The sequence below is a fragment of the Pseudonaja textilis genome, chromosome 1 (assembly GCF_049901715.1).
Source record: "Pseudonaja textilis isolate UNSWEBS1 chromosome 1, rPseTex1.2, whole genome shotgun sequence".
In the NCBI taxonomy this organism is placed as follows: domain Eukaryota; kingdom Metazoa; phylum Chordata; class Lepidosauria; order Squamata; family Elapidae; genus Pseudonaja; species Pseudonaja textilis.
In genome coordinates, this window is record NC_141990.1 from 179666461 (window position 1) to 179738549 (window position 72089).

Here is a 72089-nt window from a genome sequence, read left to right on the forward strand (position 1 = left end):
TTATGAAGACTTTTTTTAAAGGAGCAATATTAAGATGTCCAATTATATTAATATTCCCTTTGCAAACAAGTATGCTATGATATGTTGTGGTACTTAAAAAACAAACATAAGCTTAAATCCATAAGTCTCTACAGAGTTGGGAAGTTAAAGCAAAAAAACAACAAACAAACAAACAAGAGAAACAATCTAAAAAAAGGGCTAGAAAAAGATTGACAAAGAAACTGGATTTTCATTTATGTATAATTTATACATGAAGTATAAAAATAATGGCAATCTTGAAGAGCCACTTCACTATACATTATATTAGCTTTGTTTCCTTCCTTAATCCAGTTGGAAGCCAGTAGAATTCCAGGAAGATTTCATTTACTAGTCTACAACCTTCTATTTTACATTCAAATATCAACTTACAATAAAAAAGATAGTACACACTTCTCTAGATATGGGGCAAGGAGTTGCCTTTTACCAGCTAGTGAAGCAGTGAAATTACTTTTAATTCCCAATGTTCATAATCCTCTTTCCAAATAATAAGTTTTTGGATTTGTACACAGGCTGTTGATTTCAAGCTAGACACAAGAGACACTTTTGAAATGAATACAAAAGCCCGATTTCTAAGACACACCAAAGTTCACATCAGACAGCCCTTCTAACATCATTGCTTTGCAATAAAATGTTAGGATAGCTTCTGAATGTGATAAAAAATGCAAAGCAAATATTTAATGTTAATCCACCTGGCTCATACATTTTATCTAAAATGCCACTGTAATACAGAAACTCATTTTTCAATTATATGCAACTTGTTTTTACTTTTAGATAAGAATGCTAGAATCCCCCACTAAGACAAGTGACTCAAAGCAGAAATCTAAACTATCACAAAATTTACAGTAGCTATCAATGCAAGAATGCGGAAATCACCGCTCATTCTGGATTTTTGGTTTGGTTAATCAACAAAAGGAAAGGATATGCATATGCATTCAGAATCACTACCTCAAGATTATAGCATAAATTGCATCCATCTGCAAAACTGCTTTTGTTCAAGTCTACCGTTGCCTGCAAAACATGCATGTATACTGGGATCGATATTTTCAATCATATAGCCTTTATTTTACAATTTTATCAGTCAGTTATGTTTAATATGGAAAACAGAGCCCCATACTAGAGTGTCACTTTGAGTCTCCATCATGAGCATGTTTGCTTTAAAATTTCTGATCAATTTCAGCACAGAGAACAGCTACTTCAATCTGTTATCATTATACAATATATATATATCTTAAACTTAAATCGTTCAAGCACACTTAACTTAGATGCAATTGTGCTTTGATCTCCTCAAGGACCTGACAGCAACATTCAACTTTATATTCTGTGGAAAATTAGCTAGTCTTCTCCTTTTGAGATTTCATTTCAATATCCCTGTATATTAAAAGAATCTTTTCGGTGTATTACATGAATAGTTTATTATGAAACTGGTTAAGACTGAATCAGAAAAAATGCTGAAATATTTCTGTTTAATGTTCTTTCCAGAATCACATGAGGAACCAAGAACACTCCGTTTAAGAATTTTAGATAAACCAGATGGAGACAATGTTGGATTTGTTCATTCTTCTAAATCAAGTGTGTTTAGTTCTTCTTCTAGTTCTTCCAAATCCTCGCCAGTAAACAGATTTTCATCAACAGGTACAGCATCAATTACACCATTTTCTGGGTTGTCTTCCATGTCACTGTCAGGATCTAAATCACTTTGCTCTCCATTTTCAAGTCCACCCCCTGAAGCTTCACTTAACTTGTTGTCTGAAAAATAAAACAATTCTTATTATCATTTGTGTATGTGTGTGTCTTTCAGTCCCTGTAAACCTCTGGCCACTGCCCAAAATAGTCCCTGCAATTTCCTTGGCTAGATTTTGGCAATGGTTTCCCCTTGTTTGCTTCCTAGGCTGAGAGATTGCGACTGTCCCAATGTCCCCAAACTGGCTGTGTAAGACAGGATTCAAATTCAAGGTCTCAAAATTTCTAGGTCACTTCCTTGATCTCACTACACAACTTGTCTCTATTTACGCATCATATTTAATATTATTAATCAAGACTGATGTACCTGAAAAATGTATCAAAGCTAAGGAACTACAAGTAAAACTATCAAAACATTATACTTAAAAATAAACTTTTCAGAAATCAGGAGTTCACTATTTCACCTTCTAGACAATTGTATATATTTCAAATGATGCAAAACGTTCCTTCTGTGCAGGCAGATTTAGAACTTTAGCTTTATTTTCAAGAAGGTTTTGACTCTTCCACTTGGAAACAATGTTATCATGTTTTTGCACCCATTTTTATGTTGTTCAGGATAACTTAAGAAACATTATGCATTTTTTGAAAAAAAAAAATCTTGTATTTATATTTTCCCGTGTATATGTTCTTTAAATAGGATTGCATATTTCAATTTGTTATTTTAAAATAATGCCATTTAATTGGTGTCTAAGATTGGAATCTAGGGAGACCGAGCCATCTCCAGCTTCTTTTATTCTGCAAGTATTTTTAATTATTTAAAAAATATAAATATAAAATATAAAAATATAAAAAATTATTATTGAATGCACTACTTTTTTTTTTTCAAATGAACTGCAGATAGCTGTTTATTATAATTTTGTCAGTTAACTCATATTTTATTTTCTGCCATTTCAAACACTATTTTTTATTTTTAGTGGAAAACAGTTGGGAGATTACAGATGTAATTTAAATAAAGAATACTTTATAAGATTATTAGGATTTACAAAGTATTCTGTCTGAAGAACTCGATTATCAAAACAAATCACACATGCAATAGGAGTCATATTTTGGGATTCACTATTAAATATAGGATAATATTCAGAATCTAAAAATTACCAAAATCTTCCCGATTAGCATAAAACAGGTTCTTAAATGTCTTACCATCTTTCTCAGTGGAAGCATATGTGCTAAATCGTTCCAGACTAGCTACAGTAATTCCAGTCTCATCCACATCTTTTGGAACATAAAGATTCAAGTCGATATCATTTACACGGACAAGTTCATCAACCTGAAGTGGAAGAAACATAGTTTCCCATAATTAGGCTTTCTAATTATTATTTCTTATAACAAAAAAATTATTTCAAAGTTAATCATCCCCATATTTAATAATGTTTATGTTCAATTGCTTGTGCACTGGACTTCAACCTTAAAACAAGTACTGATGGAGAAATTTAGTATATGCATTTAACTACAGGATTCTTGAATTGTGGAGAGCTTTTTTTCTCAAATACTCATTGCTCTTGCAGCTGCTTTACCTCATCTTCTCCTGTCCCTTGAATATAATGGGTGTCATCTGCTTCTTCATCATCTGCATCAACTAGTTCTGGACGGAACTCAAACACTTCACGCCCGCTGATCTAGCCATGGAGAAAAGGACCAACATTAAGCAGAAATGTAACAATTACAGATGAATCTCAAAACAACGTGCATTAATACTACTATGGCTTAATTTTGCCATATAAAAAAGCTGAACGTACCACCAATGCTTTACCAGCTTTAAAGTCCGCTTTCCTTCTTTCCATATCTTGCTCAGCCTTATCAATTTTTTCTTGTCTTTTTCTTTTCTTCCATGCAAGAAAAGACTCTAAAGTAATTTTAGTAACATTTGGTCCTAAGGCAGAACGCTGCAAAATAAAAAGTAATCACTTAGCGGGATCTTAAAAGACTTCTTTCCCCTTCTCCTTTCTCTCTCCCTAGTACATTAAAATCTATCATAAATCTTTTCAGCAAGATGGTCTGTGAGTATATATGGCTTAGATCCTTCGAATTCCTAGCTTATTTGGAACCAAAGACAGGATTTTATGTTTTTAAATTGTGGGTTCCAGAATCTACAAGGAGTTGGAAATATAAAATATAAATTAAAATTAAGGTTAAAAAAACCTCCATCTATATTAATTTCATATTATTTATTACTATCCAATGACACATACAAGACAAATTCATTATCATAAAGATATTCAGTTAAGATAAATAGGTGCCCCCTGGAGGCAAATACTAGTATTTATTTTCATAATGTCTAATGTAGAAATTAAAAAGCTTAATTTTTAAAGTAAGCTAATAGAATACTGTAGCTCTATAAATCTTTCCCAATAATTAAAAAGTTATCATTTCAATTTGATAATATCTTTAAATTTAACATTCTTAGCTATATTCAATTAATGGGATACTCTCATTGTCCAAATAACTGCATTCATCCCCCACTCTATTTTAGGGTAAGTGGCTACATTACCTCTTTTTCTATTAGATCTTCTAAAGAAATTTCTTCTTCTTTTTCTTCTTTCTTTTTGTCCTTTTTGAGCACAAAACCAGGAGGAAGTGCATGGCGGTACATACAATTGTCACCTCCACCGGGACAGACCCAAAACCAGCCGTATTTATTGTTTTCAATAGCATCGAGGAAATACTTGCACACCTGCATTAAACATTTAGTATCAAACTCTGTTTTCTATTTTATACCCACCACAGAATGCTTCTTATTCCTGGGGACAAAATGCAAACATATGAATTCACCTGGAACAATATCAAAACAGCTTGAGAAGGTAATATGGCAATGTTTGCTTTATTTGCACAGAATAATGTGTCCACATTCATTCTCTCCCCCATGTAATTGTTTTAGTTAAAATGCTCTTAGTTATTTTTCTATTTGACACGAATCCCTGCAGATGATATTACATTTGTTATCTCATTCTCTATTCATATTAACTATATAATCCTGAATATATCTGAAGTAGCTCTTTATGACTGGGAAAAGGTAGTTTATACAGTACCTATATTTCCAAAATTATTCCTTTATACTGACACATTCCTTGAAATAGGATTTGTTTTCTCTATATAAATCTCAAGCCCACCTTCATGCCTTTCATGTCTAAAATAAAATAGAAGTAGTAAAAACAAAGTTGGAATTACATCCAGAAAACATTAAATAATCTATGGCAAAATAATTATATGCCTGAAATAGTTCTTATTCTATGGATTCCATGTTTCCCTGCAATGTATTATGTTCATATGCTATTACTAAAGTTAATTTGTCCAGATGAAAACAAACTATACTTTTGAATTGTGGAAGTTTTGAAAAGCTTCAGCTATTATTACACTAGCCTTCCATATCATACAGTGAGTATTTCAGTTCATTTTATCAGCAGCTTTCTCTCCTAGATGGAGAGAATACACAATGAAATCATATATAAAATCTACATAAATAAACTAGTACAAGTTCTTTAACTAAGAAACAAAAATACATACGATTTGTGTTTTAGGTTTTTTCTTTTCAGCCTCCCCATGCTTCTTGTTCACTACCTCTTCCAGCTTTTTTTCATCCCAGTTATCCATTGTGTCTAGACAGAACAGCAAAATGTTTCATGAAAAGAAATGTTTTAAGAAAGTGCCTTTAATCATCATTAACAACCTCTCCACTACACACCAGGACAAAGAGAAATATTTCGTCTGTATGTTTATGAATATTTAGGATGTAAGGAGTAATATAAACAAAAGGAAATATCAAACTCTAACCTACCTTTTTCAAGCTCCTCATCTCGTGCATCAATGTAGACACTTCTCTTTTCACACTTCCTTTCTAAAGACAAGTCATGAGAGAATTTGCACTTGTCTCCTTTTGTGCACTGCCCTTGCTTGAAGAAGGCACAGACTACTGATTTTGGATCTGCTCCTGTAAATTTTGCACACGGTTTAGTAATTTTTTCACATTAAACAAACAAACCTGAAATGCAACATTAAAAAATGTAGATCTATTAAGAAAATTACCTTTACTTATTTTTTGGGCTGCAACTACAGGTTTGAAAAGTTCATTCAGTTCTTGCAATTCTTTCTTCTTATCATCTTTCTTTAATTTTTTGTCAGCATCTACTTGAGCAGCCTAGTAAAGCATTTCATCATTAATATATATAAGCTATGTTTTAGTTTTTAATTTAGTGTATAATTATACTATCCATAGCCATATGGCTATACCCATAGATATAATAAAAAAGCAATCAAATCACGATATGTGCAAAGGGAAAAGAGGAAAACCTAGAAAATATTTACTTACCTGCCGTGGGTTTTGTTGACCAAATTTAACTTGGTGGGTCACTGCCTTGATAAACTTTTGTTGTTTTGCTCCTTTCTTGTTCTTTAAGCCAAATGTTTTATCCTAAATTTGAAATATTTGCATGAGTGTTAGCATTATATTATACAAAATTTATATAAAGCAAACCAGTTTTTGAAATTTATCCTTAGTAAGAATTAAAAGAACTAATTAAAAACATTTTTGCTTTATTAGAATACAATTAACATTCAAGCGTATGTCCTCTTGAATAATAAAACATCATTTTTATGAGAAATGCCAATCAAAAGGAAATATGCAAACTTATTTCTTCCTTATCCATCAGTCCAATTTCTTGCAATATATATTAAGTTTCTTCCCAGACACAATGTCTGGTGGTTGTATCCATATACAGTTGTTATTGTACTTGGTCTTGGATTATAAATAAAATTTGGAGATTTTAAACTGATTATTTAACTGAAAGATTTTAATTTCACAAAGCCTGCGGACTCATGATTATGATAAACATGCTTAGGTGACAGTAGAACTGAAGTAAAATATTCTGCATATAAAGGAAGCTAAAAAGTAAATATATGAAATAGAACTATGTGCATATATTCTAAAATTCTATCAACAACAATATCAGGCTATTAAAGTAGATGGACCATTATACAATTATTTATTTGAACATAATTAGGGTGGAAGCTTTTAAGCATTTTTATTTTCCCCTCATAATATACAAACAGCCTTAAATATAGCTCTGAATACCTCTAACCTGAATACCTCTAATCTGAATACCTCTAACCTGTTAAATCCCACAATGTATTTTTCACTCCAAATGCTTCAACAAATCTTGAAATTGTCTGTTACCTTTCTTTGACAACAACAAAGTTATCCAATTTCTATTTTTAGCAAGTTATTCAAACTTTTCAGAGCCTGTTAGAAGATACTAAGATAAAATCTCTCACTCTTTTTTAAAAATGAGTTCAATTAAATCTTTGTTTTTTAAAAATGAGCTAATTGATATTATATTGATAGCACTGTGTAGTCTAATTACCTTATCTTTGCCTTATTCTGAGGTTTATGAATTTTGCAAATATTTTGTATAATATCTTATAAAGAACTTAACAGGAGAGACAAAAGCAAAAATGATGCCTTAGATTTCACTGGAGACTAATTAAAATTTGAGTAAGAGGAACACTTTCTCCCTAGCAAATTAATTTGAAATTGTACATCAGTTTTAACAAATTAGCAGCATGACCATTTGTCTTTCATGTCCAGCACTACCATCTTCAAAGTAGGAAATTATTTTATCAGATATAGAGTGATTCAAGAGTGTTTTTATAATATCTAAAGAACTACAGCAATGTGTAAATTATTCCCACAAAGCCCAATTATGATTTTAAATATTACAGAATCAAACCAAACTTTCTTCCTATGTTTCATTTCTTTTCACAGTATTACCCTTGCTCTACTACTCTCTCTTAGAGATAATAGTCACAGCTAACCTTTTCTTTCTTGAGTCCTGTAAAACTAGTCTCTTTCAAACCTTACTTAAACTAAAACAAAGGATACATAATTTAAATAATCCTATATACTTCTCATGCCTCCACTTCTTGTCCTCAGTAGTTTCACTGTATCCATTTTAGATTTTAAATTATTTGAAAAATGGACCTGAGATATTTTTATTAGTTAAGTATCATATTAATTTAATATATCCATGTCCATCGGTTGTTTTAATAGCCCATATTAATAACCCCAAGTCTAAAAATATTTATTACTGTATTCATTTTGGTAGGCTATAATAGAATATTGGTCTTGTGGATGAACAGTGATATCCTTGATTACTATTCCAGCAAACATTAATAGAATTTGTTTTTGCACAAAATCCAGTCCTATCAGTTTTATCCCAAGATTCAAGATGATCTGAGCTGTTGTAGAGGCCCGATACATTATTCCCTCTCATAACATCATAAATTAGCGGTGTAACTCATAAAATAGTTCAAAATAAATTTAGCTTCATGCAATTGTTATATAAAGACTGCCCAAAGCTTTAAAAAGATGTCTTGTTTCAAAGACTTAGGCAAAGCTTCTCTAGAAGCTGCTCTGCAGCCCCTTCAAAGCAAACTTCTCCAGCACAAGTTCTACAGGAGAAGACTGTAGACCTTCACCATTCACCGAAGTATTTCTGGATTGAGGTGGTCGGAGTGGAACTCTGTGCACTGAGCAATAGAGCCATAAGGCCTGGAGCCCCTTAGGCACCTGCCAAAAATCTTCCAGGGAAAGTTGCTTCAGTGCATATCCTGCAGCACTGGTCCCAACTATTTATAAATCCAATGCAAATTACTTCACAGAAATAAATTGCATTAACTCTGAGAAAGAATCCCGTGAACCCCCATAGTACAAATCTATTCATGGAAGGAAAACTGTTACTCTACATAGGCTTAATTAATATACTTTTATAGCCAACTCCAATGTACATTCTGTTGTATATTGATACAAAACAGAACTTTAAGCCTGTTACTTTAATTGATTGTGTTAATTCCTTGAAATTACATCCATGTGTTTGTAGCAGCACTTCAGCTGTGCTCAATAATTCTTCCTATTAACAGTTGAAATTTTTAGCCTCTGCATGTAAAAAAATCTTTTTTTTTAATTATTATTTTTTGGTTTGTAACTTCAATGAAATGTTTCACTGGGGCTTGTAAACCACAGTTTTTCACAAATCGCTGTAATTTCAGCCAGCCAATATGGAGAACCAGAGATGCCTTGGCTCAAATATTCACTCACAAAGTTCACTGGGCAACTTTGCACCATTTCTTCTCTCTCTCAGCCACATTGACCACACAGGAATGTCATTATAAGAATTAAATTAGGAGAGATTGTCATATATGTCATCCTTTTTAGTACTTAAAACAAAATATGAGATATATGGGTAATAAATCCATAATAATAGCCGGATATAGAATGATTCTGAGAAAGCTACCTACTATTAGGAACATTTTCATACAGTCAAAAATTAATTCCAGCATCAGTTACAAATGTCAACAGATGTCTTGGCTTCTTTACATATCTTTTCCCCCCCCATCATCATCATACCAGCTTCAAACTAAGACTGAGATAAGAAAACAAGGCCTCTAAAAGTTTATTTAATGAGTAATATAAAGTCTGTTGCATTTCTCTAAATATACTGTTAAAGTTACCTACATACACTTTCTTGATCTTAATAGAACCCACAAAAGTCTTGACACCTCACTAGCTAATGGCATGACAATCAAGATGTTAGACTCTAATTTCAGTTTCAACATATACAGGTAGTCCTTAACTCAGAATTCATTTAGTGACCAAAGTTACAACAGCACTGAAAAAAGTGACTTATGACCATTTTTCACACTTACGACATGATCCCCATGGTCATGTGAACAAAACTCAGATGCTGGACAACTGACTCATATTTATGATGGTTGCAGTGTCCCAGAGTCACGTGATCCCCTTATGTGGCCTTCTGACAAGCAAATTCAATGGGGAAGCCAGATTCACTTTAACAACCGTGTTAGTAACTTAACAACTGCAGTGACTCGTTTAACAACTGTGGCAAGAAAAGCCATAAAATGGGGCAAAACTCACTTAACTAATTTCTCTGTTAGCAATATACATTCTGGGCTCAATTGTGGTCCTAAGTCGAGGTACAGTTCATCTGCTGCAGTGACCAAGAATAGCATGCATTAAGGTTGCTGCCACAGCAGTTTGCTCAGAGTGGTTGAAATGTTACTTAAAATGAGAGAGTCCAACATATCTAAAATAAAAGTGCTTTGAAGATGGAGATTTGCATGCAAAACGTTTCTATTTGTCTTTTACCAATGTTAAATTCTAATCTGCTGTGATTCACTTAACAACTGTAGTAAGAAAAGCCGTAAAATGGGACACAATTCACCTAACAAATGTATCACTTAGCAACATACATCCTGGGGTCAATTGTGGCCGTAAGTCGAGGCTACTTGTACACTGCCAGCTTTCTAAAACTGCCTCCTCTCAAGGGTTGTCTAAGCAAGGCCAAACGCGCACAAAAAAGGGGGCAACTTCCTCTATACCTTCCCCCCCCCTACTAAAAGTGATATAAAAATCCAAGGAGGCGGCAAGGCCCTTTGGGTCCCAATCGCCCTCCATTTATACTCCTCCAGGCGGAAAATTGGCATGTCAGGGAGAAGAGAAGCCCCGTTTCCCTTTTCCCCGCCAGTGCTCCTTTGCCACAGGCAGGGAGGGAGGGAGAAACCACCGGGAGCAACGCTGAAGAGGACTCACCTCAATTATCTTCTCCTTCTTCTTCTGATCCGCTTTTTTATTCCCCGCCGCCGCTGCCGGGGGCTGTTTCTTCGGGGGCATTTCGGGGCGGAGGGGAGGGGGAAAGAGAGGGGGGACAAAAGGGCCCTGAGGGAAAAGCAGCCGCTCGCTTTGGCTTAACGGCAAGTGAAAAGCGGAGGGGCGACCGACGAGCGAGTGACGAAATGACCGGGAGGGAGGGAGCACGGCCGGAAGAAATGCCCCAGTTTTGCGACAGGCCGTCAGTGAAGAAAGCGGCGAAAACGCAAGACGGAAGTGCGGCTGCGCAGAAGTGGAATGAATTCCTTGTATAACGCCCACAATGCATTTCGCGAGGGTAGCTCTTCGTGTATTACGTCACGGAATTCTTATGATTGCGAAATCGGGCGAGGGGAGGGAATAGAAGGAGGTGCGATTAGGGCTAGATCGAACGGCAGACGTGTGCCGAATCCACGTTTTCCGCTCAAGTCGGTCTCTATACCTACGACGTTCGTAGCTGGGTCCTCGGAAAGGGATTTGCTATTGCCTTCTGCATTGAATGGTCCTCTAACTCAATCTCCTCTCTGAGCTTGCTTGGGTTTTGGGGTTTTTTTTTTTGCAGGCATTTCATTACGCAAACCAGGTAACATCATCAGCGCCGATGATGTTACCTGGTTTGGGTAATGAAACGTCTGCAAGAAAACAAGCAAGCTCAGAGAGCACCAAAGACCCCTATGTCAACCCTGAGCTACAAATACTCTCCTTTATTAGTGTTTTCTGCATTGTTTTTTTTTAAAACTTCTGACTCTAACCCAGGAAACACATCTCTGGTGACTTTCTGTCCAAATCCTAGTTAGGTTCAAATTTGCCTAGCATTTCAAAATTGGCAAATCATCAATTAAACCTTATTTACGTGTCTACCGTATGTCCTTCCATCCATATGTCGTGTATATGGGAGGCAGCAATCAGATATGTGCCTATATTACCCCAGAGGCTTCATGAACTTTCCTTCGTAAAGGAAAGACACAATTATAAGAATGTTGGCCAGGGGTTTGGTGGTTTTGAAAGATAAACTCAAAAGCTGGATTGAGCTGTAAAAGGTTTGAGTTCTTATCCCATTTGTATTTTAGATACTTCTGCTTTTGGAATTCAGACAAGATACTTATGCCAGTGGGAGGATATTTTGGCTCTACAAATTTTGAACTCTGCTCCTGACTCATTATTTGTTTCCCATTTTTGCTTAGTAAAACTGATGTAGGAACATGTTTGGCTTTCTTACAAAAACTTACTGTAGCAACAAAGACTGTTAGTGTTACAACAACCCAAATCCTGTGGGCTTTAGTAAATATAATGTGTATTAGGGCTTGGCTAATACTTGCCTGCCTTCTGTCGTTTCTGTTCATGCTAAACAGGCTCTGGGATAAGGATCCATTAAGCAATGCCAGCCTGATGGAACTGAGAAAATGGATTTTTCTGGTGTTTGTCCACTGGAATGAGATTCCTCCAGAGACTTACATGCTCCAACTTGACTTTATTTAGCCAAGTCCTTAAGACCTGGCTCTTCTCAGGCTTTAGGCTAGAATGGGAGACAGACCCCATCTTATAGCTTATCTGAACTGTAAAGTATTGATGGGGTTTTTTTGTACTTCATGTAAATTGTTTTATTTTAATTGTTTTGTATGCTAATCAGAACTGTAATGGTGTTGAAATGTTGGCTTATACATTTAAATACTTTTCTTTGAAGTAGCACTGTGTGATTTCTTGTCTCTCCCCCCCTCCCAAGCTCTGTATTTGATTGATCTCTTTTTTTAGGGAAAAGATGAGAGATTACTGATGTTGACACAGCTGTTCTTCCTTATTCAAAAATGTTATGAAGATTCTGGATTCAGTAAGATGCAAACCACAAGACTCATTATCGGATCAATTTTTTTTGTATGGGAATCAGAGTTGCACATCAGTTTCTTCCCTCCTCAACCTGTAAAAGAACTTGATTGTAAAGATAGACATATTCAAGCTTCCACCTACTTAAATTAGCAGCTACGAATATCCTCCCATTGCTATGTTTATTTATTTAAAACATTTATATAGCTTCTCATCTTACAAAGAACTCTGGGTAGGCTCCCCATTAAACATTAAAGTACCGGTAACATAAAAACTTATTAAAACTATTTAAATTTAACACAGTAAAAGGGCTACAGGAAGAGCTATGCGTCAAGCCTAAATCTTTTTGCAAGTAGTCTCTAATCTGGGTCATTTTGTCTCTGACTGTAATGGATTTTACTGATAGATTTGTTTTATTGATTTATTTTATTTATATGCTACCCAATTCACTCTGCAAAGTGACACTGGGTGGTTTGCAATTAAAATCATAAGTACAGAAAATATTTAAAACATAAAATACAAAGACAAGAGGAATGAAAGATCAGATCAGTACTGGAGCAGCCTCTTCCCAGTTAATCCACCATTACCTCCAACGAATGCCCCTGTCAAGACCCCAGACTAACTGGCAGAGACAGGTTTTAATAACCTTCCAGAAGGCCAACAGACTTCACCTCAGGTAGGGAGAAATTCTAAAGAGCAGGAGCCATGGAAGAAGTGGCTCTTTCTATAAGGGTCTAAGTTAGGATGGAGTGTATTTGCTTATTAAACCTATTTTGTTGCAACCAAAATTATTACTTAAAAAGTTCAAGTTAAAACATCCATGATTTTTTTAAAAAAGACAATACAAAATATTTTTAAAAATACAATATAGTGGTACATTGGTACTTATCATGAATTGTTTCCTGGAGGCATGATGAGTACCAAAAATAATGAGTACCAAACAAATTTTACCCATAAAGAATAACGTAGCGAGTCACATGGCAGCTACCAGCGACAAGTTCTAGTTTGTGTATTGAGTATGAAACAACAATGAATACTAGACAATTTTGTGTCTGTAAAAAAGCATTGCGTACCAAATTTGATGAGTTTCAAAGCAGTTGAGTTCCAAGGTACCACTGTATAACTAAAAGTAGATATGAGAACATTCACATCAGGGGAAAGCCCGCTGATACAGGACTCCGATTTTCTAATTATTCTAATGTTAGTGCATTTATATGAGATTCTGCATGCCTTTAGACTGTCCTGCTTTTCTCATAAAACTTGCTTAGCATCATTTCTTCAATTATGTCACATTCTAAACATAACTGTGAATCCCTGAATGATAATTCATGTAGTTTCTGCTTGATAGCCAACTAAACTTATGGAAGTGGGTTACACAACTTTCCTGATTTAAATGATAGATAATTTGAATAGTAATTCCCAGGCTGAGAATGGATTTTTTGAGATAGAATCCATTCTATGTTCAGACATACATACATTAATTTTGAAGAAAAGAAGAATAAGAAACAAATACGCATAGGAGAAAGACTCAGGAAACAGTTATATCCATGAAGTTATCAGAAATTGAGCTTGACTTGTGACAGACTTTACTTTTTGTATGAAATGAATGATTATGTACACATAAGAACTAAATATTTCTTTTAGATGTCCTAATTTACATGATGGCAGTGGAAATGATAGAACATTCAGCCTATCTTCCACCTGAAATCTGACATCATATGATATTCCTGCATTGATTGATATTCCATCCTGCATTTTATTAGGCTGAAAAAACTTTATTGGAGTTGGCTGGACATGTAGAGGTTTTCAAGGTTAACAGCAGATGGCAGTCAACATCTGCTCCAAGTAGCAACACAATGTTTCAGAATTTAATTTTAATTCTTTTTATTTCAAAAACCAAAGAATACATTAATACTGAAATATTTTAACTGAAGCTTGTATGTTGAATGGAAAAATATATTTCATTTATTGAGAAATATTAGAGTCCTTGGAGAATTGATAAAACCTAGTGATATATACAAATGGGACAATGCCTGCTTTCACTATTATTATTCATCCTAGCTCTTGAAATTTTGAATAGGATGAGAGAATTGCTGGGGTGAAGATTTTTAAAAAGTATATAACCAAAGGACATTTGCAGATGATTTGGCTTTAATTCTGAAAAGCCTTATTTAAAAAATATAGACGGACAATGGACAAGAGCAAAAAATTTGCAGATATAAAAGAATATGGAAGACCAAAAGGAAGTAATTGTTCAAAATTGTTTTCAGATTTAGAAAATTAAAAAAAAATCTTTTGGGCTTTTTGCTCACTTGTCTTTGATTCTCAGATACTTCTTGGACAAATTTCTGCAATTATCTTTTCAAGATTTCTCAGCAATGGTTTGCCATTGCCTCCTTCCTAGGGCTGAGAGTGAATGACTGGCCCAAGACCACCCACTGGCTTTGTGCTTAAGATGGGACTAGATCTGGTTTCTAGTCTGATGCCTCAACCACTACACCAAATTGCTCTCAAAATATCTGCGTATTAAAATGCAATTTTACATAGCTTAAATATAATAAGAATTGTATGTAACTTAAAAGTAAATATTTAAAGGTTTAGAATTAAATTAAGAAGTATGCACTAAGAGGGGAAAAGATAAAATGATCATTGTTGGGCAGATTTTCTGAGGTATAGTGATTGTACTATCTAGAATGATTCTTTGTTTTAAACAATGCCTATTTTACAAATGAGGCACCTTTTAAACAATGGCAAAAGATGTATCTAGATTTATATGGCAAAGAAAAAAATAAGGATTAAATATAAAATTCTCCAGGATACAAACAAAAGAGGATTAAAATTACCTGATTTTAAATTGTACTTTGAAACCTGCTTTTGATTTGAATGAAAGAATGGGTGATGTTGACAAATAAAAGAAAACTAGAAGGGAATGACCTGAGATTTGAATGGCATGGTTTTTATGATACGATAAAATTAATGTAAAGATAAAGATTTCCCTTGTCCAGCTCTAGGGGGCAGAGCTCATCTCCATTTCTTAGTCAAGGGAGCCAGCATTGCCCAATAACACTTCCATGATCATAGGGCCAGCATGGCTATATGCCAAGTGCACAGAACGCTGTTACCTTCCCACCGAAGTGGTACCTATTTATCTTGTTGGATTTGCATGCTTTTGAACTTCCAGGTGGGTGGGAGCTGGGGCAAGTAACAGGAGCTCACCTCATCATGCTGTGCCAGGGTTTCGAACCCAGGTTGAAGATTTTAAAAATCACTATGCTAGAAGTGCCATATTAAGAATATGAAATAGATATAAACCCAGGCTGCACCAGGAAATGCTGTTATTTATTTCAGCACAAGAAGCATTTTATAAAAAATAACAGGGAAAGAAAATAGTTAATATATCAACATTTGTTAGAACAGGAACAAATGCAGAACTTAAGTTAAAGTCAAGAGATCAATTGACTGCAGAGGGATTTAGTTTCTAATAATTTTACTAGGCACGATTAAAAGAAAAAATGTAACTGAAATTGATGATAACTGAAATTGAACAACATAAAATGAAATTTGAATGAAATTATATACAGATCATGAACATGTAATTGCTAAAATGTATAAACTTTTGCTGAGTCTTGAAATGGAAGAACATGTTAAGAATTCAGGATAAAATGGGCTAAGAATTTTAGTTACAATGTACATCAATGGGAAAGAATATGGTTAAAAGAATTAAAATTCATATTATGTTATAATTTAAGAAATAAATTTTATAAAATGATGTATCATTGGTATATGACAGGGGTCCCCAGTTTACCGGTTTACGAACTTGCACTGGTCCGTGGGATGCCAGAAACTGGGCCTTGCAAACAAGTGAAACTCCATCCATGGGATGTAGGCAGCCTTGTCTGTTTCCACTTTTTCTTTTTTAATCCTTGGTCTCTTACGATATTGTTAAGACATCTTTAATGGAGCATATTGGTCAGGAACACAGGATTATCATATTGGATAATGTATGACCATTGGAACCAAAGAAAAAAAATGCTAGGGCAAGAGTGTATATTTCTAAGATCACTACAATATTTCAAAAATAAATTATTTTCAAATCTTCTTGGAATAGGTAGATGATAGGTAGGTAGGTAGATGATAGATGATAGACAGATGACAGCTAGCTAGCTAGACAGACAGACAGAGACAGACAGACAGACAGGCAGGCAGGCAGCATATATACCTGCAGGCCCTGGAATTCCTTTTTTAACCTTGAATTTGGGGCTGTGATTTATTAGTTCATAGATAGGTTCTTGAATTATATTAGGATTTTATATGAATCAGCACAGTGTGTGGCATTTGATTAACTATGTAACAAATGTTTAGGAAGATGATGAAGAATGACAGTTACCCATTTGGGTTATTGCTCAAACTAATTGAAGTTGGTCATGGGCCAATCTTTAAGCTCACTTTAGTACATTTAAAGCATATGCTGCTCCCTTCTTCCCAATATCTAGATGGGGACTCTGCAGATAATAGATGGTTCCATATTAGAATCATTTACCACTGCTGAGCCATTTATTTTTCCCCAGTGATCTCAAAGCAGAAATGAATGGACATTTTTTGCTATAAATATTAAATATTATCCAGCCTTCTCCTTTTTTACAGTCAAGATTCTCCTATAATCTTTGCAATATGCAAATCTCACTTAGCAAGTAGCATTCCCCTTGTAGATTTCATCTGTATCATTACCAAAAAAATTGGTTTGAGTTCAATGATGGACTGTCTTAATTGCTTTCCGGGCAACCTTTTTTAATTGTCACAATGTCACTTCCTGTTTTGCAGGTGGGGGCAAGAGACTTAATTATCATTCATTTTTTTCTTATTTTTTAAAGTATTAAAGTTGGGAAGACGGCCTAATTATTCTTAAAATTGCTATCCAGGGATAAAAGAATAGTTTCTCCATATTTATCACTTATAAGCTATAAGAAACAGAAAGCAAACTTAGAAAAATTTTGTTTGATGGCAGAGATAACTTATAGAATGTATTTGATTGTGGAGGAGTTTATTGAAGCACTCTAGGATCTGACTTGGTCAACATAGCAGGCCAGAGGTTCTCCATATGAATTATGGCAATTATAACACTTGAAATAGGATGGCAGATCCAAAAGTGACCTATACATGCTAATTCCAGAAGCCAAAGATTTGTCAGGTAATCATATTCAGGGAAGTGTCAATTAAGGCATGGTATCCAAATTGGGGGAGGAGGGAGAAGGTAGAGTCAACAAACAATGAAGTTAGTGTCATGATGCAACTCTATCCCTTTCTGTATAAGTCTATATACTGAAGGAATGAAGCTCACTTCACACTGCTTGTTTTGTTGTTCTTGGATGTCTTGGAACTGAGATGTATGGACAATGGATATAAACCCATTCTGACTATGTTGCTCCAGCATGGATATGTAAAGGTTCTATAGGTAGAATTGCCAAAGGGGAGAGGAACATCTTGATGTAATTCCAGCCAATAAGTAACAGCAACACAGGTGCATCGACATCATCAAAGTCACAGCCAATTTTCTCATTTTTTTCTCTCTCCATTCATACCTACTAATGCAAAATATGCAGAGACTCCTCCATTTTTTGTCATAATGACTAATAAAATAAGTAATGTCAGAAAAAAATATATAATCTGTGTTAGTCACTGGGACTAGAGTTTTAGTCTTCCGAGCTTTTGGACTCACAGTGGAGCCCATCCTCTGGGAACTTCTCTCTCTAAATTCTAGTAAAGACAAGTTCCCTGAGATTGGGCTCCAGCTTAAGTCGGTCCCAGTGACTGACCCAGATTGGATCCTGCAACGTTATCTTGGGACACATACATTTGCCTTCATTTGTGTTTAAGTTATCTCACGCTACATATTGTACAGTATGTTACTAGGTGGTATATGGAAAGAGGGAGACAAGATCTTGAACATTTAATTCAGTTGTAGCCATATTCTACAATCCTGTCTAAACTCATGGGGTTTCTAGAGAAAGCAAAGTCGAAAAGTACAGTCCTCCAGAGAAACTTCCCTTTAGGCTATTTACACTTGCCTAGCTGATAATCGTAAGATTTATAAGGAAATAATTTTATTTCTAAATTAAGCAGCAGGCATACTGTGCAATGTAATTTAAGATTGATTTCATTTCTCAGTCTAACTGAAAAGTATTAAGGGTGTCAGATTGATGCATGGCATCTAATCAAAGGGAGAGTATCCTAGTGCAGTTTTGTATCATTAACATTTGAATGTTTTCACATGATAATAAATCCTTGCTGCTTGCAAAGTCCTTTGATATTCCAATGCTAACAATATTACTCCAGCAGCTTCATTGTGATGGTTTTAATGTGTTTTCCTTCTTGGAGCTTGTTTGAAAAGCAAATGACTGCCATTATGAATCCTGCCAGGACAAAAGAAGAAGTTTTGAAGGTGTTATAGTAGCTGGATATTTATGCATTGCTCAGTGTATGGGAAAATAGTCTAAGAGCTGGAAAAAAAATAATGAAATACGTTTAAGTCACTTGCATAATCCAATATTTTGGCATGAATTAACTGTTTTGTGACAAGAAATATTTTCTTGGAGGATCCTTAGAAATAATTAGGGTTTTGCATCATGTTCAACTAAATTCTCATTAAAGATTTTAAGCAGGCTGATTTAGACTAAATACATGACGCAGAATCTCTATGAAGCACCAAAATCAAGCTTTGAAAGTTTTGGAAATGATTTGGTGATTCAGACTGTTTCAGGCTGATTGAATCACATACTTGATCTTTAAAAGAAGCTACACAGATTGAGAAGTGGAATCAAGTGATTCTCAAGTTCTAATCACAGAAGAAAGGTTAACGGTGTTTTTTGGTAAAGCAGAGATAAGGGATGGCTTTTAAAGTGGTATTATTAACCCTTTGCCAATTTTTCATGCTAATGAGACACTTGGATGTTCGGAATTGTACCAGCACAACCTCAATTATTTTCCTCTCTCATGGGTGGGATGTAGGCTGATTTCAGGGATATGAATGTACCAAAAAGAACATCAGATGTCCATTTGCAATGCATTCTATCATTCTGAATAGCCAGAGAAAATCATTGGAAGATGAAATTTTAGATGTGTATCAGATCGTGCTTCCAAATCATTTGTTTTCTGGCACAGGAACACATTTTTGGCGTGCCTTTCGGATGAAGGTGGATAGCTCAAAATACTCTTCCTAGTAACCTATTAATAGCATCCAATGGGACAGGATTATTGAATTTAGTTTTGCTAATCTGGTTCTCTCATATGACAACTAGAAAAAAAACAGTGGGTAGCTTGGTGGGAAAGAATCAGAGAGGGAGAGGATGAGAATGAAATGCCCATATATACCCTCAATTCCCAAAGTAACTTCCCATATAGCTGTCATGGATAAAAAGGTTACCCATCTATGATCTAGTGGAAAATATTCTGCCGTTATGGAATACTTTTGTTCGGACTGACGTGCAGCATCTTATAAACTTACAGTGTATTTACCATCTGTCTGAATACCTGGGTGACTAAAATAGCATTGCTCATGCAAAGAAGGGAGGAACGTGTATTGTCAGGAGAATCTACTCAATGGAAGAAACAGAAATGGAAAAATAAAGAACAAAGCAGAGAAAAAGAAAGGGACAAAATCCTTCCTATAGTTGAGGAGTGAACATGCTCAATGACCATTCAATACAGACCAAGACTGCGCACTGGAAAAGATGGTTGCCATTTATTAGACTTACGTACCATATTTTTTCCAGAAGCTTTCAGGACCCATAAGTAAAATATTTTCCTCCATTCCTCTTCTCCACCAATCTTATAGGGCAAGTTGGTTGAGAATTCCAGTCATTTTGTGAACTTCCATGACTGAAGATGGGCTTGAACATGGATCCTATTGTCTTATCCAACATGTTCCCTGCTCTATCATACTAGTTGTCAAAGAAGATGGGATTTTTACTGGCACTTGAATCAAAATTCCCTACACTGTAATGTTATGTTACTGAATCTGATTTTTGTATACAAAAAGAAAAAAAAGAAAAGAAAAAGGAATTATAGCATTTTACTGTGGACTTTTTTCTATATGTACAGCATGTGATATGACTCCCCCCTTTTCTCTCTTTCTTTTTATAACGTTTTAAAAATTAAGTTTCAGTATAAGATAAAAATACAGAAAAGACAAGTTAGTAAACTAAAAGAAAGAAGTGCAGAGAGAAAAAAGTGGAGACTCCTGACTTTTTTCAGTGCAGTAAAAAAAAAAAAATCCCAAGCCGCTTCATAACACTTCAAGCCATTTGTATAATAACAAAATCATTCTAATCATCAAAATTTAAAATCAACATTTCATATTTTTTAATTTTAAACAAAATGTCCAGAAGAAGTTCCCAAGTAGAAACAAAACTAAACAAAATTTTCTCTTTAATTAAAACAGTCTCACCATAAGGCCATCACCTTTACCATCTACTCTTTCATTATGGGAATTAACGTGTCTTTCCATCTTTGTGCATATACGATTCTGGCTGCTGTCAACATATATAATAATAAAGCCCCAAATTTTCTTTCAACTACTTTGTCCATCAAACCTAAAAGAGAAAATTTCTGATTTTAATTTTATATTTATTTCAAGAGTCTTCTGAATTGGAATAGAAATCTGGTCCCAGTATTTCTTTGTTTCTTTCTTTACAAATGAATTTGTGGCAGAAGGTTGTACCTATCTCCTAAATAAAAATTTAGAAGACCACTGGGAAACATAGAAAGGCTTTTGGGGCCCATATATATTGCTCTACTCTTGTTGGTAATATAAGCATTATCAGATACCAGGACAGGAATGCTATAATTAAACATTTGTAGGTATAAAGTAACATGGAATTAGTTCTATCTGAAGAGTCCAATTGGCCATTTTCTCTTGCTTCAGTACTGGTGGCAGAACAGTATTTATTATCATAGTCCACAGAGGCAAAATATATTAATTCCTTGACCAGATGAACCATGCCTCTAATCTGGTCAATGGGTCAAATGTAATAAGCTCTTCCCCATTTATTTTTTCAACCATTGTGCATTGGATAGGTTAATAGACAGAATATACCAAGCCTACAAGTCTCATAGTCATACACCATCTCCAGCACATCATCATTTCATGCTCAGTTCATCCTGGTTTGGGAGGTTTGTGCAGTCCAAAATCTTTACAGATAAAGAGCATATCTAGCTCTGGCTTTTAAAGCAGATATGAAATAATATATAATTTTTTGAGTTAAACTTGGATTGCTTACATCATGATAAATAATGAACTAATGAAAATGTTAATAATTATCCCTCTAAGACATTCCTCTCTGTCTCTTAATTAAGATTTTAAATTTTTGAAATTGTGGATTACTTTTCAAAGTACCATGTTGTGAAATATGTCCAAAGAATATACACACCTTATTGATCATTAAATGAATACACAAGTGAAACTCAAAAAATTAGAATATCGTGCAAAAGTTCATTTATTTCAGTAATGCAACTTAAAAGATGAAACTAAGATATGAGATAGACTCATTACATGCAAAGCAAGATAGTTCAAGCCATGATGTGTCAAAATTGAGATGATTATGGCTTACTGCTCATGAAAACCCCAAATTCACAATCTCAGACAATTAGAATATTGTGAAAAGGTTCAATATTCTAGACTCAGAGTGTCCCACTCTAATCAGCTAATTAAGCCATAACACCTGCAAAGGGTTCCTGAGCCTTTAAATAGTCTCTCAGTCTGGTTCAGTAGGAATCACAATCATGGGAAAGACTGCTGACCTGACAGTTGTGCAGAAAGCCATCATTGACACACTCCATAAGGAGGGAAAGCCTCAAAAGGTAATTGCAAAAAAAGTTGGATGTTTGCAAAGTGCTGTATCAAAGCACATTAATAAAAAGTTATGTGGAAAGGAAAAGTGTGGAAGAAAAAAGTGCACAAGTAGCAGGGATGGCCGCAGCCTGGAGAGGTTTGTCAGGAAAAGGCCATTCAAAAGTGTTGGGGACTTTCACAAGGAGTGGACTGAGGCTGCAGTCAGTGCATCAATAGCCACCACACACAGACAGATCCTGGACATGGGCTTAAATGTCGTATTCCTCTTGTCAAGCCGCTCCTGAACAACAAACAACGTCAGAAGTGTCTTAACTGTGCTAAAGAAAAACAGACCTGGTCTGTTGCTCAGTGGTCCAAAGTCCTCTTTTCTGATGAGCACAATTTTTGCATCTCATTTGGAAACCAAGGACCCAGAGTCTGGAGGAAGAATGGAGAGGCACACAGTGCAAGATGCTTGAAGTCCACTGTGAAGTTTCCATAGTCTGTGTTGATTTGGGGAGCCATGTCATCTGCTGGTGTTGGTCCACTGTGCTTCATTAAGTCCAGGGTCAACGCAGCTGTCTACCAGGAGATTTTGGAGCACTTCATGCTTCCTTCCGCAGACAAGCTTTATGGGGATGCTGACTTCATTTTCCAGCAGGACTTGGCACCTGCCCACACTGCCAAAAGCACCAAAACCTGGTTCAATGACCGTTGGATTACTGTGCTTGATTGGCCAGCAAACTTGCCTGACCTGAACCCCATAGAGAATCTATGGGGCATGGCCATGAGAAAGATGAGAGACATGAGACTGAACAATGCAGAAGAGCTGAAGGCCGCTATTGAAGCATCCTGGTCTTCCATAACACCTCAACAGTGCCACAGACTGACAGCTTCCATGCCACGCCGCATTGAGGCAGTCATTGCTGCAAAAGGGGCCCAAACGAAGTACTGAGTACATACGCATGCTTATACTTTTCAGAGGTCCGATATTGTTCTAGGTACAATCCTTGTTTCATTGATTGCATGTAACATTCTAGTCTGAGATTGTGGATTTGGGGTTTTCATGAGCTGTAAGCCATAATTATCACAATTATGACAAATCATGGCTTGAACTACCTTGCTTTGCATGTAATGAGTCTATCTCATATATTAGATTCACCGTTTAAGTTGCATTACTGAAATAAATGAACTTTTGCATGATATTCTAATTTTTTGAGTTTCATCTGTATAGCATTTTTATGAAGTCGAAATGAAATTTAAACCAAAAGGATGTTCTCCTTTTTTTTAAAAAAAATATCTCTTTATAGATAATACCTTAACTTTGCATCTTAAATATTAAAGGGAAAATCACAACTCGTATCTGAGCTTTTCCCCCCTGTTCAAATCCAAGTCTTTATTATTCAGATGGGTGAGAGTAATCACCAGCTGTGTGTTCTGCTTTAAAAGAATTTATTTAGTTACAGTTAATGTGTCTTATTTTAAAAACACCAGTTGTAACTTTCATAGCAGTCTTTTCTTTTTGTTCATTTTTAGTCAGTTAACATTACTATGCCTGGGCAGTTTTCCATCTCTATCTCAAGTGTACCATCACTATGATTTAGAATATACATTTTATTTTTAATTTCCTGGATTATTATGGTTCTATTTACACTTTGACCTTTAGAATACTACCTTCTTAAACATTCCTTATATGTTTTTCTGTCATTGTTCCCAGTCGGTTTGGCAGAGGAAAAATTGCTTCTCTTTCTTTCATGTCTAAAAGAGAATATGTTTGTTGGATTCTTACACATCAAATGTAGAACTTCCCTTTTGGTGATACAGCAGATGATGAGAAAATCTTCTTTTTTCAGTGTGTAACCACCATCCAGTAATCTACAACAGCCTTCAAAGCCTTCTATGAAAACCTAAGAGAGTACATATATAACAGTAAAACATAACAAAACCTCAAGCCTCCCTCTCCACCATTTTATAACATGAAAATGAATGCAGAAAAAAAGCCGTAAAATTCCCAAAGCTATGTGAGAACAAAGTACAAATATGAAACCTATGTTGCAGAAAAAAAGAAACCAGAGTCAGATTTTAGCGCAACGTTACTTTAGAGGGGCAAAGGGCTTGCTTTCCTGAAATTGATTGAACATGGAATGAACACTTTCCATTCTACATGAAACATGATGTCAGTGTTCCTGTTAGCATTGTAGTAGTGCTTACCAAGAGCCTACATCTGTTTTTTCCCAAATAACTTCCACTTTATTCTAGAAAGCCTCAGTCCTTAGTTTATGAAGGTTCTGCAGGCTGTTTAGAGTTTAAAGCAGCTCTTTTCTTTATGAGCTATTGACATCCCTGTGTGTGGCCCTTTCATTAATCATTTCTTGAACTCTTTTCCTTCCAGCCACCAGCATTAATGAAATCAGACCTTTAATTGAACAATTCCTCAGGGCGGCCATAACTATCCACCTTCCCAATTTGCTTGTTATTTGTTTAATTCCCATACCTGAACCAGAGCAAAAACCATGCTTCTTTTTCTTTTTTTGTTTTGAAATCACATTTGTGCAAAGGTAAAATGAGAATTTAAAATAAATGAAAAGAAACAAACAAAATGCCATTTATGGAGGCGATGCATGATAGTAGCTCTGCAGCAGGGAAATAAATGGCAAGTGACAGAGCAAGACAAAGCTGTAGAGATCACACCACCTCCTTCTTGCACTACCTATTACAAAAATACTGTGGTCAGCCAACATGGGTAGGTTAGCATTTCAAGTGGCTGCCTGTTGTCAAAGAAGAAAAGGCAGTCTTAAAAATAAAGTTGGGAAATACAGAATTAAAATGGCTCGGCTGTAATATCGTCTGGATTTCTTTCTCTTTTTTTTTTTGTAGTAACTGTGAATGAATAATAAAATAACTCCCTTTGGAACAATACAAAGAAAGACAATATGAAAATCTATAACTCATTAAAACAAGACAGTCTAAAGAAAAAACAAGTAAGAACTGAGACACTGTTGGAAGAATTATCCTTCTGGGTTCAGTTCCAAGTGGGGAAAAAGACACTGGAAACATGGAGGCTTTTTGGACGGTTTAATGGTGGACAGGACCACATGGCCTGGAGCTCCAGAGTGAAAAGGAAGGATGATCGCATACTTCAAGGTGAAGGAAAAGATCAAGAAGGACTGATATGCTGAGAGTGTCTGGGTTTTATAACCTTTGTTGAGATTTGAATTGAAGCTTGTTTCTAATTGGTTGTCAGACTCTCATAGGGTCATGCAGGGGCAACTCTGTAGGCTGTCCTGAGTTCCAGGCTTGGTTGAGCCTTGCTGGATGATGATGCACTGAAAAGGGCTTTTGGCAATTGCTGGCCTTAGTGCTTGGGGTAAGATCCATGTTTTAACAACCATCTTCTTGGCCAAAAGGTCAAGTCTTACTAGAATTGAGATTGACTCCTGTGATTTCATGAAAACATGTTATAATGTGCAAGCCGCTGTTTTTCTGGAACATTTTCCCCTAATCTACCAATATAGCCTGCAGCACAAGAATTTTTTGGTCGTCTCCCTTGCAAATAATAACCAGGGATAATTAGGCTTAGCTTCTGGGAATTTCCCAAGGTCAAAAGGTGCAAGCCCATAACTGGGCAAGTAAGTGATAAACAAATTGGAAATATGGAAGCAGATTTGTATGTAATGGAACAGAAAATAAGCATCTAAAACAGGAATCGTTTTGGGATTGATCTCCCCATGAAGTGATTGATAAAATCTGAGATGAATTGTGAACTTTTAAGGTAATTGGCACAGAAATGGAAAAGCTCATTACTATAATTGCTTTTTCTGTGCTACAGCTCAGTTCTCATTTAAGCAAGCAAATAAATAGAACAAGTACCTTGTTGATTCTTGTTGGCTGCCTATAGCATGTCCCCCAAATCTGCATTTCGGGTATTACTTATGTCTAATTATTTACAATTGAAAACCTAACCTAAGTTATCATTTTAAAAATCTATTTTGCATTGTGGCCATATTCTACTTGGAACTAGTTGGCCTATTGATTTTGTTTAAAAAATATCTAGAAGCTTCATTGCATAGAAATAATACAGGTAGTCCTTGACTGACATCAGTTTGCATGGTGACCGTTCAAAGTTACATCACTGAAAAAAGTGACTTAAGACCATTTTTCACACTTACGACCATTGCAACATCCCCATGGTCACATGATCAAAATTCAGATGCTCGGCAATTGATTCATATTTATGATGGTGCCAGTGTCCTGGGGTCATATGATCCCTTTTTGCAACCTTCTGGTAAGCAAAGTCAATGGGGAAACTTCATTCACTTAACAACCTTGTTACTAACTTAACAACTGCAATGATTCACTTAACAACTGTGGCAAGAAAAGTCATAAAACCAGGCAAAACTCACTTAACAAGTATTCTCTGAACAAGATGGAAAATATGTCAGAGGGTCAACTGTACAAGACAGATCTCATTGGAGGAGCCAGACAAAGAGTGTTTCCACCATAAACAATATAGTGAGTTGTAATTTACAGAAGCCTATAACTGATCAGTCGGCACCTGAGTCAACAACAACCCCATTAGATGTTTGGAGTTCCTGAACATCTGGTGAAAAATGGGCATCCCTCTAGCTGACAACAACAACCAGACAGAAGTCAAGAAGAAAAATTAGAAGTGAATAAGGACAGTGAAGAAGATCTTAAAATCCAAACTGAGTGGGGGAAATACCATAGGCCTATGATGGCGATATGGCACGCATGCCACAGGTGGCACGCAGAGCCATTTGTGTGGGCATGTGAGCCCCAGCCAAACTTACCTAAACTGCGCATGTGTGTGCCTCCCAGCTGATTTTCGGCCCATTTGAGACTGATTTTGCCCTCCTGGAGGCTCAAGGGAAGCCTCTGCAGCCTTGGGAGGCTAAAGAATGGGTCTTCCTGAAATACTGGAAGTGCCTGTTTTCAGCCTCCAGAGGGCCTCTGGAGCTCAGGGAAGGCTGTTTCCCACTCCTAGAGGCTCGAGATAAGCCTCTGCAGCCTTGGGAGGGCGAAAAACAGGCCTTCTGGAAATACCAGAAGTGTTGAAATGGGCCTGTTTTCAGACTCCTGAGGCTCCAGAGGCTTTCCTTGAGCCTCTGGTTGGGCAAAAACAGCCTCCCCCAGGCTTCAAAGGCTCGCCAGAGGCTGAAAATGGGCACTTCTGTTATTTCCAGAAGGCCCATTTTTCAGTGTCCTGAGGCTGCAGATGTTTCGCTCGAACCTCTGGGAGGGGGAAAATGGCCTCAAACGGGCTGAAAATCAGCTGGGAGGCACGCACATGCACAGTGCAGGTAAGAGGGCAGGGCAGGGGTATTGCACACACATGCACAGGGGGTCAGGGTGCATTTCATTGTGGGTGCCGGCATGTGCGCGCTTTTGGCACATCACAACAAAAAGGTTCGCCATCACTGATTTAGGCAATCAATACTTAGGCAATTTCAATTATCAGATACAGAGCTGGAATAGTGGATTGGACTCAAGCAGCACTAAAGACCCTGGATAGGGAGACCAAAAAAATAATGGCAATTAATCCTGCCCTTCATCCTTGCAGTGATGTTGATGGACTCTACTTTCCAAAGAAAATACGTGGGCGTGGAATGTTGCAAGTATATCAGACAGTTGAAGAAGAAAAAAGGACATTGGAAGAATTCTGAAGGATACTGAACAAGAGGCACTGAAGCTAATAAATTATGAAGTTTACTGAGTACTGGAGAGACCAAATTGGCTTACAAGATAGATCAGATAAAGAGTAGGGTGGGGGAGATATGGCAGGGCAAAGTATTACATGGCCAGAACATTAAAATAATAACAGGCAAAGTAGATGGCAGTGGACCACCTAGTTAGCTGTTACAAGAAGATGACACAGACTGATTACAAACAATGGCATAACAAAGTAGCAACAATAGTGCATTGGAATATCTGCAAGATATACTATTTTCCTGCTTTGCAAGAACTGGTGATACCTCAAAATAGACAGAATAATATTAAATACAGAAGCTAAAGTTCTCTGGGACTTTAAGACTCAAACAAACAAGTCCCTGTCACATTACACCCCAGACTTAACAATTATCAATAAGATTTTTTTAAAAAAAAGTCAGGATAGTGGATGTGGCAGTACCTGGACACAGCAGAACAGAAGAGAAAGAATTCAAGAAAGTAACAAAATATAAAAATCTGCAAATAGAAGTAGAATGACTGTGGCAAAAGGAAGCAAAAATAGTACCAATAGTAGTAGTAGGTACCTTGAGGGCAATCCAAAAACATCTGGAGCAATCACTTGAACACCATGAGCATTGACAAAATCATCATCAGTCAACTGCAAAAGGCAGCTTTTAACAGATTACATTCTACCACAATTCATTTAACGCTGTCAAACAACATCTAACAGGTGCTTGGGAAGGACTTGATTAATGGACAAAAATGCCAAATCCAGTTTAAACATCTTTCTGTGTGACTGACCATAATAAGTTTATATTAATCAGTTAGTCTGTGTGCACAACTAAAGTAGGTAATGTTTATATATCAGAACACTGAGTAGCTGATCTCAGTTCTGGACCCTAGAATGCTTTTACATTATGTATTATTAGATTTCGTATACTGGGGTGACAATTGAAGTCTAGTGGCAATTTCATGGTCCTTGTCAGCCATGCATTAGAGGTCTCACTTGGATTCCTGCAAGAAGCCACCCCGAAGCTTCCCATGCATCTACTCTTGAAAGCTGTTTGGCCATTACAACTATGGAAAGTGACTATTGAGTCTTGTGAGCCCTGGTGCCATGAGCCTTGCATAAGTATTTTTTTTTTAGTCCAGTTCGAATTGCTGTTTTCAGGCCCATCCCCACTTTGTGCTTCAGAGGGGTGCAACAGCTACCCACTCTCAAGATTATAAGATCACACTCCACAAATAATTTCTGATATGTGAATGTCACCAAGTGAAAACCTAAAGGATGTGTGTTCGATCTATTGGCAAATATTTCTCTTTGGCTTCGTTTTTTTGACAGGCAGATGTGTAGTTGGAAATGTCCATGGTGAACTCAAATATAGGTAGCCCTTGAGTTACAACCACAACTGAGCCCAACGTTTCTGTTTTTAAGTGAGACATTTGTTAAGTGAATGCTGCCCCATTTCATATTCTTTCTTGCCACAGTTGTTAAGTGAATTACTGCAGTTGATAAATTAGTAACCCAGTTGTTAAGTGAATCTGGCTTCCCCATTGACTTTGCTTGTCAAAAGGTCACAAAAGGTGATCCCTTGACCTTGAGAAACAGAAACCATCCTAAATATGAACCAAGTGCCAAGCATCTGAATTTTGATCATGTGACCATGGGGATGCTGCAAAGGTTGTAACTGTGAAAAATGGTCATGTCACTTTTTTCAGCTCTGTTGTAACTTTGAACAGTCACTAAATGAACTGTTCATTTGTAAGGCAAGAACTATTTGTATATTTATGGGATAAGATTCCTGAAAGGATTTGAGATGGAAGGGGGAATTGTTCAATTGACAAGAAACATTGTTAATAGCACCAGGGAAGGAATGCATTTACTATAAATAGGTTGCACGTTACATGTGACTATTAGTTAGTCTAAAACTGCCACTGAGATGTAATAATTTTCATAAGCTCTATACGATTGATCTGCACAGCACAGGAGGTTTGCATATTATGCTGTTTTCTATATTAATCACAGGCTTCTCTTTTTCTCTGGGAATTAAATATAAGCCAATTAGAACTGCTCTTTTTAGGGCATAAGATTTTAACACAGTTTTTTTTTAAAACAGTCTTTCTTTTTATTCATAGGAAGAAATATTTTTTTCATAATGATAAAACTATGATATTTATGCAGACTACAAGTATGTATGGATGCATTTGGTCTGAACAAAAAAATCTTTAAGCATAATGCACATTACTCTTATAACAAAAAAGTATGATTAAATAAACCATATAAACATTACGAAAAGAATGATAGTCTAAGGGATCTCAAATACTGAGAGTATTTGCACCAAGACAAATTCCTTGTGTGTCCAATCACACTTGGCCAATAAAGAACTCGATCTTTCCATTATCCTATCCACTTAGAAAGGTGTGTATGTCTCCTTCTTTAGTTTGCCTTCTTGAAAACTGCCCCACTTACCAGTAGATGGCAGTCCTGACCCATATTATGTTAAGCATGAAAAAAAATCAGTAACAAATAGTAAATCAAAGAAGTTAGAAGCTGAGATGACAAAAGGAAACACAGCTAAAAATAGTTTGCACAACATCCTTCATTATGCTTCCCTATACATTTTTAATCTTACAAATCATTCTTGCTATAACCAAGTCTACACACCACTTCATACATTGTTTTTTGTTCCTTAAAATTATCTCATAAATTTCATGTAGGCGTAGTGGGAAGCCCCCCCACCCAGAAGAATGAAATATTTTGAGGAATATTAAAAAGGCAGAATATTGTATTTCCCCAAATGGAGAAACATGATCTTAAGGGAGACAGGAATCAGCCCCAGTCTCCCTGCCCCAAGCAGAAACTGAGGAGGCCAGCTTTTAGAAATGCAGATTTGATAATCTATTCAAGACAGGATATTTCAAAACTCCTTGGCAGAATGATAGGATTAGAATAAGCAGCCCCTCACCTAGGATCCAACACAGGACAAAAGCCATTAGCCACAATAGGAATTGCCCAATACCCTTTCAGAACACAAGCACCTTCATCGCACAACCCCCAGAACAGTCCAAATTACAAAATCACAGAAACCTATAAAGATCCATCCACTCATTCAACCATTTTGTCAGCTGCCCAGAATCACATATGGTTCTGCTTCAACAATAAACCTTTCTTTCCAATCAGCCTCCATGTTTCCAGTGTCTTTCTCCCAGCTTGGAACTGATGGATTTTCCTTCCAGATGGATTTTCCTTCCAATAGTATGACTGTCCCTCCTCTTCCACTCAACCCCAGGTATGCGCTCTTTATTGGCATATTGATTTTGCAACTGATCCATTCTCATCAAAAGACCAGAAGAGCTCAACAGATTTCATTTTATCTTCTTTCAACAAACATGCATTCCTCACAAGCTATATACTGTTCTTTATTTTTCTACCTGTAATTGCACATCTTAAATTTTATTTCCATCTATTTCCCCATTTTTGGAACACCTGTTCCTCTAGGTTTTTTATTGTTTAGCTGTAACTTGAAATCATTCACTCAGTTTTGCCTTTCAAATACAACCAGTTTGGTCTTTGATACAGCTAGAGGTTTGTCATTTTATCATTCAAATTATCTAACAGTTGCTGGAAATCATTTCAGGTTCTTAGCCAAACAAGATTTATTTGTTTGTTTGTTTCTTTAAAATTTATTGGCCACTGAATTTCAGTGCTGTCTGAGCAACATTAAAAAAATTAATAAATGTAAATAAATAAAGTATTTATTAATAAATTAATACATATATTGACTCGGGGCAACATATTAAAAACATAAAAATATCAAATAAATAACCTAGACTAAAATGCTCTAATAAACAACAAAATCAATAAAACAAAACAGGGGACCATTGAACTAATAATAATAAGTTTCAACCCAAGGCCTGGGACCATAGACAGTTTTTCAGAGATTTCCAAAAACCCAGGAGAAGGGGCAACATCCTTATCTCTTGGGGGAGGGGAAAGCTGTTTCATAGCATGGGAGCTATAACAAGGCATCATGTACATATCAAATACACATACATTTATGGCTTCAACCAAAATCATTCACAAATACATTTAACAACTAAGCAGATGCCACATATCCTTATCTTAATTCTTGTTCACTGGTGAACCGTCTAGTAAGCATTCATTTATTTCCATTTATTTTTTACTTCCATTATACAGAATATATTCAGATTGGGCAATCAACTTCCAATGCCAAATCATGTAAAACACTCCAAAATTAAAGCCCATTTTTCATCATAAACTTTCGCTAAATCAAAAAGCCCATGGAAAATATTTATTCTTAAATTCATGCATTTCTTAGTAATCTCCTGAAGAGCAAAAATCTGTTTTGCATACCCCACTGCCTGACATAAAACTATTTCACCTCTCACATTTTTTTTCACTGTCACTTTCCAATTAGAACTCTGTCAAGCACTATTGTTCAGTCATAATGAACACATGCAGCCTTCACATACATTAAACAAATCATTGACACTCTCCATAAGCAAACTGAGTCTATATTTTACCATTTCTTCAGTTACACTATCTTTTGCATGCTTACCATTTTCAACATTCTCATAATGTTTATAACTTCTTTTTCATTACTTTTATTTTTAACCTATTTGGACAATATTTATTCCAGTGCCAATATTAAGTATGTCAGTATCTTTCCCTAACAAATCTGTAAAAATTTTCCCTCCATCTTTGCTTATTTCAGTTGCATTCCATATACTTCTGAGATAAGAATGAAGTTAGAAATATTCATCAGCCCCATTTTATATTCTTTCTTGCCGCAGTTGTTAAGTGAATCACTGTAGATGTTAAATTAGTAATATGGTTGTTAAATGAATCTGGCTTCCCCATTGACTTTGCTTCTCAGAAGGTCGCAAAAGGTGAACACATCACCTTGAGATACAACAAGGATCATAAATATGAACCAATTGCCAAGCAAGGTACTGCAACCATCATAAATATGATCAGTTGCCAAGCATCTGCATTTTAATTATGTGACCATGGGGATGCTGTTATGGTCATAAGTTTGAAAAATGGTCATAACTAACTGTTTTCAGTGTGTTGTAACTTTGAACAGTCACTAAATGAACTGCTGTAAGGCCAGGATGACTTGTAATATTTTTTAAAAATTGAGTAAATGTATTGTAAATATTAATTTATAATTTTTTACCTTCTAAAAGTGAGAAAAGGGAACAATATGTTTCTGTATGATATAATTAAAATACTAAATTTAAAATCAAATTATACTTACACTGATATATGAATTCTATTTTTTCTCTTTTCCTAGTTTCTTCCTCCAGTTATATTCACTGAAAAGTATATACTTTTTTGTACAATGACTGATGCATATTTTATATTTCACAAACAAATTTTTAACAGTGTAATTTTATCCCAAATCATCATTTTTAATTTTATCCATCCTCATTTAGTCATCTTCATCCTCTTCAGAAACAATTTTTAAAATTTTCATTAAAATTGTTCTCATCATCTTAGCTTCTTTTAATTATTAATTAATGATTAAATTTAATTATTTAATTAATCTTTTAATTATTTGTTGTTCTCTTTGATGACATTTTCAGCAACCATCTTTTTTTTGCATGCATTAGAAAGTATACTATATATCTCACATCTGCATTTTTTTAGCGGAACAATCTTCTTATTCTTATTCATTTTCTTCAAACTTTGCCATAGGCTGTCATGCATAATCATATTGGCAAAATAGTTAAAATGTGTGTTGTGATGTCATTATACAAGCCTCATTCATTTGTCTTGATAGCATGGCACTGCATGCAATTATGTAAGATGCAGAGTTTATGTAAGGGGCATTATGGTGGCACAGTGGTTAGTGTGCAGTACTTTAGGCTACTTCTGCTGCCTGCCGGCTGCCTGCAATTTGTCAGATCGAATCTCACCAGGCTCAAAGTTGACTCAGACTTCCATCCTTCCAAGATTGGTAAAATGAGGACACAGATTGTTGGGGGTAATATGCTGACTCTGTAAACTGCTTACAGAAGGCTGTAAAAACACTATGACTGTTATGGCAAGCCTATGGCACATGTGCCACAGGTGGCACACAGAGCCATTTGTGCAGACACACAAGCCCCAGCCAAACTTACCTGCACTGCGCATGCACGTGCCTCCCAGCTGATTTTCGGCCCGTTTGAGGCCTTTTTCAGCCTCCAAACGCTGTAGAGACTTCCCTTGAGCCTCTGAGAGGCCGAAAAAGGCCTCAAACAGACTGAAAATCAGCTGGGAGGCACGTGCATGCTCAGTGCAGGTAAGTTTGGCTGGGGCTCTGCATGCCACCTGTGGCATGCGTGCCATAGGTTCGCCATCATGGCCTTAGACATTGGAACACTGCCATCATATCAACCTTAGTCCTTTTCGTTAAACTAGGCATTCCCAATTCCAGCTCTAAATTAATTATTTCCAGTTTCTTCCAACTAATATGCATATCATATTTCTTGTGTTCAGTGAATGGGTGATAATCTGTCTCTTTTTGTACAATGAGATGTCAGCCTGCTGGTACCTGATGGTCTCTGTGCATTAAAAAAAATTAGCAAATATTGTCAGCTACCAAAAAGCCCCAATATCTTCAACAATTCTGCTGGAGTTAAGTTACTCCAATGGAGTTACCATTTTTTAAGCTGAAGAATATGTTTAATCTATATATATAAAAGCAAAATACCACTCACGCATCGTCACAAAATCTCTAGAACCGTAAAGCCTACAAACTTGAAATTTGGCACTTATGTTCCTCTTGGCTTGTAGGTGCTCACTAAGAAAGGATTTTTCGAAATGACCATCAGAGCATTAGTATTTCCGATATTATTATTAACATGCTCTGATGCTCAGGAGTTCTACTCCCCCACCCCACCTGAAAAGAAACCTATTCCAAATGCAAAACACAAGCAGAGGAGAGGACTTTCAGTTTCTCTTTTAGTTTCACAGCATCAAGCAGCTTTAGTACAGAACAGTTGCGCTAAGCCACGCCCAAGCTCCTTGCTGTCTCCTTCTTGCTCAAACAGCAAATACTGTTTTAGTTTCCAAACAGCCCTCAACTCTCTCACACACTGACAGGACGCTAGCCAGATGAATACTGATGGATGCTGGTAGGCAGAGGCACATTGTTTCCACCATTTTCCTCCCCCAAAGCTAAGTCTGACCACATAGTTTTGTAGCGAAGCATGGGTATAGAGTTAGTGATCTCATAAGATCCTAGCTAGCAATATAGGTCTGCTGAGTCGCAAAAACAAGCTTTGTACCAGGCATTTCTACTGGATATTAGTGAAGTAGGTGTATGAGGATAAATTTTGGTGGAAGAATAAGATGGCTTAAGGGAAGGCAGGTCAACTTTGTATTTCTACCTAGTCCTTAAGCATAAAGCTGAACAGGCCTCAAGCCACTTGCTCTTTATTGTTGAAATAATGGTTCAGCAGTTATGATAAAACCAAATATTTTTCTAAAATTAGTGCCTGGAAGCCACCTCTCTAATAGGAGCAGACTTTCAGCACTGATAGAAACTCAAATTAGGTTATCTATGATGTTTCTATCAGTCTTCTAGGTTTGATTAGCCCAGGGAAGGCAGCATATGAATCCCAGGTATTGCTGAAGTCAACTTCCAAATCTAGGAAGCATGGGCAAGATTAAAAAATATTAAGGATGATCCTCTAGGCATATCAAGAATGCCATAGATGAGCCATTCCTTCCATAGCTATATCAAGTCAGTACCTATCTGTCTTTGGCCTTTAGTTAACCCACACAATAAGATATATAAAATACACGTTCCTCAAGCAAATGCATGAATACAATTAGAAATACCTATAAGCCAAACATAACTTGATACTCTATTTCAATCTTCTGTCCATTTTGGATGTTTCCAAATTTCTGTGTCAAAGAGCATGCTGGTGCTTCTGGAAATGTGATTTGGTATATATGTAGATATTTTTAGAAACTGCCTCTTTTACTTTCCTTCCTTCCTCCCTCTTTCTTTCTTTCTTTCTTTCTTTCTTTCTTTCTTTCTTTCTTTCTTTCTTTCTTTCTTTCTTTCTTTCTTTCTTTCTTTTCCATCCTGGCTTCCTTTCTGGCTTCCTTCCTTCCTTCTTTCCTTCCTTTCTGCCTTCCTTCCTTCCTTCCTTCCTTCCTTCCTTCCTTCTTAGCACAACATATGAGAAATGCACTCATGAGAGAAAAATTTCTGAAAAGTTGTAGCTGAAAACTCTTATCACAGAATGTTTATTTCTTGGCAAACACTGTCATATGATTTAATTTTGTTGCAGTGCATCAAAAATGATCTCAAGCTTCCTGCAAACTTCTCTGCCTAAATCCTTTATAAGGAATAATTTTTGTCATCATTAAAGTTTGCCAAATATTTCAAGGCTAGTTTGCTATAACAGATAACCCTTTCTTCAAATATTTTGCACTAAAATGCAAGTTGTAATTAACAAGTTCACCAGTTTATATTGGCTGGTATCTTTCCTAGTGTTTTTCCACACAGCCATAAGAACAACATTTCAGGCCAGCATATAATTTCATCTAAACTTTTTAAGAATAATATTTTTTAAGAATAAATGTCTGGAAAATTGTTACATAGATAATCCCCAACCTACGACCATTTATTTAGAGACTGTTCAAAGTTACAGTGGCACTGAAAAAAAGTGACTTAGAACTGGTTCTCACACTTACAATTGGTGCACCATCCTCATGGTCACAGGATCAAAACTTGGGTGCTTGGCAACCACCATGGATTTAAGGTGGTTGCCGCACCACAGGGTCATATGTTCACCAATTGCAACCTTCCCAGCAGACTTCTGACAAGCGAAGTCAATGGTGGAAGCCAGATCTACTTAATGACTATGTGATTCACTTCAAAACTACAGTGGTTTGCTTAACAACCATGGCAGAAAAGCTTGTAAAATTAGGCATGACCCATACAACAACCATCTTGCTTAGCAACATAAATTCTGGTCCAAGTTGTGATTATAAATTGAGGACTACCTGTATATTATTTTTATAATGCATAATGTTTCTAACGCTTTTTTCCCCTTTTTATTGTCAACATTCTTAATTAAGTATCATCCTCTTTCTACCCTTTCTCTTCTATGCAGTCTTGAAAGTCTATCAAAGGCAGATTCTTAAAAACAGAAGTATTAACATTTTATGACTATGCAATTTAATAGAAGTGTGATCTGTTTCTTTATGAGCTGTGGTGGCACAGTGGTTAGAGTGCAATACTGCAGGCTACTTCTGCTGACTGCCAGCTGCCTGCAATTTGGCAATTCAAATCTCACTAGGCTCAAGGTTGATTCAGCCTTTCATCCTTCTGAGGTCAATAAAATGAGGATCCAGATGTTGGGGGCAATATGCTGACTCTGTAAAACGCTTAGAGAGGGCTGTAAAGCACTGTGAAGCGGTATATAAGTGCTATTGCTATTATCTTGGATGATTTTCTGCCATGGCCTTATGTGTTTACTGATATGGTGGCAAGGATAAAGGCAGTGAATTGGTTTATGAAAACCTTTCAGATATTTGGACAAAGACACGGGTAGAAGTTATCTCTGAACAATATCTACTCATTGAAAGAGTTTAGACAAATCAATAGAGAAAATGTCTATTTTTCTTGGTCTTTGAGTGACCTCTTTAAATATTGTAGTTTTCAGATCCATTATTGACAATGTGAACCTCACCATCTCTATATCTTTCATCAAACTGCTTGTCTGATATTTTTATCTGATTGTTGCATTGTCCATTCATTAAATAGCACAATATTCTGCTACTACTTTTTGACGTTAATTAAATTTGCACAGGAATAACTTCCCTTCTTAACTTTATCATACATAGAGGTGTACAGATCACAGGAACCCCACTTACTTCTTTGTGTTCCGTCAGCTAGGCTGCTTTTTCAACACAGAAAAGAAAGAAAATGAAGACTCTGAGCCAAGGTTTTCTGAGTAATGTCAAGCAAACAAAAATACCACGGTGCATGGGGTTTTTTTTTTTTTTTGAAAGCCTCTACTAAGTCTGAGCTTCTCTAACAAATGGTACCAAATGATCAGATTAATGAGAAATTTAGACAGAGACGATGGTTCTGTACTGGAAGAACAAAGAACAAGTGAAAGAGATTCAAGCGGAGAGTGTTGGCGCACAAGGGAAGATTTTGCTGAAGGACCAGACAGAAAGGAGCATTGTTGTTATTTAAAGGGAGAAATGGCATGATTTGTGTGGGCAATGGGGAACAAATGAAAGAGAGGCATCAGTGATGAAACCAGGATTTTGTGTCTGCTGAATAGGTTTGATGAAGGCATTGTCAATGAATGTGGGGAATATATGAGAAGAGGAGAACTTGGGAGAAAAGATAAATTGTCTTGGACACAGAGGACTTGAGAGGACAATACAGCAGTCAAATACAAATATCACACAAGCAGTTTGACGATAAAGAAGCAGAGGTGGGGATGATCATGTTGTCACTAATGGATTTGAAAACTGCAGTATTTGAAGAGGTCATTCAAAGACAAAGAAAAATAGACACTTTCTCTACTAATTTGTGTAAACCCATTAAATGAATAGCTATCACTGGAACATTTTGTTCAGATGTAACTTCTACTCATGTCTTTGCCCAATTTCCTGAAAAAAAATTCAGAAGCCAATGCACTGGCACCCCTTCATCCTTGCCTCTACACCAGGGGTCGCCAATCTTTTGGACCTTAGGGACCACCAAACTCATACTTTTAAATCCTGGGGACCATTAATATGAATTTTGACTGACGGTGGCTTGTTGATGTTGGTGGGGGGAGAGAGAGAGAGAGAGAGATCTGACCTAATCTCTCTCTCTCTCTCTCTCTCTACACACACACACACACACACACACACACAGAACACACAAAGAGGCAGGGGTGGGATTCAAATTTCTTAACAACCTGTTCCGTGGGCATGGCCTAATTTGTGGGTGTGGCTTGGTGGTCATGTGACTGGCTGGGCATGGCTTGTATGTAAATATTATAAATATTCATGTAAATATTGAATTTTTTATTAAAAAAGAGCAACTTTTACCCAAAATCAGGCAAAGCAGGCAGGCAGATTGAGTTGCTCACAGAATTAATCAGAGATCTATCTATCTGCCATCGGTTACCTCAGTCTTTCACATAAAATTTGCTTGCAGTGAGTCTGCACTGAATAATAGAAGCTTCAGACCTAAGGAAGATTCGGCTCTGCTTAAAAGCAGATCTAAAGATCTAAAGACTAGCTAAACAGCAAGCGATGCAATGATTTCCTGCTTTCTAGCTAATCTAAATCTCCCAGCATAGCAGAACAGCTGATGGTGGGGGGATGGTCGGGGGTGGGGGGAAAAGGAAAGATAGTAACTTAGCAGGCAAGTTTGCCAGGTAAGGAGTGAGTGGGCGGGAAGGGTTCCCGCAGGCCATGTGGGCGGCTCAGCCTTGTGTTCCCACACAGCCTGGATTGCTTTGGGAGGTGCTCTGGGGGTGACATTTCTCTGTGGACCACCAAAATTTTGTCGCAGCCCACTAGTGGGCCACAGCCCACCAGTTGGTGACAACTGCTCTACATCATTGGTCTCAAACAGGAAAATAACAATTAAGAAATAGCTGGTGGTGCCAGAGGTACCTGATCAAATGGAGATCACATTTATATCACTGTAAATATTATCTAATAAAGTTAATTTGTGATATCTTGAAACAAATTATTACCTCCTTCAACTATTGTATTATACCAATTTTGGTATCCCAGTTAGTGTATTTTTAGCTTCTGATGCATATCTCGATGTAAGTGTTATATTAATAATGAAACTCTTTCCAGAGATGAGACTCTAGAAAGAGTGCAGAGAACAGCAACAAAGGTAATTAGGGAATTGGAAGCTAAATCATATGAAGAAAAGTTGCAGGAATTAGATATGTCAAATCTAATGAAAAGAAGGACTAGGGATGACACAACAGCAGTTTTCCAATGTTTGAGGGCCTATCACAAAGAAGAGGAAGCCAACCAATTTTCTAAAGCACACGTTTCAAATTCAATTTCATTGAGGGCCACATCAGGGTTGTGTTTGACTTTGGGGGCCCAGGGTGTGTGGCCAGGGGGCATGGACAGCTTGACATCACTTATCGAGGCTCCATTTTCAGCTGTGATGGTCTCCTGCAGCTAGCAGAAGCATAGCTTGGGGAGGCCGTGTGCAGCCTGCCCAGGCTCCATTTTCAGCTGCGATGGCCTCCTGCAACCCACTGCCAGTGAAAGCAGAGCCTGGGAGGGCCATATGTGGCCCTCCTGAGGTCTGTTTTCACTGGCAGAGGAGCTGCATGCTGGTCCTTTGCTGTTTCCAGGGTGGCCTTGTGGGTCAGACCTAAACACCCTGCGATCCAAATCCAGCCCACGGATCTTGAGGTTGACACCCCTGCTCTAAACCATCTGAAGGCAGAACAAGAAGCAATGGATGATCACTAATCAAGGAGAAAGCCAACATAGAACTAAGGAGAAATTTCCTAACAGAACAATTAATCACTGGAATTATTTGCCTCCAGAAATTGTGAATGCTCCAACACTGGAAGTTTTAAGAAGAGATTGGACAATCATTTGTCTGAAATGGTATAGGGTTTCCTGCTTAAGCAGAGAGTTGGACTAGAAAACTTCCAAGGTCCCTTCCAACTCTGTTATTCTGTTTTGTTATTCTTTAAACTGTTAAAAATGAGTTACACTAATTTCAATTAATGCATCTTAAGTGGGACTAAATTGAAATCTAACCCACCCATTTTCTGATTTTCCCTCAGGCCATGTTGTTCATACCTTTCACTCACGTAAAACTGGACTACAATATTAATAATATGTCCATTCTTGATTGTGGTATTGAAATCTAATTAAGTGAGTCTCATTTGATTTATTCCTTAAAATGTCAATGGTGCAAACAGTATTTATTTAGTTCATCTGCAAAAATAATTCTGTAGGATGAATGTGGTTGAGCTTGTTTTAAATAAATGTCACAATACAGTATTATTAATTATGTAAGGCACAATTCTGGCTCTCATCCAGTTGCATTCTGCATTGAGAGACATTAAATGAGGATTGCAGTGTAAGATCAGGCTGACAGAAAGAGGCATCACATGCATGAGGAAGATTGTTTCCCTATGCTGTTTTCATTGCGTACAAATTACAAACACACATGGCTGGAGGACAGAAACATATGCTGAACTAAATGTTAAACTAATCCCTTTACCAATGGTTTAAATAACTGAGCACAAACTAAGGTTAGGAATCTGGGAGCAGCCATAATACCTAGCAAAATCTTAGCAATCAAAGTCATTGACTGGAAATGGTTCGCCAGGATTTTTACAGCTTTATCTGGAGATGCCAGAGATTCAACCTGGGACTTTCTCTACACAATGCAAGTGTTCTGCCAATGAAGGATTGCTTAATGGCTCTTCAGAATAGTTTTTTTTTAACTAAATAATGGTTTCTTTATGGTCATGGTTTAAGGGAGTGTGCCTCCAGTGTAGTTCTGACAGCTCTTCGACGTCAAGAGGCAGAAACAGTAAGGATTCCAGGAAGATGCTTTATTATTGTAAGTGGAATAGCAAAATATTTAAAGTGTGCCAGTGTTTCTCTCTTCCCCATTTTATACCAGACAAAATCAAGGTTGGGTTATTTGAATTTTCTTTTCATGCTTTCCACTTTACCAGGAGTGAGAAATATCCTTTTTTCTCCTTGAATAGTTCAGGAAACTCTTTCTCCTTCCAAAGTCCAGATCTACATTCCTTCATCATTATCTGCACTTATTGGCTACTACCATAGTATCATATAGAACTCCCATTTTTGCCTCACTGTGATTCAGGAAGTTGTTTCCCACTCCTCCTCCCTGCCCCTCCCTTTAAGATATATGGAGTCTTGCAGTGTTTTCTGCTTTGGATGTCACAATAATATGATTAAGCAAAGACATTAAGTGTTAGATCGGGTACAGAAGAGACGCGAGACCAGTGTACTTCAAGCTCTTTATTTTATGTTAAGATCTGTACAAAATCTTGGAGCCGCGGCAGCCCTTCATATAGGGATTGCTCATGGCTCGTCGGCCAATGACAGGACTTTGAATCTCACATGATCAGCTCGGCCAATCGTGGTTGATTCTTAGGAAGCCAATCACGGCCGTTCAGTAGACCAATCGGGATACGGTCCATGTGGACCAATCAGATTTGAGCTTTTGGAGTATGTTAATATAGAATACCCCTCCCCTCTTGGTTCAGTCCTACGTAACGTGGTCATGTAGTCGCACAAATAGGCGGAGCTTCCTACTGGCCTATTTGACCTGCACGGTTCAGTTGATGTTTGGTCTTCGACTGGTTTGGATGGACTCCTCACCGCTCTCATCCCTCTTGATGGAACCGCTTGGAAGGGTGAGCTGGGCCTACTGCGGTAGCTCCCTCCCGGTCTACCTGGGCTGGTTGAGCTGCCGGTTCTGCTGTTCCCATCTGGTCTTTCCGGGCTGGTTGAACTGGCTTGCCTGCTCCTTCCAGGTGAAGCTCCGGATTGTTCATCTGCCAATGGTTTGTTGTCTACTGGTGAGTATTGCTGGTTTATTTTGGCTTGGAGGTGTTTGGTTTGTGTTTTAGGATTTTCTTTTCCTGTTTGTTTATTGCTTGAGGTTCCCCCCCCCAGTTTCTTTATTAGTGACTTTTTGTGGTGTTTGCGGGCTGTCTGCGGCTATTCTTGATCTTAATTGGTGGATGTGCCATTTCCAGCTTCGTCCATCATCCGTTTGTAGCCGGTATGACCGGGGGCCTGTTACCTGGGTTATTTTTGCAGGTACCCAGAGCGGGTCCCCTGTGAAATTTTTGGCGTAGACTGTGTCTCCTGTGTTAAATGTTCGGTGTTTGATGATGAGTCTGGGGTTTTCTCGGGGTTGTATGTGGAGTGCAGTCTATCTAACTGGGATCGTAATTTTCTGCCCATGAGTAGTTCTGCTGGGCTTTTGTTGGTCATTGTGTTGGGTGTTATGTGTTGTATTAATAGCATTTTATTTATTTTATCCTGCATGTCCCCAGTTTCAATTTTTTGTATGGTGTTTTTTGTGTAACGGACCATGCGTTCCTCCCGCCCGTTCGCCGCCAAATGAGCGGGTGCTGTCAACGCATGCCGTATGCCCCGTTCTGCCAGGAATTTTTCGAATGCTAGTGCAGTTAATTGTGGCCCGTTGTCTGACACTAGCACGTCTGGTAGGCCATGGGTGGTGAATAGTTTGTTTAGCTGTTTGAGAACGGCCTCCGTGGTGGTGGATTTCATGGCGCTTACCTCCAGTCAGTTGGAGTAAGTGTCAACCATTATCAGGAATGTGTGTCCCTTGGTAGGTCTGGCGAAGTCTATATGGATCCTGGATCCTGGACCATGGTCCCCTGGGGGTTTCCCATTCCAGGATTGGGGCGGAGGGAGGGCTTGGTCTGGTTTCCTGGCATTTCCTGCATGAGGCTGCCCAAATCTCAATCTGTTTGTCCATTCCTGGCCACCAGACATAACTCCTGGCCAGGGCTTTCATCTTAACTATGCCCGGGTGCCCCTCATGCAACATAGACAACACCACCTTTTGTAGAGTTTCAGGGATCACAACCCTGTCCCCCCAAAGTATGCAACCCTTCTGTGTAAAGAGTTCGGTTTGCCGGTTTTGAAAAGTTCTAAATTGTTCACTGCCGTCATTTTCTGGCCACCCTTTTCCCACCCAGTTCAAGACCTGCACCAGCTGTTTGTCTTTATTAGTTTCTCTGGCAATGTCTGACGCGGTCAGGGATGGGTTGGGTAGTGTCTCTATGTGCAGCGCTGATGTTGTGGGTGCTGGGTCATCCTCCAGGTTGGGCAGGGGGGAGCGGCTCAACGCGTCTGCATGCGTGAAGTTCTTCCCGGGTCGGTGTGTCAACTGGTAGGTGTAGGTGGGGGCGTAGTGGCTCCGCAACAGCCGGTCAAGGTCGGGCCAGTCCATCTCTTTCACATCTGCGGGTTTGGCTAAGGCTTTGGCCATCTTGAACACTGCAGGCCCGCAGTGCATCAGGAACACGGCCCTCTTCTTTTGTCCGCTGGCATCCTTTAGATTGCTGCTCTCGAGGAACATTAGGAATTGGTCGATGTATGTTTCCCAATCCTCAGCAGCCTGGTCGAAGGGTGCGGGTGGTGAGGTGCTGCTGGCCATCTCGTTGGGATTTTGGCGTTGGTTCACCATGTGCTCTGTTGGTCTCGGTGTCTCACGATCCCACCCTCATCGCCAGTGTTAGATCGGGTACAGAAGAGACGTGAGACCAGTGTACTTCAAGCTCTTTATTTTATGTTAAGATCTGTACAAGATCTTGGAGCCGCGGCAGCCCTTCATATAGGGATTGTTTGCAGCTCATCGGCCAATGACAAGACTTTGAATCTCCCGCAATCAGCTCAGCCAATCGCGGTTGATTCTTAGGAAGCCAATCACAGCTGTTCAGTAGACCAATCGGGATGTGGTCCGTGTGGACCAATCAGATTTCAGCTTTTGGAGTATGTTAATATAGAACATTATGTATCTTGACATGCAGGTGGGCATGAATGCCCTTTTCTACTCCAGTTCAGATAGTCACATTTCTTAAGCCAGCCTTGACTGGCACATCAGAATGTAGAGATTTTTTTGATTCTGGCTGTCAGAGCATATGAAAATAAGGATTATTTTCAATTATTATTAATAATAATTGTAAATCTGGATGATCCCAATCATTTTCACAACCATTGGGGAATCCTCTGGAGTAATTTAACAAATTACAGTTGGTATGCTAGACCGGATTTTGTATTGTCTGGTACCAAATTCAGAAGAATTATACCACATGGCTTTATTTATTTATACCTAGAAGAATGGATTTAAAGAGATCCAATCATCAGTGGTAATTTTTACTTAAGTCCCTCCAACTGTGAAGTCACAAAAAACAAAATCCCTTCTAACTGACCAGGCTGTACTCTTAGCCTGTCATGCCCCTGGTAGAGACTGACTCCGAGGGAGAGGAGAAATAGCTGACAGGAAGCGCAAGTGTGACTCCGGAGGTGGTGGAGGAGGCTGGGGAAGGGCAAAGGTCAGCTGAACAGTCAGAGGAGGACCCAGGCCCATCCCCTATGTTCCATATTAAGCAGGCTTGAAACCCTGCATTCCTATTGGACTACAAAGCGATGTCATTGGCAGCCTAGCCGCGGCTAGCTCTATAAAAAGAGCCGCTGCGAGCACTTTCACTCACTCAGATTTAGCCTGTTAATAAAGAGCTGTTGTTCACTTATTCTGAGTCTCTCGTCTCGTGAGCCTGACCTTCCAGACTTAACACTGGCGACAAAGGTAGGATAGAGAAGACAACGAGGCAATTCAGCACGTGGCAAATGGTGCAAAACAACCATCAAGATGGCCAGCAATGCCACGCTACCCGCACGCTTTAATCCGGCCACTGAGGACTGGGAGTCCTACATCGACTGGTTCCAGATGTTTTTGGAATGCAGCAACCTGAAAGACGCCAACAGCAACTGGAAACGGGCCATATTCTTAACACACTGCGGGCCCACCGTGTTCAAAATGGCCAAGGCTTTGGTGAAACCCGCAGACGTAAAGGCGCTGGACTGGAACAACCTTGCACCCATCCTCCGAAACCACTACGCTCTGGCCGTGCCCACTGTCATTCACTGGCATGACTTTTACCAAAAAGACCAGCGCGAGGGCGAGAGCATTAGCAAATTCGTGGCTGATCTAAGGGCCCTAGGAGGATTGTGCGGATTCACTGACCTGGAAGAGGCCATGCGAGACCGGGTCGTCCTCAGCCTAAAAGACCCTACACTACAAAGCAAGTTGATGGCAAGGGGCAGTATCTCCCTCACCGACACCATAGCCGAAGCAACTGCAGCAGAAGCCACCCGCAAGTCAGCGGTTTGGATGTGGCGATCAAATGGAACCGACTGCCATCCTGTTAGCAAGATGGCTTCAACATTGGAGAAACACAACACCACCACCCACCACGGCAATATCGAATCCCCCTCTGACAGCGACTACAAGGAGGAAGAGATCCACCGCCTCCAGTCAGAACGTGATCGATGGGACCAGCGGGGTCGTAAATCGGGATTCCAGTGCGCTGGATGTGGAGGCGATCACCCCCGCTCTGAATGCTGTTTTCTTGACCCTGTTTGTCGGCATTGCGAGAAGCGGGGGCACATCGCAAAAGTTTGCCGAAATAAATGCAACCACAGCCCCCGGCGTCAAGGTGGCACCCCCCCCAAGCATCAGGATCGCCAGACTGACAGCCGATGGAGCTGAGACAGCCGGACCAAACGATTCAACGAGGCGTTGCAGAAAGAAGAAACCCATCAAACAGTTGTCATCGGTCATTCTTCAACCATAGATGCCCGAAAGGTACGCGTAACGATGAGCATCGAAGACCAACTGTGCACCATGGAGGTAGATTCTGGATCTTACCTCTCCATGGTCTCATGGCACACCATCAAACGCCTAATACCCAGCATTCGCCAACATGAGTTAAGCAACCAAAAACTGACCCTCAGAGACTACCAGGGGAACCGCATCCCCGTAGCTGGCATCGGGCATTTCAAGATCATATTCAAAGGCGACACCAACATATTGCCACTCACAATGGTGGGCAAAAACTGCCCCAGCCTGCTCGGGCTACAATGGTTCGCGCCGCTCGGAATAGAAATGGCAGGCATCCACCACACAACCGAAGAAGATTGGGAGGCGACGCTCACATGAGATTTCCAAGAGGTCTTCGACAACACCTTAGGCAAGTACAAGGGGTCTGCAATCTCCTTCAGTCTCAGCCCAGATGTCACCCCCATCCGTCTCAAGCCACGGCGAGTGCCTTTTGCGCTCAAACCCAAAATCGACGAGCAACTTAATAAGCTCATCGCGCAAGGGGTTTTAGAGCCTATTGACCATTCCCACTGGGAAACACCTATAGTCACTCCTATCAAGCCAAATGGCTCCATAAGAATCTATGGGGACTATAAGGCCACCCTCAACCACGCCCTACAGCAAAGTGCCTACCCTGTGCCAGTAGTGCAACACCTCCTACACTCACTGGGGGGTGGCCGGGTCTTCGCGAAGCTTGACCCGGCACAAGCCTATCAACAGCTGACGGTTGATGCAGAAACCGCTGAGTCACAGATGATTGTAACGCACCGGGGGGCATTTAAATGCAACCTCCTCCAATTCGGCGTCAGCGTTGCACCCGGGGTTTTTCAAAGCCTCATGGAAAGGCTGTTACAAGGAATTAAGGGAGTCGTGCCATATTTTGATGACGTGTTAGTGGCGGCAGCCAATAAAAAACAACTTGAAAAACGCCTAAGGGCAGTACTCCAGAAATTTAAAGACTCTGGCCTGAAGGTTAAAAAAGAAAAATTCCAACTTTGCACCGAGAGAGTTGAATTCTTAGGGTACCTCCTTGACAAACACGGAATTCACCCTACTGAGAAAAAACTTAAAGTCATCAAGGAAGCCCCCAGACCAAAAAACAAGACGGAGCTCCAGGCATTTCTTGGACTCATTAACTTTTATAATGTTTTCCTACTCCAAAAGGCGACCGTGGTGGAACCATTGCATAGACTGTTGGATAAAACCGCTTCCTGGATGTGGGGAAAATGGGAGGAAAGCGCCTTTCAACAAACCGAAGACCTCTTAACTTCTGACGCAGTCCTCATCCAATACAATGAAACCCTACCACTTACAATCACATGCGATGCATCGCCTTTTGGAGTAGGGGCAATTCTCAGTCATACCCTGCCAAATGGGAATGAGGCGCCCATTGCCTTCTTTTCATGAACCCTGTCCAAACCAGAAAGAAACTACAGCCAGTTGGACAAGGAAGCCCTAGTGATTGTTTCTGGAGTGAAAAGGTTCCACGAATACGTTTACGGTAGGACCTTTTCAATCATTACTGATCACAAACCCCTGCTTGGCATACTGGCTGGCAACAGGGCCACCTCAAACATCCTCTCACCTAGAATGACTAGATGGTCTGAGTTCCTGGCCGCCTATAATTACCACTCACTCACCGACCTGGCAAAGACATTGTGCGCGCTGATGCCTTAAGCTGCTCCCCCCTCCCATACGTGCAAGACAACCCCGCACCCACAATACCAATTCTTCAAATAGAAACCTTACCCAGCCCCCTCCTGACCGTGCTAGACATTGCCTGTGAAACAAAAAGAGACAAGCGGCTGGCGCGAGTCCTGACCTGGATTGAGCAGGGTTGGCCAGAAAGTGACAAAACTGAACCGTTTAAAGCTTTTAGGACCCGGCAAACTGAACTTTTCTCGCAAAAGGGTTGCATACTTTGGGGAGACCAGGTGGTAATACCAGAAGCCTTACAAAAGCGAGTATTGGACATGTTGCATGAAGGGCACCCAGGCATCGTCCGAATGAAAGCCCTGGCCTGAAGCTACGCTTGGTGGCCAGGCATGGATAAACAAATAGAAACATGGGTAGCTGCGTGCAACAGATGCCAACTAACACGATCCGCCCCCCCCCACAGCACCACCCTTGGAATGGGAAACCCCAAGGGTCCCCTGGTTGCGGATCCATATAGATTTCGCTAGCCCCACCAAAGGACACACCTTTCTAATCACCATAGATGCTTATTCCAATTGGCTGGAAGTTAGCACCATGAAAACAACAACTACCGAAGCCGTCATAGCCAAACTCAACAAACTCTTTGCCACACGTGGTTTGCCAGACATCCTGGTGTCCAACAATGGACCACAGTTCATGGCGCTGGCATTTGAACAATACCTAGCCAACTGTGGCATCAGACATGCATTAACATCACCCGCTCACCCAGTGGCGAATGGGCAGGTGGAACGAATGATTCAGTTCACCAAGAAAACCATACAAAAATTAGAAGACGGCAACATTCAGGAAAAAATTAATAAAATGCTGCTTATCCAACACATCATGCCAAATACCACCACAAACAAATGCCCAGTGGAATTACTCATGGGCAGAAGACTCCGGTCACCACTAGACCGCTTACACCCCACCTACAATCCAGAAACCCCCCCCGGCTCCACCAGCCAACACTGCGCATTTACCATCGGCAACACTGTTTTTGCAAAAAATTTTACTGGATACCCTCTTTGGGTACCTGCACGAATCACCCAGATAACTGGCCCCTGGTCATACCACCTAGAAACAACCGATGGATGAAGCTGGAAGCGACACATCGGCCAGTTAAGGTCACGGCTTGCCAGCACACCCCTCACAGACAGCAATAAAGAAATCGGGGGGGGGGGGGAACCTCAAACATTGAAAAAGGAAAATTATTAACAGATACAGAAAACCCCCCAAGCAGAAACCAAATAATAAACCAACCATACTCACCTACAAATGCAGAACTGATGCGGACGGGTACTTCACCTGGAAGAAGCAGCCGGCCAAGCTCAACCAGCCCAGAGAATCCAGGCAGGAGCAGCAGAGCGAACGTCTCGACCAACCCGGGTGAACCAGGTGGGAGTCGCAGCTATAGGCCCGGCTCACCCTTCCAGGCGGTTCCATCGAGGCACTTGGGAGCGATGTGGAGCCCGTCCGAACCAGGCAATGACCAGAGGCAGACTGAAATGCTCAGGTCAAGTAGGCAGGTCCAAAGACCTGCCTATCTATGTGACTACGTCACCCCGCCCCTTGGGCGAAACCAAGCGGGGAGGGGTGTTCCATATTAAGCAGGCTTGAAACCCTGCATTCCTATTGGACTACAAAGCGATGTCATTGGCAGCCTAGCTGCGGCTAGCTTTATAAAAAGAGCCGCCGCGAGCGCTTTCACTCATTCAGATTTAGCCTGTTAATAAAGAGCTGTTGTTCACTTATTCTGAGTCTCTCGCCTCATGAGCCCGACCTTCCAGACTTAATACCCTATCCATCCTAGGGCATGCAGGGAGGGGAGGATAAGGGAGAGATGTGGTCTCCTCGGGAGGAGAGGGCCTTGATCCTCTTCATGGGCTGCAGATGTGACAACTAAATAAGAGTTTGGATCTGCGTTCTGGCAAACGCTGGAAACAAAGCGTGTAAATATCTCTAGTTTATAGTTCCTCTCTGAGTTTGGTGTCCTTCCCAGTGCGTGTTCTGATATCTATGGATGTCTTCAAGCTCTTATCTTGCCTGGTTTGTGTTGTTTTTTTACTCTTTATAATTTAAATGGCATTTCCTCGTTCTTGTAACTGCTACAATGTCCTACCAGACTACTTCAGCTTCAACCGCAACAATACAAGAGCACACAACAGATACAAACTCAATGTTAACCGCTCCAAACTTGATTGCAGAAAGTACGACTTCAGCAACAGAGTGGTCAATGCCTAGGATGCACCTCCTGACTCTGTAGTTACAGCCTCAAACCCCCACTCCTTTAACCTCAAACTATCCACTATTGACCTCACCCCATTCCTAAGGGGTCTGTAAGGAGCGTGCATAAGTGTACCATCGTGCCTCTCGTCCCTGTCCTATTGTCCCCATTTATTTGTACCTATTTCCTGTATTCTTACTCATGTTTATACTTATACCTATTTTATTGTAGGTGATTGACAAATAAAATAAAATAAATAAAAAATAAATAAACTGCTTATGTGGGAGGTTTTTTTTGTCTCCAATCAAGGATATTTGGAGCTTGGAAGCAAAGTGAAGGAATAAAAGGGGCTTCACCTGTTTTTTGTGACTGTGTTTATTTTGTATCCCACCTTGGGTCATCACATAACCTATTCTCTGAATTTCAGTTGACCAAGTTCAGTTGTCTGGTTAATAGACCTATTTTTGATCTCCACTGCCACATCCTAACATCAGTCTTCCTTGTATGGAAAGAATAAAATACTATGGTCTGGAAATATATTTTATTTCCTGCTAGTATTGAAGATACTCATTTTGCATTTGAGGATTGACCTCTATAGTATAAAAACATCGACCTCTATGGTATAAAAACACTGTATTTTTACATCACACCATACATAGCCTTTTTGCATTCTAATCTCAGGCTCCAGTGAATGCTACATCAAGCAAATATTCTATGTTCAAAACTATAGAAATATTGTTAACAATTTATGCGACAAGGCCATGTTTATGAATAAATGAAAACACACCATACTTAATAGTAGAAGCACATAACCTTGGTTGGCTGTCACAGGTTTTAAAAATATGTCTAGGACCAGCGTTTTCTTTTTTAAAGAACCTTCAGAGCCACCAATTTAATAGATTCAAGAATCTAAGGAGGCCCCAGCTTTGGTGGAAAGAATGCATTATGTCGTATCCTGATCTATTGCAAGGTGAAAGCAATGAACACAGTGCTACATTGCCCTGGGCTAGGATTTCATTGCCAAGCAAGCTGGTCTCCTTGACAAAAAAGGGAAAGGAAGAAAAAGAAGGGGAGGGAGAAAAGAAAGAAAGAAAGATATCCTTCATTTTGTGTGTGTGTTTGTGTGTGTGTGTGTGCGCGTATCCCTCCCCTCTCTCTCCCTCTCCCCCTCTTTCCCCTGCTTTCTTACACACACACATTCCTTTTTTTCCTCTTCAGTTACTTCATTATAAATGCTCAAAAGTAAAACTGGAAATACTTTTCTGGATCACAAATTTTTCTTCAAATCTGTTACTTCCTGGAGAATATTTGTAGACTTGCCTCTCTCATACTCTTATGAAAAGTAGAGGCAAGTCTACAAATATTCTCCTGGAAGTTATAGGTTTAAAGAAAAGAAATGTGACCCAGACAAGTATTTCCCGTTTTACTTCTGAGCATTTATACTGATGCTTTTCCTATTACACATTGCTGGGTAGAAAGTCCTTTTTTTTTAGTGAAATGGGATGTTTGGCTTGATGTGGGATAGATATAAAGAAGGGGGATTTAGTTTAAAGAGAAACTGTGTGTTTGTCAAAACAGAATCTAGTGTCAATGGTTTCATTATAATCAATTTGGTTTGTGTCCATTTCAAAAAAAACTGTATAATTTAAAAAGTACATTTAGAGATCTTATAGGTTTCATGAAACAAAGTTTCAAGAAACAAATGGATAAGATTTAAGAAAGCTATGTTTTAAAAATTGAACAAAGCCAGGTTTAAAGAAAGGTTATTTGGGGAAAATTGCATCCAACACATGGAACTTACCTAATATCTGAACTTTTTTCTCTGTGGCAAATCTGTGCTTGTTTATCAAATAATTTGCAGTTCTGGGAGAATTTCCAGGAATGTGTTTAGAACTGAAGATCAGCACATAATTTCACTGAATCATAAAATAGCTTATTACATTACTAGAAGCCCAAAGATTAGATTAAGGAGGTGGATATGCTACCCCTATATATGGATTACAGCATACATTTACTCAGACTAGCACTTAATTTATTGGATTACAATTGTACATATTAATAAGGCCAGAATCAAAGTTGGTGGAGGAGAGTATAATGGCAGCTATAGAGCTGAACTAAACAATTTAATAATATAATGATATATGGGAAAGACCTTGAGAGAATGGCCCAGAAATGCTTCCTAGGGAGCAATTAAATAAGAGACTCACCTAGTCTGCAACTGGATAGTGAGTTGGGACCCTCCTTAATTTCTCAGGCTGTAAAGGAGAAAGCAAGAGAATTGTACTTTCAGTCTTTCAAGATTCTGTTAATGTAACTTTACAATAAAGTTGAAGTATCTGGTCATCTTTCCTACTTGGTAAGGCTGATAAATAATGTGTTTGTTTCTTCTCTATGTGTTATCCTTATTTCCCTGCACATTTACTATCCCTTCCTGTCTGAATCAGCATTCCTTTGTTTCTGAATGTATCATATCATGTTTCCCCCCAAAATAAGAGTGGGTCTTATATTTTGGGGGGATCCAAAATAAGCATTGGGGCTTGTTTTAGAGGAAACATGATTTCAGGGTGATCAGCCTGTATTGGCATCCCCCCAGCACATGCACAAGAGACAGCAAGTGTGCAGGGACCAATGGTATCCAGCAGCAACTGCAACCCACTGGTACCTTGGTCCGTGCACTCTGGGACTGCGCAGCCCACACAGAACAGATGAGTTGAACTCTGTCCAAGCAGCAGAGTGAGGTAGAGGTGCAGGGTGGAAGGCAGGTAATCTGGATGCACCACAGAGGCTGCAGGCAAGCCAAAAGATGCAAAGATGAGCCTCCTGTAGCTGCCTGCCTGCTCTCACCCACTGACTCTTGGCTTTCCCGTGGACTGTGCAGCGCATCCAGATCACCTGCCTGCTGGTGCTGCTGAAGATGAGCTCCCCATGGCCATCTGCTACTCCGGCCCACTGACTCTCAGTTTTCCTGCAGCCTGTGCAGTCCATCCAGATTGTGTGCCTCCCCCTGCATCTGCCTCTGCCTGCTGCTTGGACAGGTATCAGCTCACTTGTGCTGAGAAGGGGATGGATGCTGTTGGACAATGTTGGATCGCACAAGCTCGCTGTCTCCTGTGCTGCCCACCCCCTTCACTAGGGCTTATTTTTGGGGTAGGGCTTATATTAGACACATGCTTAAAAATCAGGGTAGGGCTTATTTTTGGGAAAACATGGTATATATGCATATACATCTCTCTCTCTGTGTGTGTGTGTATGTGTGTATGAGAGAGCAAGTGAGCAAGCGAGCAAGAGTGCTAATAGTACTTTATTGGAAAGAAACCAGCAAAAAAAAAATATGGGTTGAAAAAAATATGTTCTTTGTAGGCTTTTATATTGGCTCTTTGTTTATGTAACTGAAGCATTCATTACGATGTTTCTTTGTGGACAAGATTTTAATTCATAGTTTAAAATCTTCTTACATCTCTAGTGTAATGAGTATATTTGTTTTGTTTTGTTGGTTTTCCTGATCTTTTTTTCCCCTTTTCTCCTTTCTGTATTTGTTTTGTTTTGAGTTTGTTGTTTTGCTTTTTACTGTATTTTTTTCTTTTTTTCTTCATTTCTTCATTTTTGCAGAATTGCAGCAATAAAAAATAAATAAATGTGAACAAAACTTCAGTTACTCTGTTGAGTAAATGAACTGCAAAGTTTATGTTGGTTGTTTCCAGTGAAAAGAATTAATTTTGCCTCTTGAGATAGGTGATAAGTGATTTTAGAGCAAAGACAACCTATCCCTAGTATTTACTGATCTGTTATTCTGTTACTCTGCTATACTGTTAACTGTTATATTGAACAGTTACAATGTTACTTGTACCAAGATTGTTTAGTTTCAGTGCCCCTTCCTCTAATAAACTCACAATGGGATTCTTGCAATGCTCTACACTTGAATATGGTCCAAAAGCTGGAAATGATATAGAAAACAGTCTTGAATGGACCCATACAGATCATTCAAATTCATTGCCATTATTGCAATGGGTGGTACATGACATAAGCATGAGAACAACCCTAGAAATATAAAGAAGCAGGTAAACTAAAAGCCAACTGTTTCCTGGAGACAGAAAAGACAGATAAGAGAAATCAGACGTTTATCTTCCCTTTGGTGTGAAGGGAGGCGGTAAATATCTGTAATTAGGGCAGATTAAAATCCAATTAGTAGATAAAAATGAAGGTCTGTTGGGATGGTCATAGTGAAGTCATTCATAGTATTCATAAGATATTACATTCCGGTTGTAAAAATCATTCTATGATTTATATTGGTTTCATTATCCCTATCTAACATTTCTGGGGGGTACCTTGTTTAGTTCAGGGCTGTTTTGCATTCTTTTAGCCAGTGATCACTGTTACCTGTGCATCCCAATAAAAGGTCCTTTGTTATTTCCATTTCTGGACACTTTGACTCCTTATTGAAGTGGGCATTTTTCTAACCACAGCTAGTAAAGCATTTTGCAGTTGAACTATCCATTGACAGCTGCAAGTTTTCTTTGATGCTGCTGTCTCATAAAGAGATGTTGGTTCACCCACTCCTCAGGAAGCCATCATTGGAACTAACTGCATTGGAAATTTTTTGTCCAGTATCTAAACAGGAGGAAGAAGATTATCAGAACCCATTCGGTTAGGATTCAGATCTGATTATGGAACCGAAACAGCCCTGGTTATATACATTGATAGTAGTTATAGCAGGGTCAGGGGTAATATAATCTCAGAGGCAATAAAGTTCCAAAGGGTGGGCACCAGAGGTGGTACTCAGAGGGTTTTGATCAGTTCTGGAGAACCGGTAGCGGAAATTTTGAGTAGTTTGGAGAACCGACAAATACCACTTCTGGCTAGAGATTTTACAGTATCCTTCACCTGCCATGCCCACCAAGCTACAAACACAGAACTGGTAGTAAAAAAAAATTGAATCCCACCACTGGTGGGCACCATGGCAGAAAAATCTCTCCTCAGCTCTGCCATCTGATATTCCTAGCCAACAGCAGCTAGGCTAGAGATGCCCCTCCTGCTAAATGGGGTAAGTCAGGTCGAATAGAAGTTTCTATGAATAGCCCAACCTCAAGCCATGAATGGCTTTCAAGGTGACTACCAGCATCTTGAATTGTACCTGGAAACACACTGGGAGCCAATGCAACTTTAAGACTAGTGGTATCACATGTGCCGAATAACCAACATAATTAACTCCCTGTGCTTCTGCATTCTGAACCAGCTGAAGCTTTTAAATGCTCTTCAGAGGCAACCTCATGTACAGTGCAGTGCAATAGTGTAGTCTAGATATCATGTGGAACAAGGCCTCCTAGTTCAGGAAAGGGAGAAACCCAGAATTGTGTGAAGGGCCTCATAGCCCTCAGTAATGAGCTGCAAGTCCAAATGGACTCACAGACCCCTCCACTGCACTGGGTCTGTCAGGGGTAGTGATACCCCACCCAGAGCCAAATATGGGAAGTCTAAAAACCAAAAGCCGGTTCTAAAAACCAAGAGCTATTTGGTCTTGCTTGGGTTGAATGAAAGCCTGTTGTATCTCAACCAGACACCCCCCTATGGCTTCCAGTAAGTGAGACAGAATTTCCATACCATCACTCAGACCTGGGGTGGAGACACCTCAGACTGTTGGATGATCTCATCCAGTGGCTTCATGTGGAATGGAGAAAGTACCAAACCCTTTGGCACCCCACAAGGTGGCCTCATGGGCTGTACCTTTCTCCTCATTAATACCAATTGGAAACATCCCCAGAGGAAGGAGAAGAACCAGAGCAACATATTCCACACACCTCCATGACCCCAAACTGTCTCAGAAAGATACCATAAATGATGTCATCCAAGACTGCTGAGAGATCAGGAAGAGTAAAAACATCCTGTGCTTGCCAGAGGTCATCCAAGAATTTGATCAATGCTGCCTGAGCTCTTATTGGAAAAGGTCAAGATAGTCCACTTCTTCCAGAGCCTCAGAAACTGCAGCACAGCAACCTTCAGCCTACCCTCAATAATAATTGGTGCAAATGAATATGTAACTTATTAAATACATAGAGAGGAAGCATTCATTCTTACAGTTAAAATGAAAATAATTGTTAAATGTACATTTGAAATGAAATTTCAGTTTTTATTTTATTTCCTTCTGTCCACACTTGTGCCAAGGTGGGATTCAAGTGTTAAGTAAAGCCTGCTAAAGATTGTATGTATCTATTTTAGCATGTGGACCGAGAATGGCTGACAAGGCATAAGGAGAAAACTCTTTTGTGTGATGCAGGGCAAAAGCTGCAGCAGGGGAGCCTTTCCAATTTCCCAAGTAGGAAAATTAAAAATAAAAAAGCATTCACTAGACTGCAAAGAGGCAACTCACATTTTGGGGACCAAATATGCTCCTGATATAAAGACACAGATTTTAAACAAATAACACTGTGGAGACCATTTCATTCCTCAAAACTCATGCTCTGTATATTGATAAAGTTCATATTATACTGTTCTTCATTCAAAAGAACTGCCCACAAAAACGGCTACAAAAAAGTGACACTTTCAGTTGTCTACATGATAGGATTAGGCAACATGTTGCCTGCCGACATCAAATGCCTCCTGGCACTTTCTTTGGTGCTCTCCGGGCTGCTTGTCCTACTTTGCTAAATACACACACTCTCTCACATACAGACACTTTTTTTTTAAAATTAACAAATGAATTAAATGGGAATTTAGCATGCTGTGAAGCAAAGAGTCAGCTTCCGGAATGGCTCCCCACCCCCTCAAGGAAGTCTCTTGTCACATATCTAGAAAACAATGTACAACTGTTGTGTGAATATCTGGTGTCTTGCTTAATAGCCAATGGGAGAAAAGTCAAATAGCAGAACCATGGACAAAAAAAGTAAGAACAGATACGGTTGACATACTCAATGGAATACGGAGTTCTGCTCAAACGGGAAGAAAACATCTGATGGATTGTTTACCCCTTTAAAGGCTCCAGAGTTATGACTAGCTAAAATATACCTGCGAAGATGCCCCAAACACCTTTACTCTTGTCAATCTGTATGCTATTCAAGGTTCATGAGGCAAAATCCAACAAACTTTTATTTTCATTCTTGGTAATAAAAATACTACCAGGCAAAACTGCTATTTTTTTCCCCCATTATACCCCAGGTCTCCTGCCTCAGACCAGATCATCTCAACCAGATGAATGGTGTAGCTTGTGCTTCAAATGTATAACCAAGAAAGCAGCTCTCAAGAGTCTTCCAATATTATGGAGAGGTGATGGGATCGAGCTAAAGTGAAATACGAGTGGGCAAGAATGGATACCCATTCTTTTAATGAGTGGGAAGTTTCAGCTTGACTCTGGTTTCCAATTGGCATGGAAAGAACTATTCTGCTCTTGGAGGAACAGGTTTGGAGGGGGAAGGTATAATTAATTTAATGATGATGATGGAATTGCCAGGTGAAATGTCTTCATTCATGGTGAGTTCAGCCCATTGCAGATGCTTAATGCAACTATGTTCCAGATTGTTGTGTTTTGAAAAAGCGGTTGTAGTTTGCTGCCATAGTTTTCTATATCAGATTTAGAAAAATACACGGTCACATTACTTGCAATATCCCACAGTTTTCAAATCTACCAATAATTTTAAGTTCTTGCAGCTTTTATAATTAGAAGACACAAAACTCCCAGTTGGAAGAGGCTACGTGTTAAAGAAGTCATTAGTTTTCCTTTGCAAGATACTCATTCTGGAAGGTTGAAACACTGAGATGTGTAGAGCAGATTGGGCAATGTATTTTTTTGAGCTTCAGAACAATGGTAAACATGCACTCTATGTAAGAGTCTTAGTTTCATAGAGTAAAGCCCCTGGTTTTCTTTTTAGTTCAGTATTATCATATTACAGAGGATAATCTGAGGTTGCAGGGAATTCAGGGGAAAAAAAACCCAGAACAGACTTTAGAATCAGAACATTCTTAGTTGCCACTGGAATTGCTTATGAATAAGAAATGTTCAAATCATGGGTTGTTTTATGATTCAAATTCAGACTGGTACAGAATAAGCCAATAGCAGAGCAATAAAAATGAAGTACCATGGTGCTCTTTGTTGCAATTAATTTATCATTATCATGCTGCCTTTGTCCAGGAGGTTGTCAAGTTACCTTTTTAAAGCCCTTCCCCAACCCCCCAACCCCAACCTTTATTAATGTAGAAGACAAGAAAGGTATTTCTATCCGATTGCAAAATGGGGTCCAGATAAAAATCGAACTTTCCCAGATCTGCTATTATATAAATTAAAGAAGTTGATGATGTAGTTGGTAACGACATATCTAAGTTCACTGTGGGCTTCCCCCGTAAAAGAGTGGACTCGCAAAGCCCTGGGAAGAAAAACAAAATCTGTGATAGTTTCATATACAGGTAGTCAGGGGTGGGATTCAACTGGCGTTACTACCGGTTCAGTGGCTACATTTTGCTTTGTGCGCATGTGCACCTGACGTGCGCCGTGCGCACATATAAAAAAAATCAGCTGTGTCACCCGGACAGCTGAAAAGTGCTGCACACAGGTGCGCAGTGTTTGAAAAGCCACTTTTCCCCTGCTTTTTCAACCTCAGCTGTGCCATGCAAAGCAACTGAGGTTGAAAAAGCAGGAAATAAAGGTCAGGTAAGAGCCCGAGTGGGCGGGTGGGCCAAACACCAGCAGACACAGAACCGGTTTGGTGTCTGCTGCTTCTCAGAGCTACTGGTTCTATAGAACCGGGCAGAACCAATAGCACCCCACCCCTGCAGGTGAAGTCCTTGACTTATGACCACAACGGAGCCCAAAATTTCTGTTGTTAAGTGAGAAATTTGTTAAGTGAGTTTTGCCCCATTTTACAAACTTTCTTTCCACATTTGTTAAATGGATCACTGCAGGTAATAAGTTAGTAACCCGGTTGTGGAGTGAATCTGGCTTCCCCACTTGACTTTGCTTTTCAGAAGGTCACAAAAGGGGATCACATGACTTTGGCACAAAGCAACAGTCATCAGTATGAGCCAGTTTCCAAGCATCTAAAATTTGAACACACAACCATGGGGATGCTGCCGTTGGTTATACGTCCCTTTTTTCATTGCCTGAACAATCCCTAAATTAACTGTTGTAAGTCGAGGTCTACCTGCATTAAAGCTCTTTTATATGCTTATTTGGGCATAAAGGGTCTAATTCAAATACTTCTCTCCAACTTTTAAGGGATTTTCAAAGAAATTGATTCTGGTTGGATTATATTAAGTTGTCTAGTGGGAAATATGCCAGAATGTTAGAGATATTTTTAGAAGAAAAAAAACCCTCCTGCCCCTTCCTAATTTACTCCCTGGAAAACTATTTGATTGTAAGTAGAATGGTGCTCTTGTTAAGACCATATTTGATTTTATACCCAGTGAGTGACTTTTATTCTGTTTAAAAACGTGTTTACATAGCAATCTAAATCCCATTTTAATGAAAATACCAGAAAGCTTGAAGCAACAGTGTCAAGATAAAAATGAAGTGCTTGGCAATAAAAGTTCTGTGTCAACAGAACACTGAAGTATTAAACTTAAAAGAACTCAGAAAGGCGGTGTTTCCAATAAGGGTAATGCTAAATTTCTTTATTAATGATACTGTCTCGAGCCTGCCAGTCTTGGCAATGGTAACTCGTAAGTTTCCTAGGCAGCAGGCCCAGCAGAGGTGGGTATCCAGTAGGTTCTGACCAGTTCTGGAGAACCGGTAGTGGAAATTTTGAGTAGTTCGGAGAACCGGCGGTAACCTTCTCCCAGGAGTGGGAAGGGAATGGAGACTTTACAATGTCCTTCCCCTGCCATGCCCACCAAGCCACGCCCACAGAACCGGTAGTAAAAAAAAATTGAATCCCACCACTGGTGCTCAGATTGTTTTGAGTTTGGATGGTGGAAGCTATAGTTGGAGGCACCAGGTGAAGTATGCACTGGCTTCTCTTTTTTTCAATTGGACAGAAAATATTAAATCTTAAGATCATTCTGTATATTGGGCTAGTGGTGCACTGAATCTTGAAATGCATAATTCTGAATTGACTTTGCCATCCTATATGCAATTTAAAATATTTTACCCTGAAATATGCAATTAATGTATGCATTTTGATAGTTTTTGAGTGAAGAACAGCAGTATTGAACGTGAAGAGGTATAGCATTCAAAGGATTAGTTCACAAAATGTAGATTGGGTCAGAATGAAATCCTTCTGAATCTCTATAAGCTTATACATCTACTTGTCATGCTCATGCTCTTAGACATATTTTAAGAAGGAATTTCACACATTATCAATAGTAATGCACGCACAAGCAGTATATAGTTCCCACCACTATAGGATAACACAAGACATTGTTTTAACTACTTAATTGGCAAACCTATATTTTCGGCATGCTGTTTAAACTCTGTATACATTTTGGGTGGTGATGTATTAATTACATTTTAAAACGTGGTGGTTGCAACCAGACTGATAGTGAAGCAACTGAAGAGGAAGTGTGTGTGTGTGTGTGTGTGTGTGTGTGTGTGAGAGAGAGAGAGAGAGAGAGAGAGAGACAGAGACAGAGACAGAGAGAGAAGGAAGGAGAGAGAGAGAGAGAGACAGAGAATAAGGATTACTCAGATATTTGAATATAGGCCCAAGTAGCTTGAATTATCTCAGTGAGTCATACAAAAATATTTGTTTCTTTGAAAATCAACCAAGGTAATAATTTGGTAAATATAGTAGGATTTAATATTTGACCTGCTTGAATATAATTAATTGTTAGGATTTGACATCTCTAGAAAATCTAGTGTTAAGTTTGAGCAATGAGAGGCTGAACCAGAGCATGAGTGCAACAGTACTTTATTTTACAAATAAAGGGCTGACCGTGCTTGCCAAGCCTGGAACTGGCTCGCAGCAATCAGCAGCCAGTTGGACCCCGCAGCCTGCTTTTATAGCTGGCTGCTGGGGAGAACCGACCAATGGGAATGGGGGAATAACGCCCACACAAAGTGAGTGGACCTGAGTGAGAACTCCTTGAGTCCTCAGGACATAACACCCCTTCCCCCAGATGCGAACACGCATAGTCCTTGAGGTAGATGGGGGTTTGTGTTGGCGCCCGGAGCGGCGCAACTCGGGAACATTGTCTGACTGTTCGGTATCAGTCTGTGACGGTTGAGCTGGCATAGTGTCGCCAACACTCTCTCTGGACTGGGCATCCTCGGAAACCACCGGGTTGGTTTCTGGAGTCAAACTCTTGTGGGTTGGATCCGGTTGATCAACTCTCTGGGCGCTGTTGTCCGGGTTTGGGCTGACCGGAACGACCGCTGGCGCAGACTGGTCACTGGGTGCGATGTGGCTGGGTGGCGGATGGGACGGTTCCCCCTCGACTGGAGACTCTGGATTCTTGTTTGCGAGGTTGCTGAGGCGCCTTCTGAGTTGGTCTATGTGTCTCCTCCAGACGCGACCATCCTCCAGCCTGACTCTATATGATCTCGGCCCGGTGACGGCGATGACCTCGCCCGGAATCCAAAGTGGGTCCCCAGCGAAATTCCTTGCGAATATCGGCTCCTGTAACATAAAATGTCTAACCCCGAAGTGGAAGCGAGGGAGAGTCAGGGCAGTATTGTGGGTGCAGTCTATCTAATACAGTCCTCAGGCGCCGGCCCATCAGAAGTTCCGCTGGGGACTTATTGGTGACTGCACAGGGGTTGAGTGCTGGCTCATCAGGAACCGTGAGAGTTTGTGGTGCCAGTCATCTCTGCCAAACCTAGCGAGGGCCTCTTTGGTGGTCCTGACGGCCCTTTCAGCCAACCCATTACTCGCAGGGTGAAATGGGGCTGTGAAAATGTGGCGAATGCCTAGGTTGGCTGCAAAACGGCTCCTTTAAACTTGCAGGTGGCCCTTTGATGTGATCCCCCACAGGCTAGGCACAGGGTGATGTGCTTGGGTGGACCGGTGTATACTTGTTTGGCCCCTACCTGCGACCGTCTGTCATTGGTGAGGCGATGGACATCGTTCTCATCGTTGTGGCCTTCCTCCGCTTCCACCTCTTCGGAATGGACTGGGAACGCTGCTAGCTTGGCGCTTGGGCCCTGAATTTCGGTGGCTGAGTTTGTTGCTAGCTCGGCTGCTAGGGCCTCCTCTACCGCTTGCGCGAGGTTGAGGTCTTTTTTAGCTAGCAGTCGCCTCTGTAGGTTGAGATCCTTGACCCCACAAACCAATTGATTGAGGAGCATGTCCTCCAGGTATGTTCCAAACCCGCAGTGCAGGGCTGCTGTTCTGAGGGCGGCCATATATTGGTTGATGGTCTCCTTACTTGATTGCTTCCTCATTCGGAACGTGAACCTCCTGGCGATTTGTGAAGGCCTGGGAGCGTAGTGGTTTGTGAGGATCTCAAGCAACTCGGACCACGGAACGTTTTTTAATTCTCTCGGCGCCACGAGTGCTGCAGCGGTATCGTAAACGGTGGCTCCGCAGTAGATTAGGAAATAGGATTTTTTCCGATGCTCTCCCGCATCTGACAGGCCGACCGCATCGATGTAATGATTGAAACGGTTCTTATACGATTCCCACTTCTCTTCGTCTGGTTTAAACGCCGGGAATACTGGATTGGAACCCATGGTGCTGGAACGGCTGGGCTACCTGCGGGAGAAATCTCTCTGGGACTACGAACGCTCGTGAGTTACTAGTGATATCAGCTCTGGAGAGGTTTTTGCTACCCTCTCTTTCTCTCTCTCTGGGTTACCACGTTGGCTGCTAGCCGTTGGAGGTGTCTTGATTCGCGCCAAAAAAAGTGGGCGTTAGTGACTCTCTACAGCGCTGTGCTGTGATTCCTACTGGCTCGAAATTCAAATGACACCCGTTTGAATTTCGCGCCAAATGCAGAGCGGCTGCGGCTCGCAGCGCTTCACTTTCCCCGTAGCGAGGCTAACAAGCGGCTACAGACGCTTCTAACTATTTGACTCAGACCGCTTTCTCAGGCTGCGGATCAGCGTTTCCCTTGTTGCCAGCCGATCGCTCTCTCTGGGCTGTAGATCGGTGGCTAGTGACTCAGCGGTTGCAAGGTGCTTCTGGTAGCCATCCCATCCTCGTCGCCAGTGTTAAGTTTGAGCAATGAGAGGCTGAACCAGAGCATGAGTGCAACAGTACTTTATTTTACAAATAAAGGGCTGACCGTGCTTGCCAAGCCTGGAACTGGCTCGCAGCAATCAGCAGCCGGTTGGACCCCGCAGCCTGCTTTTATAGCTGGCTGCTGGGGAGAACCGACCAATGGGAATGGGGGAATAACGCCCACACAAAGTGAGTGGACCTGAGTGAGAACTCCTTGAGTCCTCAGGACATAACATCTAGGCTCACTTGCTAGCCAGGCAAGGCTGCATTTGTCTTCCTCCCTTCCTTCTTTCCAGTGGTGGGATTCAAAAATTTTACTACCGGTTCTGTGGGCATGGTTGGTGGGCGTGGCGTAGCTTGGTGGGCACGGCATGGGGAGGATACTTTAAAATCTCCATTCCCTTCTCACTCCTGGGGGAAGGTTACCACCGGTTCTCAGAACTACTCAAAATTTCCACTACCGGTTCTCCAGAACTGGTTAGAACCTGCTGAATACCACCTCTGCTCCCTCCCTCCCTCCCTCCCTTCCTTCCTTATTAATTGCTCCAACAGCCTCTTCCCACTATAACTAACAAATTGGATTTACATTCTACAGTATCATTCAATTTATTTGAAAATGTTATTACTTCCTAATTCTATTCTAGGTGTCCAGAAGATTATAGTTACAGTAAAGATGGAATTTCACAACAGATTTAGGGTTGGATCCAAAATGTGCAAGTAAAAAACTCATTGCACCATAATCTCAGTCTCCAAAACTGATCTTTTAGATGGAGGAACAAGGAAGAAGAGATGAGGAAATTCTATTATGTTGGAGGTTGTTTATTCATGTTGTTGTGGATTCAATCTTTATAATTAAAATAGTAATGTATGCACAAGCTCTTTGAAGCTATTAAGACTTTCGATTAGTCTTTATTGTTCAAACATCAGTTGACCAAAATTTCCATTTAATTAATTTATGAAATGTTTCATTGGAACAACAAGCTGTCTCCATTTCAATCAGCTTATTTGAAGGTTGTGGAAGTTATGCCTGTATCCATCTTGAATCAAAGGGTCTGTCTTGAGTTATAATTTTGGAAGTGTGCATGCATACATATATACTCTCTCTATATATGCACAGATGCATTTGTTTGAGTTCCATTGTTCTAGCTATGTCCACCCATCACACTAGTTCAAAAAAGATAGTTAGTTTCACTGAAAGAATGTGAAAGAACACAAAATGCCAAGCGAAAACACAACTCATTATAGTTTAAAGTAATAGCCTTGTTTACAAACCATACTAACACATAATTGTGGTTTGCTTTGAGCATACTACAGAGTATACTTAATGTAGCATATCATTAGTATATTGAAACATAACGTGTAAAGTTCAGTTTATATTTTAGCATATGTGTTCTTTTATTAAAAGCAGAGGCAATTCTAGGTTGAAAGTTGGAAGTAATAGGTATTAGATCATATTTATATTTTTTCCATAACAACTATAGGAATGTAGACCTCAATTTTCCACAAATAACTTTCCAGAATGAGCTGAGGATCTAGCTGGCTTTAATCAAATTAGAAAGTGAAGCAGAGTCAACCATGCTTAGTATACTGATGAGGATCCATCTAGGAAGCTCACAGTTGGTCCATTAATAGGTGAGTAAAAACAAAAAACAGAAAACTGGAAACCAACTATTCCATATCATGCTAGAAAATGACATTGATGCATCTACATTCGTTATTTGGAGATTAGCTCAACACTCAAAGGGGACTTTATTTTATCTCCATAAATGATTCTATAGTTCAGGGGTCCCCAACCACCGGTCCCCAGACCCATACCGGTCCGTGGATCATTTTTAACTGGGCCTCAAAGCTTGGGCGCTACCATCTTGTTTAGACAGCGCTTCCGGGTTTTCGGTTGCTTCCGGGTTTTTGGTTGGAAAGTGCTTCCGGTTTTTCAGTTGGAAAGTGGCATTTGGGTGCTCGCACCTTAGTTTCGTCGAAGGGAGGGGCGGCTTCAAATGAAGAGCCATCCCAATGGTGGTGGAGTCTCGCGTTACTCAGGTACCAGTCCGTGGAAGAATAAATAATAGTGAAACCGGTCCCTGGCTCAAAAAAGGTTGGGGGCGACGGTTGGGCTACTCTCTGAGTTAAGGATCAGGTTGCAACATTTTTGAACATCTTGTCAACAGACAGGTTTCCTTTACCGGTAAACATTAGAGGAGGTACATAATCCTTAGTGCTCACTTTGCCACATGAACACTGAATTTTAACTGTGTAGAGAACTTTTTAACCTTTCAGAGGAAGTGTTCATCATTAAAGGAACTACATCCTTCACAAAAGGGCAATTGAGAGGGATGTCTATTAGCCTGTTTCCTGTTCAGGTTGATGAAACAACAGTATCTGATGTACCAAATTAAACTTGTAAGAAGGCTGTTAATTATGCTTCCTTTTGAGCCTCTGTAATTGCTACATGAAGGTATTTCTTTGCATTACAATTTCCTTCTGACAAGTGCTGCATTGTAATTGCAAGCTGTCATTCCTACATGTGCTAGGTGATTCGGAAGTATGGGTAATGCTTGTCAGCCTTTATCTCATTGTCAAAGAATAAAGTAATGTTTTGCTAGTGCCAAAGCCACACTCATGGAAAAGAAAAAAGGAAAACTTAATGGGAGATCTTTAACATATGACATGCTGTGCAGCTCCTTTAAACATCTCTCATCAGGAGGCTCAAAGGGTTCAGTGGAGCTTATTTTGAAGTGAGGGGCTCTAAGTGTTGGGTTTTTGAGGCTGTCATAAATGTAATTCTTAGCAAGAAACAATATACAGATGGAAGAAAATAGCACTTGATCCTGCTCTCTATTCATATTATTAAGCACTAGTCACAAAATTCCTTAATTTTGTGCTGTGACATCAATTGAAAATTATTTTGCAAATTTCTCACAGAACCTTTGATTTACAGACATACTCTTTGAGCAGTGTTTGTATATAAAGAAGAGAATTGTTCTGTTTGCTGCCATATATACCCTGCTTGAGTTTACCTATTGCATTTTGCCATTGAGTAGTTTGTTCATTTGTGATCCAAATGATTGCTGTTTGTAAACCATAGCTTATGGGTTATAGCTTTGAATAACCCCATGATTTATCAAATAAGCCAAGGTTGTTTTGCTCAACCAGGTAAGTGATCCTTGCCTAACATAAGAGCCTGGTTTGAATATAACTCTAAATCATACCTTAATGTGTTCACAAATATCCTTCTTTCCAAATCTTGAGAATCAGTATTCTTTTTATTTTCAAATAATGGTGGCTAATTGCTTCATACAAATCTGACCTGGGTTTTAATGCTTTTAGTGACTAAGAAAAGGTGTTTTGCTTGGGTTATGGCTTTGCTTGAGCATAGCATTGTTTAAATAACCACAATGTGTCCTGGCTTGGATGAAATGAAAGGAGAAGCCAATACTTTCAGTCTACTGTAGACACGGTAGAATGGAAATGCATCATTCGTGTAGCATGGTCTATAGTCCAAATGCAACTAAAATGAAAAAATAGAAAACTAGTTTAGGTCACATCAGATTTGGGAATTGTAGTCTCAACCCATCTGAAGAGAACAACACTAAGAAAGATTAACATACCCTGACTAAAAGTGCACAATAAGTTTTGGGCTTGCTTCAGACTTTTTGCTGCTTGTGACTTACTACCAAATGGTGTTCAGCCCCCAACTCAGGTAAAGAAGAATAATATTCACAGGCTGTGGAAAGCCAAGAAAACAAATTGATGGATCATTGAATATAATGACCCAGAGTTCTCACTCAAGGCACAAATGACCAGGCTTAAATTATCCTGCTTTAGATACATTATGAGAAGACCCAGCTTTCTGCAAATGCTAGAAAAGAGACAAAAAGGTAGCACCAGCAAGGTGCTTGACCACTTACAATGGCAATGAGTGCACAGTGGGAGACTTGAAAGACGATAATGATAATGGTAGATGATAATGGAGAAGAACTAATCTCTGTGGTTGCTAGGAGTCAAAAATGACTTCATGTCACACAATCAACCAATCAATCAGATGGACTACTGTGATATGCTTTAAATGGAGCTGACACTGAAGAGCATCTGTAAGGTACAATTGGTTCAAAATGTGGGGGGCCCGGGCAATGATTTTTTAAAAAAAATTTTTTCCCATGCTATATCTTTGCTACACACATTGCCTCAAGTCCCAATAGGCTTACAGGAACAATTTATAGTGCTGCCTTTGTTTATCTATATAGCCCTTCCTGGCTTGGGCACAAGATACTTAAAGAACCACCTTTCTCTAATTGTTTCTCTATTCTGCGGGATGTGGCAGGAGATGTATGCTTTGGTGCATCTCAGTGAAATAAAGCCTTCTTTCAGCATCCAGGAAACATGTCTTTTTAGCTATGGTGCCTGCCCTTAGGGTCATCTTATCACCTAAAGATGGATTGACTCTTAGCTGGCCTTTCAGAAATGACTTCATACCTGTCTATTTGCTTAGGCATTGGAGTCATGAAGTTCGTGAAGTTTCATTATTTTGAGGATTAAAAAAAAATACTTTTGTTTAAATATTCTTGGTTGTTCTTTCTTTTTCTGTAGATTATGTATTTGTACAGTCATTTATACTGTTGCTTTAATCCTAAATTCTGTATGTCGCCCAGAGGGACAGCCATATAAATAATAAACAAATGAACACCATCTTATATTGAAATCTAAATTATTAAGATAATGTCTACACATTTTAAATGTATAGCAATCTGTTAAATGCCACTTAATAAGAATAATAATACTTTCTTGATCAAACAAACGGAGGCAGCTCAGCAAGAATTGCCATTTCATTCTTAAGTGAACTTAGATTTATGTTAGTTTGGTAATATTACTTTTATAAGAATTGTTCCATTAGGCATATGGATATGCCTAATAAAAATAAAATTGGGGGTAGGGTATGTGAGAGAGGAAGGAGAAGGAATTGGAGAAAAAAGGTTTGTTTTATGCTCATCCCAACCACTTTTATTCTTGAGAAAAAAAACAGATTCTGGTTCAGCTAGATTAAATAGCTATTGTGTCTTTCTTCTTCTGCAGCTGATATTTAAAAAGTCAGCATTGTGCTATGAGATGGATAGGAAAGGGTTTGGAGTAAGGCAGTAGAAGAGTAAAAAGAGTAGAGAAACAGGATGAAGGATTTATCCAAAGGAGCTTATTTCTCAGAGTAAGAAATGGAGGTTTAAAAATAAAGAGAGCAATTTAGTTTTAGATTAGTCCTTAATGTCAGCAACCCTGCTCCACAGTTATGTCCTTTAAAACACAGCACAAACGAAACAAACCTCTCCCCCTGTTATGTTCGAAGGGTTGGGCTCATAAAAACGAGAGTCTCCGGTTCAGTAACAACAGCTCTTTATTTATCGGCAAGATTCAGCTCAAAAGAATAGCAGCCGCGGCGGCTCTTTTATAGAGCTCACTGGGGCTTTAGCGGCCAATGACTTTGCTTTGAGTCTCCCGTGCTTGGTATTAACCAATCGCAGCAGACTTTTAGCGAGCCAATCACAATCGTCTGGGTTGACCAATCAGGTAGCGGTTAGTCGAACCAATAGGAATGCAGGGTTTCAAGTCTGTCAATATGGAACACCCCGCCCCTCTTGGTATCGTCCAAGGGGTGGGGTGACATAGTCGTGTAGGTAGGCGGGTCTCCGTACCTGCCTACTTGACTTGCATGCTTCATTTAGTCCCTGGTGGTTGGCTGGTTCGGATGGGCTCCGCATCGCTCTCAATGATGCTGGAACCGCCTGGAAGGGAGAGCTGGGCCTATAGCTGCGACTCCCACCTGGTTCGCCCGGGTTGGTCGAGTCGTTTGCTCTGCTGCTCCCGCCTGGATTCTCTGGGCTGGTCGAGCTTGTCCGGCTACTCCTTTCTGGTGAAGCACCCGTCTGCCATGGCTCTGTATATTCAGGTGAGTATGGTTGGTTTATTGTTTGGTTCCTGCTTGGGGGGTGTTCTGTTTGTATTGAGTTTTTTTCTTTTTCAATGTTCGGGGTCCCCCCCCCTGATTTCTTTGTTAAAGTCTGTGCTGCCTAGCCTGGAACGTAGCTGGTCAATATGGCACTTCCAGCTTCGCCCATCGGTGGTTTCTAGGCAGTATGACCTGGGTCTGGTTATTTGGGTGATTCGTGTGGGTACCCAGAGGGGGGTCCCCGGTGAAACTTTTTGCAAAAATAGTGTTGCCGATGTTGAATGCGCGATGTCGGCTGGTGGAGTCGGGGGGGTTCTCCGGATTGTAAGTGGGATGCAACCGGTCTACTGGTGAGCGGAGTCTTCTGCCCATAACTAGTTCTGCTGGGCATTTGTTAGTGGTTGTGTTAGGCGTGATATGTTGTATCAGTAGCATTTTGCTGATTTTCTCTTGGATATTGCCGTCCTCAATTTTTTGTATGGTTTTTTTTGTAAATTGAACCATCCGTTCCGCCCGCCCATTCACCACCTGGGTGATAGGGTGATGTCAATGCATGTCTGATGCCTCGGGCAGCTAGATATTGTTCGAATGCCAGTGCTGTGAACTGTGGCCCATTGTTGGAGACTATCACATCTGGCAACCCGTGTGTGGCAAAGAGTTTGTTAAGTTTGGCTATGATGGCCTCTGTGGTTGTTTTTTTCATAGTGCAGACCTCCAGCCAATTTGAATAGGCATCTACGGTTATCAGAAAGGTGTGCCCATGAGTGGGGCTGGCGAAATCAAGGTGGATTTGGGACCAGGGGCCTCTGGGCATTTCGCATTCCAGGGGTGGTGCTGTGGGGGGTGGTGGATCGCGTTTGTTGGCAACTGTTGCAAGCTGCGACCCATGTCTTGATCTGCTTGTCCATTCCTGGCCACCAAGCATAACTTCTTGCCAGGGCTTTCATCCGGACAATGCCCGGGTGCCCTTCATGCAGCATGTCCAGCACTGTGGTTTGTAATGTTTCAGGTATCACCACCCGATCTCCCCAAAGAATGCACCCTTTTTGAGCAAAGAATTCAGTTTGCCGGCTCCTGAAGGCTTTAAAATATTCGTCTTTATCATTTTCCGGCCAACCCCGTTCTACCCAACTTAAGACTCGCGCCAGCCGCCTGTCTTTTTTTGTCTCGCGGGCCATGTCTGGCATGGTAAGGAGTGGGCTGGGTAGGGTTTCTATTTGGAGTGCTTGAGTGGTGGGTGCTGGGTTGTCTAGTATGTCCGGAAAGGGTGAGCAGCTCAAAGCATCGGCATGCAAAATGTCCTTGCCGGGGTGGTGTATGAGTTGGTCATTATAGCGGCCAAGAACTCGGACCACCTCGTTAGGCGAGGTGAGAGGATGGTCAGGGTGGCCCTGTTGCCTGCCAATATGCCAAGCAGAGGTTTTTGGTCGGTAATAATTGAAAAGGTCCTACCGTAGACATATTCATAGAACCTTTTCACCCTGGAGATGATCGCTAAGGCTTACTTGTCCAGCTGGCTGTAGTTTCTTTCCGGTTTGGACAGGGTTCTTGAAAAGAAGGCAATAGGTGCCTCTTTTCCGTCTGGTAAGGTGTGACTGAGGATTGCTCCTACTCCGAAAGGCGATGCATCGCATGTAATTGTTAGTGGTAGAGTTTCACTAAACTGGATGAGAACTGCGTCGGAAGTTAAGAGGTTTTTTATTTGTTGAAAGGCGTTTTCCTCCCATTTTCCCCAGGTCCAGCAGGCGGTTTTGTCCAATAGTCTATGCAATGGTTCTGCCACGGTCGCCTTTTGGGGTAGGAAAACATTATAAAAGTTGATGAGTCCTAAAAACGCCTGAAGCTCCGTTTTGATTTTCGGTCTGGGGGCTTCCTTGATGGCTTTGAGTTTTTTCTCGGTGGGGTGAATTCTGTGTTTGTCTAGGAGGTACCCCAAAAACTCAACCCTCTCAGTGCAAAGTTGGCATTTTTCTTTTTTAAATTTCAAGCCAGAGTCTTTAAATTTTTGGAGTACTGCCCTCAGGCGTTTTTCTAGTTGTATTTTATTATCTGCTGCCACTAATACATCATCAAAGTATGGCACTACTTCCTTAATGCCTTGCAGCATCCTTTCCATTAGGCTTTGGAAAATCCCAGGCGCTACGCTGACACCGAATTGGAGGCGGTTGCATTAGTGTAATTAATTGATTAGTAGTTAGTGTAATTAATTGATTAGGTTGATTGTTGCTTAGGAAATTATCTGACTAGAGAGATTACTGCAATTGATTGATTGGTGTGATATTGGCTATATTGATTACCCAAAATTGTTCCATTAATTAATTCAATCAACGTACTATCTTAACAAACCTACCATGCCAAGAAAAAAATCCAATGCCAAACCACAACCTAAAGAGAAATTAATCCCCAACAATGAACCACAAGACTCCTGCACATGCCTTAAATGCTACAAAACTCTAAAGGATAATGAAAACTCCATCAAATGTTCTCTGTGTAACAAATACGCTCATCATGACTGCTTGGGATTACCCAAGCAAATGATTCAATACCTAGAATCATCCAATGAGTTTCCATTTCTCTGCAAATCATGCAGACCCAAACTGGATCTGTTGGAAAGAGTCGATACCATTGAAACACGATTAACATCCCTTGACACCATAGTAGCATCCCTGGACGCCTTAAAAGAAAGATTATCCAACCTCGAAAAAAAAGACACAATGCAAAAACCTGAACATCCAATAGCTACAAACCACATCTCTACTCAACAACCACAACCCAATCCACAACCCAATCCACAAAAAAACATAACCCAGACAAATATTGATATCCCAGTCCTCATCAGAGAAGCTGTTGAGCGTGAACGGAAACGTCCAAACGCCATCTTATTTGGTCTAGAGGGCATCAATGATAATGATGACATCACAACTGTCCGAAACATCATCAGTGATTATCAAGCATCAA

At 39.7% G+C, this 72089-nt stretch overlaps 1 protein-coding gene and 1 long non-coding RNA gene across 2 annotated transcripts; one reads left to right on the forward strand and one right to left on the reverse strand.

Annotated features, from left to right (window-relative positions):
- Window positions 1–210: 210 nt before the first annotated feature.
- On the reverse strand, window positions 211–10552 carry ZC3H15 (zinc finger CCCH-type containing 15). The gene is made up of 10 exons (XM_026696942.2): window positions 10379–10552; window positions 6083–6184; window positions 5800–5911; window positions 5552–5704; window positions 5281–5372; window positions 4268–4450; window positions 3516–3662; window positions 3294–3395; window positions 2920–3046; window positions 211–1785 (listed from the first exon to the last, which is right to left on the reverse strand). The coding sequence occupies exons 1-10, from the start codon at window positions 10457–10459 to the stop codon at window positions 1592–1594; spliced, it is 1293 nt and encodes a 430-aa protein (XP_026552727.1). The 5' UTR covers window positions 10460–10552; the 3' UTR covers window positions 211–1591.
- A 1235-nt stretch (window positions 10553–11787) lies between these two features.
- LOC148127947 (uncharacterized) lies at window positions 11788–15194 on the forward strand. Its single transcript, XR_015740723.1, has 2 exons — window positions 11788–11993; window positions 12188–15194. It is a non-coding gene; the product is annotated as an uncharacterized LOC148127947 (long non-coding RNA).
- The last annotated feature ends 56895 nt before the right edge of the window (window positions 15195–72089 follow it).

Bases quoted from the DNA above. Each gene is read 5' to 3' on its own strand.
- ZC3H15 (XM_026696942.2), bottom strand. From the start codon at position 10,459: ATGCCCCCGAAGAAACAGCCCCCGGCAGCGGCGGCGGGGAATAAAAAA. The intron at 6,185-10,378 runs GTGAGTCCTCTT...TTTCAAATTTAG, and splicing joins AGAAGGAGAAGATAATTGAG to GATAAAACATTTGGCTTAAA. The intron at 4,451-5,280 runs GTATGTATTTTT...TGTTTAATGCAG, and splicing joins AAAAACCTAAAACACAAATC to GTGTGCAAGTATTTCCTCGA.